Below are 72,089 nucleotides of genomic sequence, written 5' to 3' on the forward strand. Positions count from 1 at the left end.
ATTCCAAATAATATATATAGATGCGTCGATATGATATGTCAAAACCTTGTATACGTGTCCCGATATTTAAAGTGCGTAAAATAAATAACAGAAATTAAATGACGATAAATTAAATGCGTAAAGTAAATAACAGAAATTAAATGACGATAAATAAAATTGCGATAATTAAATTGCGATAAATAAAATGTAATCAGTTAGCTAGGAACAGTTAGCTAAGAACAGTTAGCGTGGATTCTTAACAAAATTTCAATTAGTTAATTCGTTTGTTTCTAACAAATTTTATTTTGTCCAATGTTTTCTTCATTATGCCACTTGTTGGATTCTGATAGGTCAAAATCTAAATATGAAATTGAACGAAAATGGATTCTGTGGTGAACGGATACGTATATCTATGGATACAAGTAGGATAGTGACTGACTGTTGAATCAGAGTCGAAGAATGTACCGTGTAGTTGATTAATGTTAAATCTAAATATTCCTCGGGTATTACCTACCCGTTAAAATATTTTCGCCATTAACAGTTTGTACAAAAGAATTTTATTTACAATCTTTATGAAAACATATATACATATATATTTTCTTCAGATGCAATCATGGATTTAATGAGTCAATAAGATATTAAACTCATTTGATTTACCGTTAATACTAGATTACATAATCTCTAAAACTTTAGAAATTACATAATCGCCATGTCGAGCGAAGATAATCGATGTAGAACGATTCGTAGAACGATGATTATACTCAAGGTGCAGAAATGAGATGGTGAGGCATGGATTGTTGAAACTTGGGTTATTGGTGGTACTGGTACCGTTGGTGCTGAAGCTGGTGATGTTACTGGTGTTGGTGATACTGCTGGTGCTTGCAAATTGTGTACCGTGCTTTCTAAAGTTAACACTCGAGCTCGGAGTTCTTTAACTTCTTCTACTAACCCTGGTTGGTTATCAGTGTGAGGTAGAGGTCGGATATCTTCTCTAGTTCCGTTAATGGTAGCCTCAAGACGAAAAATTCTTGCAAAAAGGGTATAAACGGTGTTGCGAACAGGTTCGCCGGTGAGCGGGTCGAGCACTCCGACGTTAGGTGGTAAGTTCGGCTCGTGATATGGAGTACCTTCTTCATTTCTCCATAGGGTAAGTATTTCGCGAACCCATCCCCACTTTCTAAAGAAATCACGGTAGTTGATCGGTTGGTGCGCTCCCGTCACGCTATCTTCGGAGTCAGAAGAACTTGGTCGATTCGTAGAGACCATCGTACACGATCACAGAAAAGATTTTTGGTATGAAAAGCTTAGTGATAGAAAATGATAGTTGGATGGTATTCTCAATGCATAATATGCCTAGATATATATATATAGTACCAGGATCCCTTAAATTACGGAGAAATTTACGGAAGATATCAGGCAAAGTTTACCGTAATAGATACGCTAAGATATAAATTTGTCTATACACTATCTATGCAATAAAGGCAGTAAGGCATGTCTAGACTTAGGAATGATTAGCAGGAAATTTTTCCACTAGGAATGATATACAATTCTTATAATATGCAGCTAAGGTCGAAGTCCAGACTCGCTAATGCATCCTAACAACTATCAATTAGACATACTAATGCAAGACCTGGTTCACTAAGACCAACGCTCTGATACCACCTGTAACGACCCGTCCTTATCCACCTGGACGAAGTCATCAACATTTGGTCCCATTGCGATGATCGACTTCAAGTAATATCCTTAAAATGAGCAAATGCACAGCGGAAGACTTAATTCGTACCTGAGAATAAACATGCTTAAAAGTGTCAACCAAAAGGTTGGTGAGTTCATAGGTTTATTATAAATAATGATTTCAGTAATAGTAATAGACCACAAGATTTCCGTTTATAAATATATGTACACTCGCAAGTGTATAAAAGTATTCTATAAGTTGTAGGCACCCGGTAACAAGCCTTAACGTTCATGTTTTACCCTCTGAAGTACACCAGATCAGGTGTGTTTAAAATAACCTCGAAGTACTAAAGCATCCCATAGTCAGGATGGGGTTTGTCAGGCCCAATAGATCTATCTTTAGGATTCGCGCCTACCGTACATAGACAAGTAGTTTAATGTTACCAAGCTAAGGGTATATTTCTGGTTTAAACCCACGTAGAATTAGTTTTAGTACTTGTGCCTATTTCGTAAAACATTTATAAATACAGTGCATGTATTCTCAGTCCCAAAAATATATATAAAAGGGAGCAAATGAAACTCACCATACTGTATTTCGTAGTAAAATACATATAACATCATTGAACAAGTGTAAGGTTGGTCTCGGATTCACGAACCTATATCAAGTATATATATTAACACATATATTTGTAATCGAACAACTTTATATATATTTAGTTATATATTTAGATTTATATTCATATATAATTTTGTTAATACTCATAATATATCATAATGCTTATTTGATATATGGTTTAGTTAACGTTATATTAATATAAATAATATTATATTAGTCAAAACATAATATTATGCAATATTAGTATACATAAATGTATTGTTATATAAATATCTTAGGTTTGCAAAAATTTATAATTATGATAATACTAAGTTAAGGATAACAATACTAATAATGATATTAATAATAGTTATAATTATAATAAAAATGTTACTTTTTAATAATCATAATTTTAATAAAGAAAATAATAATTTTTAATGATAACAAAATAATGATTTTAATAGGAATGGTACTTTTAATAATAATAGTAGTTTTTAATAAAAGATAAATTTAATAATAATGATAATGAAAATAATAATTTTGATAATAATACATAATACTTAATAATAATAATAATAATAATAATAATAATATTAATATTAATAATAATAATAATAATAATAACTATAACACTTGTAATGATAACAATAATTTATATTATCAATATCAATAATAACAATAACAATAATAATAATGATTTATAATATTAACAATATAACTATAAATAATGATTTTTAAAATAAAGAACTACCTTATAAACCCTCTTTAAAAAGAATTGCACCAAGACGCACCAGGCGAGACTCGAACCTATAACCTCTCGCACACTCACAACACGCATAACCAGTTGGGCCATAGCCCATTTTCTGAATTAATACATAACCCATAATTATTTAACTCGTTTTGTCTTTCTGATTACACTTTCTCTCCTTCATCTTCCTCACACTTTCAATCGGTTCCAAGGATCAAACTCTTCTGGTAACAGGTAATTACACTAATTGTTGAAGTAAATATCCAATATAGAGAAACAAATATAGGTGATTAATTGTATAAAATAAAAAAAAAACAGACAGGATAAACCTGCTGCTGCTCGACGTGATTGAGAGAAAAAAAAAAAAAATTTGATTTTCGATTTTTATGAGTTTTCATGTAATGATTTCTTCACAAACTATTTTCCTAATCACCTCTATAAACTGTTGAAATCATCAATTGATCCAGAGAATTAAACACGAACTCGAATTTTACCAAATTTGATTCGGTTGACTTTTTGTTTAAGAACCTTGACTCTCCAAATTGAAGGTTGTTAGGAAGAATTAAAATATAAGATTTTTCAGAAAGATCACTTGGAGTATTCCTCACAAAACCTCATTAACACTTTTGAAAATCGAATCGAATTCAGGGTTTTGATTGAAGTGAACGTGAACAGGGGACGGGGTCTATTTTTAATCCCAGTTCCTGTTTTAAATTTGACATGGGATTACTTGGAATTGATAATTGACAAAGATAATGAATGAATTGAATATCTTTTTATAAAGAGAAAATCACGGGTTAGCAGTAGAATCAAAGAAGAAAACAAAATAGACTAAAAAAAAGATTCGCGTGGCTTATATATATTCGTATCTGTTACCTTTTTTTTTTTATATAATCCACTGTATCTATTTTATGTATAATCTATTTTATTAATTAAGTATATTAATAAATATTATATAAACAAAAGTCATAAATACTAATAATAAAAACAACTAAAATAATAATTAATATTTACAAATAATATTATTAATGATATTAATAATGAATAAAAATATTTAGATGATGAGTTTAATGATAATAATAATAGTAATAATTTATAAAATTTTATAACAATAATATTATAATATAACAATATTATCTATTAATTATAATGATACTAATAATATTAGCAATAATATTATGATAATAATTTATATATATCAAATTCGTATCTTTATATTATTATTAGTATTAATACTAAAAGTAACAACAATACAATTTTATTTGTAATTACATTTAATATATTAACCTTATATTTTGTTAAATATATAATACTTATCTTACACAATAACACAATTAAATAATTAACATTCATATATTTATATGTATATATTAATTACGTACAAATGCCACCTATCTTACACAATTGTTCGTGAATCATCGGGCATGGTCAAAGGGTAACTGATTAACCTGAATATAGATTTCAGACTTTCTAGACTCAACAATAAAGATTTTGCTTATCATGTCGGAAATATATAGAGTTTAAGGTTTAGATTTGGTCGGAAATTTCCGGGTCGTTACAATATTAATCTCTTAACGTGTTTGATATTATGTGATAGATGTCTACCTCTAGAACAAGTCCCATTGACTCACCTAATAATAATGAAGAGTCAAATGTAAATTGGAATAATTTGTGGACTGATTCACAAGTTCCCGAAGAGGAACCGGAAGAAGAGTCGGAACCGGAAGAAGAATCGGAACCGGAAGAAGAATCGGAACCGGATGAAGAAATAGAACCGGTGGGGGAAATAATAAAACGGTTAAGTAAAAGAAAATCCTCAACCAACCGACCAAAGTTAATTATGGTCAATGGTGTTTCCGCCAAGGAAGCAAAATATTGGGAGGATTACCAATTCTCCGATGAATCGGATTCCGACGAGAATTCCGATGATGTTATAGAAATTACCCCAACTGAATTTAAAAAGGAAAAAGAAAATAATAAGGGAAAGGGCATAAAAATAGAGAAATCTAATTCCAACCCCGATGAACTTTATATGTATCGTCAACCCCCGAAGTCCTTAAGTTGTAACAATGACCCGGGAACCTCTAAACCACCAGGTTTTTCTAAACCAATGTGGACAACGACGGTTCGTATTAGGGGAACATCATATATCCCTAGAAACTTGGCAAAACGAACCAAAACCGAAGAAGAAGAAACGAGCGAGTCGGAATAAGATAGTTGTATTCGTGTGGTGTAATATATGGAATATAGTGTTCTTATGCTTTATGATATATGTAAAAATTGCTTGTATTAATAAGTATTTTTTTTTATGAATCTAACTCTTGTCTATTTTACAGTTTAAAAATACAAAATGGATAGACAACCCAATATTTTAAGAGACCTACCCGGAGACATGATTGATGAAATCTTGTCTAGAGTCGGCCAGAATTCTTCGGCACAACTATTTAAGGCGAGATCAGTTTGTAAGACATTCGAAGAACGTTCCAAGAATGTCTTGGTTTATAAGAGACTTTCGTTTGAAAGATGGGGGATATCACATTGGGAAACCCAAAAGTTACGATGTGTTTACTTTGACGCATATATTGCGGGGAACCCAAATGCTATTTTACGCAACGGGTTAAGAAATTATTTTGACTCAATATATCCGAATATTGGACTTCGTGATTTAGAAAAAGCGGCTAACATGCAACATAAAGAAGCATGTTATGCTTACGGATTAGTAATGTTCGCTTCTCACCAAAGTGAGAACAAGAACATCGGGCTACAACTATTAAACAAAATGTTTCCACAAGTGACGGAGTCGGTAATTGGGGTAAGAAATGAGGTTTTTAGATTATTACGGGACTGTTGGACATTACGTAACCCTCGTCCCTTTGATGACGTTACAACACGCTGTCTTATCAACGGCCATAACGGTTATGTTGCACAAGACCAAGGATGGGAAGTAGTCCTAGTAAAACCAGAATGCATGACTTGTTTCTGGACGTATGAATTACGTGTATTTATTGCCTTTGCTGAACGACTTGTGTACTAGCTAGAATTGTCTTCACAACTATCTTGTATCAAAGTTATTGTGTGCTATATTTCATGCTTTATGTAAAATAAGCGGTATTGTAAGTTTGTAAAATATTGTATAAAAGTTTGAACGCGAAATATTATTATAATCAGTTTTTCATATAGAATTGTAGTAGTTGAATTGTATATTAGCTACTAAGTATGAACTTAACGGGTAGGTACTACCCGAGTTTAAACTTATAAAACGCTAATATGAAGAAAAAGCTTTTATAAATGAGTTCATATTATGCTACGAAATACTATTAACTACTCTTAATATTCTGTATGATTAACTTGTTCCATTTAACTATTTTGAAGGAAATGGCACCGACTACTCGACACACCGTGAATATGAATGAAGAGGAATTCCGTACTTTTCTAGCTTCAAACATAGCCGCAGTACAGGCTGCGCTACATACCAACAATAACCTTGGATCTAGCAGTACAGGAAATCGTGTAGGATGCACCTACAAAGAATTCACTGCCTGCAAACCTTTGGAATTTGATGGAACCGAAGGACCGATCGGATTGAAACGGTGGACCGAGAAGGTTGAATCGGTGTTTGCCATAAGTAAGTGTACTGAAGAGGACAAAGTGAAGTACGCTACGCATACCTTCACAGGTTCTGCGTTAACATGGTGGAATACCTATCTAGAGCAAGTGGGACAAGATGATGCGTACGCACTACCGTGGTCAGCATTCAAGCACTTGATGAACGAGAAGTACCGTCCCAGAACCGAGGTCAATAAGCTCAAGACGGAACTTAGAGGGTTACGAACCCAAGGATTTAATATTACCACGTACGAAAGACGATTCACAGAATTGTGCCTATTGTGTCCGGGAGCATTCGAAGATGAGGAAGAGAAGATCGACGCGTTTGTGAAAGGATTACCGGAAAGAATCCAAGAAGATATAAGTTCACACGAGCCCGCCTCCATACAACAGGCATGTAGAATGGCTCACAAACTAGTGAACCAGATTGAAGAAAGAATTAAAGAACAGACTGCTGAAGAGGCCAATGTGAAGCAAGTCAAAAGAAAGTGGGAGGAAAACGGTGATAAGAATCACCAATACAACAACAACAGCAATTACAACAATAATCGCAACAATTATCCCAACAATCGCAACATCAATCGCAACTACAACAAACGGCCCAACAACAACAACAACAACAACAACAACAACTACAACAATCATCCCAACAACAATAATAACCGCAACAACAACAACAATCAGAAGCAGCTATGCCAAAGGTGTGAAAAGAATCACTCGGGGTTCTGCACCAAATTTTGCAACAAGTGTAAAAGAAATGGTCATAGCGCGGTGAAGTGTGAGGTCTACGGACCAGGGGTTAATAGAACGAAAGGAACAAATGGTGTCGGAACGAGTAATGGCGGAGCAAGTAGTGTCGGAGCAAGCTATGCCAATGTAGTTTGTTATAAATGTGGAAAACCGGGCCACATTATTAGAAATTGCCCGAACCAGGAGAACACGAATGGACAAGGCCGCGGAAGAGTTTTCAATATTAATGCGGCAGAGGCACAGGAAGACCCGGAGCTTGTTACGGGTACGTTTCTTATTGACAATAAATCTGCTTACGTTTTATTTGATTCGGGTGCGGATAGAAGCTATATGAGTAGAGATTTTTGTGCTAAATTAAGTTGTCCATTGACGCCTTTGGATAGTAAATTTTTACTCGAATTAGCAAATGGTAAATTAATTTCAGCAGATAATATATGTCGGAATCGAGAAATTAAACTGGTTAGCGAAACATTTAAGATTGATTTGATACCAGTAGAGTTAGGGAGTTTTGATGTGATAATCGGTATGGACTGGTTGAAAGAAGTGAAAGCGGAGATCGTTTGTTACAAAAATGCAATTCGCATTATACGAGAAAAAGGAAAACCCTTAATGGTGTACGGAGAAAAGGGCAACACGAAGCTACATCTTATTAGTAATTTGAAGGCACAAAAACTAATAAGAAAAGGTTGCTATGCTGTTCTAGCACACGTCGAGAAAGTACAAACTGAAGAAAAGAGCATCAATGATGTTCCCATTGCAAAAGAATTTCCCGATGTATTTCCGAAAGAATTACCGGGATTACCCCCACATCGATCCGTTGAATTTCAAATAGATCTTGTACCAGGAGCTGCACCAATAGCTCGTGCTCCTTACAGACTCGCACCCAGCGAGATGAAAGAACTGCAAAGCCAATTACAAGAACTTTTAGAGCGTGGTTTCATTCGACCAAGCACATCACCGTGGGGAGCTCCTGTTTTGTTTGTCAAGAAGAAAGATGGTACATTCAGGTTGTGTATCGACTACCGAGAGTTGAACAAACTTACCATCAAGAACCGCTACCCACTACCGAGAATCGACGACTTATTTGATCAACTACAAGGCTCGTCTGTTTATTCAAAGATTGACTTACGTTCCGGGTATCATCAAATGCGGGAGAAAGAAGATGATATTCCAAAGACTGCTTTCAGAACACGTTACGGTCATTACGAGTTTATGGTCATGCCGTTTGGTTTAACTAATGCACCAGCTGTGTTCATGGACCTTATGAACCGAGTGTGTGGACCATACCTTGACAAGTTTGTCATTGTTTTCATTGATGACATACTTATTTACTCAAAGAATGACCAAGAACACGGTGAACATTTGAGAAAGGTGTTAGAAGTATTGAGGAAGGAAGAATTGTACGCTAAGTTTTCAAAGTGTGCATTTTGGTTGGAAGAAGTTCAATTCCTCGGTCACATAGTGAACAAAGAAGGTATTAAGGTGGATCCGGCAAAGATAGAAACTGTTGAAAAGTGGGAAACCCCGAAAACTCCGAAACACATACGCCAGTTTTTAGGACTAGCTGGTTACTACAGAAGGTTCATCCAAGACTTTTCCAGAATAGCAAAACCCTTGACTGCATTAACGCATAAAGGGAAGAAATTTGAATGGAATGATGAACAAGAGAAAGCGTTTCAGTTATTGAAGAAAAAGCTAACTACGGCACCTATATTGTCATTGCCTGAAGGGAATGATGATTTTGTGATTTATTGTGATGCATCAAAGCAAGGTCTCGGTTGTGTATTAATGCAACGAACGAAGGTGATTGCTTATGCGTCTAGACAATTGAAGATTCACGAACAAAATTATACGACGCATGATTTGGAATTAGGCGCGGTTGTTTTTGCATTAAAGACTTGGAGACACTACTTATATGGGGTCAAAAGTATTATATATACTGACCACAAAAGTCTTCAACACATATTTAATCAGAAACAACTGAATATGAGGCAGCGTAGGTGGATTGAATTGTTGAATGATTACGACTTTGAGATTCGTTACCACCCGGGGAAGGCAAATGTGGTAGCCGATGCCTTGAGCAGGAAGGACAGAGAACCCATTCGAGTAAAATCTATGAATATAATGATTCATAATAACCTTACTACTCAAATAAAGGAGGCGCAACAAGGAGTTTTAAAAGAGGGAAATTTAAAGGATGAAATACCCAAAGGATCGGATAAGCATCTTAATATTCGGGAAGACGGAACCCGGTATAGGGCTGAAAGGATTTGGGTACCAAAATTTGGAGATATGAGAGAAATGGTACTTAGAGAAGCTCATAAAACCAGATACTCAATACATCCTGGAACGGGGAAGATGTACAAGGATCTCAAGAAACATTTTTGGTGGCCGGGTATGAAAGCCGATGTTGCTAAATACGTAGGAGAATGTTTGACGTGTTCTAAGGTCAAAGCTGAGCATCAGAAACCATCAGGTCTACTTCAACAACCCGAAATCCCGGAATGGAAATGGGAAAACATTACCATGGATTTCATCACTAAATTGCCAAGGACTGCAAGTGGTTTTGATACTATTTGGGTAATAGTTGATCGTCTCACCAAATCAGCACACTTCCTACCAATAAGAGAAGATGACAAGATGGAGAAGTTAGCACGACTGTATTTGAAGGAAGTCGTCTCCAGACATGGAATACCAATCTCTATTATCTCTGATAGGGATGGCAGATTTATTTCAAGATTCTGGCAGACATTACAGCAAGCATTAGGAACTCGTCTAGACATGAGTACTGCCTATCATCCACAAACTGATGGGCAGAGCGAAAGGACGATACAAACGCTTGAAGACATGCTACGAGCATGTGTTATTGATTTCGGAAACAGTTGGGATCGACATCTACCGTTAGCAGAATTTTCCTACAACAACAGCTACCATTCAAGCATTGAGATGGCGCCGTTTGAAGCACTTTATGGTAGAAAGTGCAGGTCTCCGATTTGTTGGAGTGAAGTGGGGGATAGACAGATTACGGGTCCGGAGATTATACAAGAAACTACCGAGAAGATCATCCAAATTCAACAACGGTTGAAAACCGCCCAAAGTCGACAAAAGAGCTACGCTGACATTAAAAGAAAAGATATAGAATTTGAAATTGGAGAGATGGTCATGCTTAAAGTTGCACCTTGGAAAGGCGTTGTTCGATTTGGTAAACGAGGGAAATTAAATCCAAGGTATATTGGACCATTCAAGATTATTGATCGTGTCGGACCAGTAGCTTACCGACTTGAGTTACCTCAACAACTCGCGGCTGTACATAACACTTTCCACGTCTCGAATTTGAAGAAATGTTTTGCTAAAGAAGATCTCACTATTCCGTTAGATGAAATCCAAATCAACGAAAAACTCCAATTCATCGAAGAACCCGTCGAAATAATGGATCGTGAGGTTAAAAGACTTAAGCAAAACAAGATACCAATTGTTAAGGTTCGATGGAATGCTCGTAGAGGACCCGAGTTCACCTGGGAGCGTGAAGATCAGATAAAGAAGAAATACCCGCATCTATTTCCAGAAGATTCGTCAACACCTTCAACAGCTTAAAATTTCGGGACGAAATTTATTTAACGGGTAGGTACTGTAGTGACCCGAACTTTTCCATGTTTATATATATTAATTGAGATTGATATTTACATGATTAAATGTTTCCAACATGTTAAGCAATCAAACTTGTTAAGACTTGATTAATTGAAATATGTTTCATATAGACAATTGACCACCCAAGTTGACCGGTGATTCACGAAAGTTAAAACTTGTAAAAAAAACTATATGATGACATATATATGGTTATATATATAGTTAACATGATATTATGATAAGTAAACATATCATTAATTATATTAACAATGAACTACATATGTAAAAACAAGACTACTAACTTAATGATTTTGAAACGAGACATATATGTAACGTTTATCGTTGTAACGACATTTAATGTATATATATCATATTAAGAGATATTCGTACATCATAATATCATGATAATATAATAATTTAAAATCTCTTTTGTTATTATAAACATTGGGATAACAACATTTAACAAGATCGTTAACCTAAAGGTTTCAAAACAACACTTACATGTAACGACTAACGATGACTTAACGACTCAGTTAAAATGTATATACATGTAGTGTTTTAATATGTATTTATACACTTTTAAAAGACTTCAATACACTTATCAAAATACTTCTACTTAACAAAAATGCTTACAATTACATTCTCGTTCAGTTTCATCAACAATTCTACTCGTATGCACCCGTATTCGTACTCGTACAATACACAGCTTTTAGATGTATGTACTATTGGTATATACACTCCAATGATCAGCTCTTAGCAGCCCATGTGAGTCACCTAACACATGTGGGAACCATCATTTGGCAACTAGCATGAAATATCTCATAAGATTACAAAATATGAGTAATCATTCATGACTTATTTACATGAAAACAAAATTACATATCCTTTATATCTAATCCATACACCAACGACCAAAAACACCTACAAACACTTTCATTCTTCAATTTTCTTCATCTAATTGAACTCTCTCAAGTTCTATCTTCAAGTTCTAAGTGTTCTTCATAAATTCCAAAAGTTCTAGTTTCATAAAATCAAGAATACTTTCAAGTTTGCTAGCTCACTTCCAATCTTGTAAGGTGATCATCCAACCTCAAGAAATCTTTGTTTCTTACAGTAGGTTATCATTCTAATACAAGGTAATAATCATATTCAAACTTTGGTTCAATTTCTATAACTATAACAATCTTATTTCAAGTGATGATCTTACTTGAACTTGTTTTCGTGTCATGATTTTGCTTCAAGAACTTTGAGCCATCCAAGGATCCATTGAAGCTAGATCCATTTTTCTCTTTTCCAGTAGGTTCATCCAAGGAACTTAAGGTAGTAATGATGTTCATAACATCATTCGATTCATACATATAAAGCTATCTTATTCGAAGGTTTAAACTTGTAATCACTAGAACATAGTTTAGTTAATTCTAAACTTGTTCGCAAACAAAAGTTAATCCTTCTAACTTGACTTTTAAAATCAACTAAACACATGTTCTATATCTATATGATATGCTAACTTAATGATTTAAAACCTGGAAACACGAAAAACACCGTAAAACCGGATTTACGCCGTCGTAGTAACACCGCGGGCTGTTTTGGGTTAGTTAATTAAAAACTATGATAAACTTTGATTTAAAAGTTGTTATTCTGAGAAAATGATTTTTATTATGAACATGAAACTATATCCAAAAATTATGGTTAAACTCAAAGTGGAAGTATGTTTTCTAAAATGGTCATCTAGACGTCGTTCTTTCGACTGAAATGACTACCTTTACAAAAACGACTTGTAACTTATTTTTCTGACTACAAACCTATACTTTTCTGTTTAGATTCATAAAATAGAGTTCAATATGAAACCATAGCAATTTGATTCACTCAAAACGGATTTAAAATGAAGAAGTTATGGGTAAAACAAGATTGGATAATTTTTCTCATTTTAGCTACGTGAAAATTGGTAACAAATCTATTCCAACCATAACTTAATCAACTTGTATTATATATTATGTAATCTTGAGATACCATAGACACGTATACAATGTTTCGACCTATCATGTCGACACATCTATATATATTTCGGAACAACCATAGACACTCTATATGTGAATGTTGGAGTTAGCTATACAGGGTTGAGGTTGATTCCAAAATATATATAGTTTGAGTTGTGATCAATACTGAGATACGTATACACTGGGTCGTGGATTGATTCAAGATAATATTTATCGATTTATTTCTGTACATCTAACTGTGGACAACTAGTTGTAGGTTACTAACGAGGACAGCTGACTTAATAAACTTAAAACATCAAAATATATTAAAAGTGTTGTAAATATATTTTGAACATACTTTGATATATATGTATATATTGTTATAGGTTCGTGAATCAACCAGTGGCCAAGTCTTACTTCCCGACGAAGTAAAAATCTGTGAAGGTGAGTTATAGTCCCACTTTTAAAATCTAATATTTTTGGGATGAGAATACATGCAGGTTTTATAAATGATTTACAAAATAGACACAAGTACGTGAAACTACATTCTATGGTTGAATTATCGAAATCGAATATGCCCCTTTTTATTAAGTCTGGTAATCTAAGAATTAGGGAACAGACACCCTAATTGACGCGAATCCTAAAGATAGATCTATTGGGCCTAACAAACCCCATCCAAAGTACCGGATGCTTTAGTACTTCGAAATTTATATCATATCCGAAGGGTGTCCCGGAATGATGGGGATATTCTTATATATACATCTTGTTATTGTCGGTTACCAGGTGTTCACCATATGAATGATTTTTATCTCTATGTATGGGATGTGTATTGAAATATGAAATCTTGTGGTCTATTGTTACGATTTGATATATATAGGTTAAACCTATAACTCACCAACATTTTTGTTGACGTTTTAAGCATGTTTATTCTCAGGTGATTATTAAGAGCTTCCGCTGTCGCATACTTAAATAAGGACAAGATTTGGAGTCCATGCTTGTATGATATTGTGTAAAAACTGCATTCAAGAAACTTATTTTGTTGTAACATATTTGTATTGTAAACCATTATGTAATGGTCGTGTGTAAACAGGATATATTAGATTATCATTATTTGATAATCTACGTAAAGCTTTTTAAACCTTTATTGATGAAATAAAGGTTATGGTTTGTTTAAAAATGAATGCAGTCTTTGAAAAACGTCTCATATAGAGGTCAAAACCTCGCAACGAAATCAATTAATATGGAACGTTTTTAATCAATAAGAACGGGACATTTCAGTCTTGGCCTGGTACATGTCCTCCAACTTTTTCCAGAGGACATATGCGTCTGTCTCTTGTGCAACATGGTGGAAGACACTATGATCAATCCATTGACGGATCTGACCAATAGTTTTTCGGTTTGATTTCTTCCACTCTTTCTCTTTGGCAGAATCAGGGTTTATACCCTTCAATTCAATAGAATCGAACAAATCCTTACAGCTGAGGAGATCTTCCATTCGAGGTTTCCACAGCGTGTAGTTTGTGGCTGTGAGCATAATCGTAGCTCCGGAAGATGATGTTGACTCTTCTGTGAACATGATCACCTTACAAATAATTTTTCAACACAAACGGGGTTGAATTGTAGAAAACAGAGATCACCGTTACGTCCGAAACGGTTGAAAATGGTGGAATAGACACTTCGCCGCTTAAATTCCACTTACGGGGCAAAATTATAATTTTTATAAACTTCAGGGACTAAAAATGAAATTCTGAAAATTTTAGGGACCAAATTGTAAAATTTCAGAATTGCTACAGTACCGCTACAGTACCGCTACAGTACCGCTACAGAGCCGCCTGCTGCTACAGTGAATTGCTACAGTGATCGTCTTCTCCGGCAAAAACTCCGGCACCGGTCGTCTTCTCCGGCGAGATTCCGGCAAGTTGACCAAATTTTGACCGCGTTTTTTGGGCTCGTTATAACTCCGTTTAAGTCGCCGTTTTTTGCGTTGGGCTCGGTTCGGCGAGACGAATCCAATGGTACACTCAAAATTGAATTATGAGAAAACTTCCGAAAACCCAAAAACTCAACCAACGTCTCTAACCAAGCTCTTGATACCACTTGTTAGGAAGAGAGGATCGCCTGGACGTTGGGAGATACAAATTTGAGAGAAAAACAACTCTATTACTCACAAGAATAGATTTACAGAGTATTACAAAACTCTTACAAAAAAAACTCTCAAGCTCACACACACTCTCTAGGTTGTGATTACACTTCTCTGAGTGATTTGGGATAATTTACAATTGAGGTTTCAACCTCTATTTATACTAAAACTTTGGTGGCGGTGGAATGGTGTGAATGAGGAAGGTGTCGTGTGAACGGAGATGGTGGGCGGCCGTCATCGTGTTCATCTTTGCTACTTCCATATGAGTTGTCAAGGTTGCCTACTTTGAATATCTAGAAGGTGGGCTTCTAGATTGTAGGCTGGAAATCTTCATTTTCCCCTGTACTTGATACGAGGCATTGGCAGTTTTCTAACCTCTCGAGTGGAAGGATTAGTTAGTAATAACTGATCATCATCATTAGAAGAGATGCAAACAAGCCCATCACATGAACCAACCAGACTAAATCCTCCGCGAAAAGCAACTCTTAAATATCCATGCTCATGTTTCTTTATGTAGCTATGTTTAAGATGAGATTTAACAAAATAAGTAGATGATATTAAATCATACCATGACTTACAAACACTCTTGCATCGAACAACATCTTTCACATCCAATCTTGCAAGTATCTCCTCAAGCACATCATTCATTGTAATTTAAAAAAAATATGCGTTTAATTAGAAGAATATAAATGGCAGAATGTAGCACGTTTACATGATAAATATTTATATATGATATTATTATCTATTATACATAGATATATAAATTATAATAATGAAGCTGCTGCGTTTTATGATTATTAGGGTTTATAAAAGGGTTTTGGGGATTGTTGTGATTTTGAACTTAGCTTCGATGGTTTTTATGAATCAATGATTTTATTGGGCTTTAAGATTTTAAAAATTAATCTCGGTGTTTAACCTAATATATACTTAATAATAAAATAATAGTAGTATATTATAATCATAAGTCCTTTTCTAATGTCAAGATAAGCTAAGAGGAAACATATTAAAAGTTGCTTAAGGTGTATTTTAGTTTAATGTATATTTTATTTTAAGGTGTATTTTATTTTAATTAGTTTAATTATAAATACTTACAAAAAATGCTAGATAAATACTTACAAAAAATAATTATGAATTTTATCTGTTGATCACTCCAGTTTTTAAATGCTAGATAATTTTATGCCATAAACTTATTCACATACAACAACACATCACAAGTCCAAAGTATACGTATGTGATCACTACAACAGAAATCAACACGTTTGAAACAAAATTTAGGGATCTAACCTTGAAAAACCTTTAATAGATGAAATTGGATGAATATGATTGATGATTGATTTAGGAAGTTATTCGCTATATGTAGTGTTTTGCTGGAGGGAATCATGAGCCGCTGAGAAGAAAAAGGGCGGGAGTGATTCACGATCTGAGGGCTTGATGGTCTTTTAGGTTTTATATAAAACCACGAATTAGTTTATGGATATGTACAATTGATTTAGGGGTTTAAATAGGGTATAATTGATATTTTTTAATTTATATGGGGAAATACGTTATATTAAAGTTTAATAGGGATAAATAAGATAAAAACTCTAATGTATATTAAACCTGGGTCGTTGACTCAAAAAATTCTTGTGCTAGTGTTTGCTGCATCGATCAACTTTATTTGGCAATAAAGGAATATCTGGTTGTTTAAAGATAGATAGGACTGGTTTTTCGGGTCATTTACTTGACTCTCCGTCTCAAGTTGATGACTTTGAAGTTCTAGAATGCGACATCCCAAAAAATTTAAGGTAATATTTTATAGGAATTTAATTATATATTAATGTGTATTGGGTATTTTCTTGTAATAAGAAATAGAAATAAATAAGACCGTTGGTTAATAGTTGTTAAGGGCTAGTGACTTAAAGTTAAGTTTAGAACTTTCACTATGATAGTTATGGTGGGGAGGGACTGATTGTGTTAAGTGGGGAAAGAGGACCCATACTTAGAGTAAATCCTAGAACACATTTTAGTTCACCTTCAAAACAAGAAAACACAGCTAGTGTGTGTGTGCATGTAAAAATCGACCAAGGAGAAGAAGATAGGGATTCAAGCCTCAAGATACATGCAATAGTTGAATCTAAGACCTTGCTATATCTATTTTTCAAAGGTGCCAAGTTATTCCATTTCATTCTTTCTAGCTAAAGTTAGGGTTTTTAAAGAAAGTTTAAGATGAACTCTATACTTGAAGTTGGCTCAAATTTATGTAGTAAGTGTGTTTAAAACATGATTTAACATGAAGTTTATGCTTATTGGAAGTTTAATTTTGAATTTAAGAGTTCATGTGAAAGTTCTAGTTGATTTTGGATATATGTGATTTTGGGGTTTTGTTCTAATATGAATTTTGGTTAGATTACACTTAAATTGAATTTGTATGAAGAGTGAGGTATAGATTATGCACAAACTTGTGCAACTACAAGACTTGTGAAGAAGATGATTTTTGCTATGTTGAAAGTTTAATTGAACTTGTGCACATCAACTGTTTGTTGTAATGCTTAAAAGAAAGAAAAGTATGTATTTTGACGAAAGGAAAGTGGAAGTTTAATGTTTTGAACATATAGAAAAAATGATTAATACTTGTAGTATAAAACTGAAATGTTAAGTTAATGATAGGGTATAAGATGCTTAAGAGAATTAAAAGTGTTAAATGTATAAATGTGGTAAGCTATTTAATGAGACTAAACTTGTTTGTTACTATGAAATAGCTTGAATGAAAATGTAAGAGGTTAACTAGTTTAAAGATAATCTAGTTGATTAGTCATTTGTGAAATTGACGAGATTAGCTCAATTGAGCTAAAAACAATCAAGGAAGTGCAATTGTACAAGGTGAGTTTATAGAGGGTAAATTGGGCGGGTCAAGAGTGACTTAGTGCTTCCGGATTGCACCCGTGCAAGAGGGTGGTGACTAAGTCACTAGTTAGTTAGCTTAGACGCTACTACTAGACTTTCCTAGTAGTGAAGTCTATGGTTGATGTTTAGCTTAGGCATAATCATTAGGTTCGCCTAATGATTGTGTCTATGGTATGATTTTTAGCTTAGACACGTGATGTGTTTATTTATGTATGTTATGTGATAAGGTGAGCTTAGACATATGTGTATGTCTATGGTTGTGATTAGCTTAGGCACAATTACTAGGGTAATCTTAGTAAGTTGCGTCTACGGTATGTTTTAAATGGGATCTGATATCTATGAGCAACCCTCGGGTTGAAAGGTTTAGTAAATGATTTTGCTTATGTTATGATATGTTATGTAAAGTCATTCCTTTTACTTGCCTATAACTCACTAAGCATGTAAGCTTACCCCCTTGTTATGATTATATCTTTATAGGTTCAAAAGGACATCGCGAAGGTAAAGAACCAGTGTAAATTAGCGGAGCATTTTGGGCACGTACTAAGTGGTAATGCAAGTCCCTATTGAAACTAGCTCGATGATAACCGCTTATTGATGCCATGTCTAAAACTTGTATTTTGTATGAAACATGTCAAGTTATTGTTATGGAACCAAATGATTTGTTTAAGTTGTTTAATGGGTCTTACGTGATCAAGATACACATTATGAATGTTTTATGAATGATAATGTCGTGTTTATGTTTAACAAACAGGTTATGAAAGTGTTGTGATTGTAATTATGTTGGGTATTGCTTATATGGGTCAAAAATGGAGTTTTCGAAGTGAAAATGCAGCACCAGGTCAAGATGTGCCGCATTTTTTGGATAAATGCGCGGCATATTTGCTACTGACTTCAATGGGGTCCAAGTTAGCATATACATGAGCCGCATTTGGCATTTTGGTGCGCCGCATTTACCCAAAATGCACCGCATATTGTAAAAAAAATCGTTTTCTTATCTAAGTTTAAGGGCGTTATATAGAATTCACAACACGTGCTGATTTGGAACTTCCTAAGACCATTTTTAGTGGTGACGGGGGATGGAGCGTGATGGAGTGTTTTTGTGGGGTATAGTGCTGATTTGGCAAAGGCGATGGCGTGATGGAATTTGTAGTGGTATGGGGTGATGGTTGTGTGATGGAGTTATTTTATTATTTTTATTGATTTAATTAAAATGTAAATGCATTTATCTAATTCTGATTGGTTGATCCTTTCTTCACGCCATTTTTCTATCATGTGATGCTCCCATCACGCCCACCATTTTTTCATCCCATCACGCCCCATAGTGGCGTGATAGGGGCGTGATGGTGGAGATTTTGAGGCTATCATGCTGCATTGTGGATGGTCTAAACAATCCATGTCCAGATCATAAACAGTTGACTTTACGCAAAAAGTCAACTGGTTGAGGTCGTTGGAGAGATTTGACGGTTAATTTAACGAATTAAGAGAATCATTGGGCTTCGAATGAATCATAGAAACTATATGGCTTGAATTTCATTAAATTTTGAGGTTAGATCGTGATTTAGGCTTGAATTTCATTCAAAACTGTTCTTCATGTGCATCAAATTAAAAAATTAAATATCGAATGATTTGATCATCTAATTTGAGTTTAGATCAATTCTCGGGATATCAAAGTTCAAAACTGATCCAGTTCGAACTCATATTATACCCGACCCATGTTTTTTTACCCATAACTCAAGCCCATAATATAACAGTTAGATTCTGATTCAAACCCATACTCAACCCAAGTCATATTATACCTGATCCATATTTCAACAGGTAACTGGCAGTTAGAACTCTGTCAAGTTTTGTTCAGTCACAGTTAGACCCTCTGTTAAGTTTCGTTAATTCGAGTTAGTTTCAGATGGTCTCCAGTTAAGGTGCCTTATATATGTGGCAACATTTCGATGGGGCTATTTTATACAATATTTTCTTATCAATTGGGTTAATTTTGAAATCGGTCTAATTCCAAAAGAGGCTTACGATATGAATGGTTGCTATTATGATTCCATTACTATTTTAAAATCGCTCCAATTATGTAAATTGATGGAAGGTATGATTTCTAGGTCTATTCATCTAATGGATGATCGGTGGATGCAAGAACTGGAAACTCGTTTGAGAACCAGATAGTGAAAAACGATCGCGTTACAGAGTATGATAATAAGAAAGTATTGGGCATGAATGCATGATGGGTGGGTAGCAAGTTTTGTTTCTTATAAAGTACTAACTGTTGAAAATGAACCAAAACTGAATCAACGGATTCATATAACTATATAAGCAATGGCTGAAATATAAGACAGACTAATAGAACACTTTCTAACTGCATGTATTTTGAGAAGGGATATCTATCTATATACATACATTATTATAAAGCGCGTGCTAATACTCTTACGTGTCAATTTCTCAATTAATCTGGATTAAATTTGCACACGTGTCAATTTCTCATTTAAATTAAATTAAATAATCCTACGTCTCATTTTCTTAATTAAACTGAGCTAAATAATGCGAATTAATAACTACCCAAAATAACTCCCTGAATTAAAGGTATGTAATTTTCATAATATTCTATTTAATTACATTTAGAATCACAATATAATAATTTAAATATATAATAAGATCTCTAATCAATAAATTCGTTATTATAAAAAACATGTATTCCGCATTAAATTTAAATTAGAGATCTATAAGGGTTTATCAATACGTAAACATGGAGACATGGTATAAATTCTCAATAAATTCGTTATTATAAAAAACATGTATTCCGTATTAATTTTAAATTAAAGATATATAAATTGGGTTTATCAATATGTAAACATGGAGGCATGGTATAAACTTAAACTAGAGATTTCTACATTGGACTTATATTCGTTATTTTATTAAAAATATAAGGACACATATCTTATCATTTAATTTTAATATGATAGGTTGTTATATTTTAATTATTATTTATTAAATTTAATACATTAATAATTAAAGGCCATTATATTTGTATATTTAAATAAAAATCTGTCACATAAACGGGCTCATAATCTATGCATTAGTATTGAATACTAATATTTTCGATACAAATGTTATTAGTAATAAACGGTTTTTTTCATTGTAACTTTATTATACATTTAATCATAATCAATACTAACGTTAGCGAATATTAAGTTGTAAAACTGATGCACGTGTTCACGTTAGTATTCAATAATAATGTTTTCGATACAAATATTATCAGCAATAAAAGATTTTTTTTCATTGTATTTGTATTATAAATTTGATAAAATATTAATATTAACGTTATCGAATACGAAGTATTAATTTGTACAACTGCCGTGCAACGCACAGGCTCAGAAAACTAGTAAACTAATATAATGTAAGAAAAACTTAAAGAGACCATATATAAAGCATTATTATTAACACAATCTGATATTGATAAAATAATCGGTAGATAGATAATCTTATAAAATCACCACACATAACTTATTGAGGGCATGCTTGGTACAAACTAGGTAATGGTAATGGGAAAGGGAATAGGAATACAATGGGAATACTAAGGGAATACCAATCCATTAACTAGTATTTCCATTATCATTGATGCAATACAATTACAATATATAATCAGTTTAAATTCTAATTTCAATATATTTAGAGATAAATAGTTTTTTAAATATAACTATATTTATATGTATATGTGTATGTATATGTACCCACATATATAAATACATACTGATAATGTATGTACATTATGTACGTAGGTTTTTTGGTATTCAGACATAGATATGAAGTTTTTAACAGCATCAAGATAAGCTTCGTTAATATACTACTCGAAATATTGTTAATACATGTATGTTTATTATTACGCACAGTAACAATGAATGATATAACTTATAATTATTTGTTATTATTTATTATTTATATGAGAATATAGGAATGTTTTAATAAAATTAAAATGGAAATAATAAGTAAGATAGAGAAAATAAGGGAAGAGTGAATTTGTTAAATGTTACTCCGTAAAAGTTCATTACCAAGTTTCATAACCCCCAATTTAGTGGGTAATGGGGTATTACCTAGTAGTGGGTAATGATTGATTATATAAAATTAAACCAAGCAATATTAATGATAATCATTTCCATTCCCTACCTCCTAAAACCTCCAAGCAAGCACACCCTAAATCTATTAGCTACACGTTCCACTGAAACCAAAGACCCAAAAAGAATAGAATACAAAATGGAATACTTGAACAGCATCAACAGTAGCCCTTTCCACTAGAACTAGCTCGAGGATGTCCCTTTATTAACTGAGGATACCAAATAGAAAATCAGAAAGAAAAAGAAAACAAATTAGTTAACAATTTAAAATCTTCTGTTACTACCAACCATTAGAAAAATGGCACCCAAAAATATATAAAACACGTCCATTTAGAACCCAATTTATCAGCAATATAAATATAAACAAGCAATCAATTATCATCAAAAAGAACTTACATACATGATATGTAATAAGAAAGCAGAATATATATGGTCCATACCTAACCATCATGTATTTAATAAAAGAAGCGTTAACAATAATTAGAGTCTGCCTTACCGTTCATCAGAGCTAGAATCCACTTTTAGACGACTCGTATTGTTATTTGGAGATACAAGTGACTTGACAAATATTGGTCGAGTAATATGATACAAACTCTCCCACTGATAATCATCATCATCATATAAACACAAAGTGTCATCTGAAGAGCAAACGAGTTGGTAGGCAGTAGTGGCATAAGCATACTGAATACCTTCGTAATCACTCGAGATAAGTTGCCAACAACTATAGTTATTCATCACCCATACTCTTCGGCATCGAAGTATGCATAGACGTTCTTCAAACATCCCTAGTCTGTTTTGATCATCACATACATATTCCGTGTGTTAGGTCTAATATATAGATATGATTTGTTGTTGTAATAAGGAAGTATAAATACCTAGTTGCTAGCTTAGAACATAAGCTTTCACTCACTCGTCACTCACACTTACACCAACACTTTCACCTAGTTTACCAATTCTCTCTCAACCTATTGTATCCTAATCTTGGCACAATGTATTGATTGAAACAGATTCAGATTCATCTTGTGTTCATCATCATCTTCATTACATATACATACATATACGTAATCACTGATCATCTTAAATCAAGCATACGAACACGAATTGATCGAAATCTAATCCAAACATGTGGTATCAGAGCGTAAGTAGCTAGCCTACAACGATCCAGATCAAATTCGTGTTCAAATTCGATCAGAAAATCCGATTTTACGTTTTTCAAGTTTCAAACTGATTTTTGGCGAATTTTGTTGTTTTGATCAATTCTGTTAATGTAGAAAGGTTTCACATCATCTAATTGTTAGCATTTTATTTATTCAGCATGTTATTTTAATGTTTATTTAGATAGAGTCATAGTCAAAGTTTGTCCTATTATTTAGGAGTCAGTTTTTGTTTTATGTTGATCATGGTTTCATGATTGATCGTGACTTTAGTTGTGGTTTCTTTCAGTTATGTAATTGCCTATAAATAGGCCTCAGTTTATTTGGTAATTAATCAAGAAAACATTCCTCCACACGTTGCTTTTCTTCTACTATTTGTTAACACTAATGAATACTCATTCCAAATTTCAGAAGCTAAATCCATAAATCGAGTTCTAATTTCGAAAATTACTGTGCGAAAAAGTTTTGTAAGAACTCTGATTGAATCGATCAATACAGAGGTTTTGATGAAAAAGTGAGATCATAGTTGTATTCTGTACCTTCAAAAGTAGCTTTCTGTATAATTTTGTAATCTAATTCGCATTTTTGAACTTTCTCCGCCATAGCACCACCGTTAGCCACCACCTTCGGTCATCGGAAACTGAACTAACTCTCAAAAACCTGAAGAACACCATCGGTCGAGTGTGTCACCCTCCATCGACCGTTTGTCAACCTCAATCGACCGTTTGTCAATCACAACCGACCGATTGTCAATACTCAATCGACCGTGTGTCTATTTTACCAAATTGAACCAAAAGCAACGTCACTCTGCCCAATTTTTGTTAGAATCATCTTCATAACCATCATCATAGAACATAGCATCAATTGATTGAAGACTATCATGTCAATTTGAAAGAATTGAAAAGTTAGGGTTCATCTTTGATTTAAAATAAAAAATAAAAAATTGAATTGATTGAAGAAGAAGAAGATAGTTTCAATGAGTATTGAACCTTGATCGAATCAAATAAGTGGGATTATACGTTTTGGTTCAGGACGATTGAGGAAGAAAAAGAATTTAAGTGTGATTTGTTTTTGTGAAGAGAACTGGTTCGTGCTTGTTTTTATTTTGGGGAAGAAGCTCAAATCAGAATCAAGGGATTTAAACTCTCAGTTGCATCATATTTCACAAATGTAAGAATGCTCATCTGGTTAACACCTTGGTTTGTATTCGACATATCGCAAGTTCAAAACTCTATATTCTTTTATTTTTGAAATCTATCAGTACTGTAGCAGCAAGCTAGGCCCATTTATCTACATTATATCACAAGCCCAACACATTACTAGTGAATCCAATTCAGCTCAGGTCCACAAAAACGAAAGGATTAACGGAGTCAGAAAATTCAACGATTTTCGTTAAAATTCAAACGAAATTTTCAGAAGTTCGCATACGTTTAGGATTCATTAATTCTAGAAGACTTTCAACTACAGTTTCTTGCATCGACTTCAAATGACAAGTATTTCTTCCGTTATACCACCAACACCAGATTTTAATGGTAATGATGCAGTTTTGTTGAAAGACATTGATGATGACGATGTGTATCATTTTAAACTCGAGCAATTGCTTATAAAGCAAATCACATCTCAATCTATACAACTTGAGAAGCTTCTAGCACAAAATAAGAAGCTACTACAAGAAAATAAACAGCTCAAATTGGAAAACGATTTTTTAGCTCAGACAATTCAGTCTCTTCAAGCTGAAAATAATCATCTCAAGTCCGAACGTGAGTTTGATTCTAAGGCCATTCTACAACTCCACGCTGATTTTGATCGTGTTCAAACTCTTAATCGAATGTCAACTCTTGACTTTGAAAAATGCATTTCGGATTTGCAACATGAGTTAGATGTTAAATCAACGCCAACTCCCAAACCAACAATGGTGTCGATGGGTATACAAGTTGAAATCCCAGAATTCAATGAACCGAATATTTCAGAATCAGTATGCTCTTTTCTTACGGCTGAGGAAAAGGCTACTTCAACAGATATCCCTAAGGTTACTCAACCTCACAAATTTGTTTCTCGCGGAGAGCGAATTTATTCCCGTTACCAAACCAAGCTAAATCAACCATTTTTGGAACCTACTTATGGGCAAGATGGAGAACTCACCGGATTTCGTGATCAATACGGATGGTTTTCCCATAAACCAAAGCAATCTTATTCAGAGAGTTCATCCGTCAAATCCAACAAAACACCGATTGTTAAAACACGTTCAAAACCACTTAAGTACTCATTCAAAGAGTTATTTTCTCTTAAACCACGACATTTGATTCAAGCTAAACCAAAACATTTTCAAATCAAGATCCAACCTCGATGGAATGCAAGATCAATTAATCACATCGACCAAACCTACAAAATGTACACCAAAAATAATGACAAAGCTAACCGAAAACCCCACTACTTAAACTTCCGCACAAAATCCCCAACACAAACTCTTCCCAACAACAATTCGAACTCCCTATGTCCGATTGAGGGGGAGCACGATGATTCATCCTTCAAGGGGGAGCTTAAGAAAGTCGTCAAGCAAGCTCTTTCCTACACACCTCTCAAATCAATAAAGACATATTTGTACAACGCACACCGAGGGGGAGAAACAAAGTCATGATCAAAAGGTGGTGTGCATTGTGATCATTCATATCCGACAATGGAAAAGCTTTTAAAAGAAAAAGATTCTTCATTTTCAGACAACAACTGAGCATATTTCAAGGGGGAGAGTTCATGACATCAAAGAGATCCTCAAGACCCCTGAGAGCACAAGAGTACGAAGATGATCAACAACAAATCACATCTAAGGGGGAGATTGTTAGGTCTAATATATAGATATGATTTGTTGTTGTAATAAGGAAGTATAAATACCTAGTTGCTAGCTTAGAACATAAGCTTTCACTCACTTGTCACTCACACTTACACCAACACTTTCACCTAGTTTACCAATTCTCTCTCAACCTATTGTATCCTAATCTTGGCACAATGTATTGATTGAAACAGATTCAGATTCATCTTGTGTTCATCATCATCTTCATTACATATACATACATATACATAATCACTGATCATCTTAAATCAAGCATACGAACACGAATTGATCGAAATCTAATCCAAACACCGTGTCATTAGGTTGGGGATTTCTTTGAATTTCTCTAGAGATAAATCAAAAGAAAGAATAATTGTCGTATTCTTCTTCGTATCATCCACATACCAATGCAGGGCCCCATCGTATAAAAAACCATCATTAGAATACCTACGATTATAATCTAAATAATGATCGGTAGAAGAATAATGGCCGTCTCCAATGAATTTTCATTCATTTGATTTTAAAGATAACACTTGAAAGCTTGTATGATGCTTTTTTTTATGAATGCCGACAACAACCTTGTAATCATCCGTAGTAGAATCATAACCAAAACCCCAACATAAATTTCTCCTGTCATTGTAAGGAATCTTTGGCAGGTTTCTAACCTCTCTAGTACAAGGATTAGTTACTAAAAACTCATCATCATTATATATGATGCAAACAAGCCCATCACAGGAACAAATATATTCTTCTCGGCATATATAAATTCTTAAATATCCATGTTCACCATTGTTAATGTGGCTACGTTTAAGATGAGCTTTAACAAAATAATCAGATGATATAAATTTATACCATGACTTACAAACACTCTTGCATCGGAGAACATCTTCTGGATCCAATCTTGCAAGTATCTCCTCAACCACATCATCCATTAGAATAAAAAAAAAATTGCGTTTGATTAGAAAAATATAAAAGGCGGAATGGAGAATAGCAGGTTTAGAAGATACGGAGTAATATAAATCTAATAGATATAATAATGAAGTTGCCGCTTTTTACGATTATTATTAGGGTTTATGAGAGAGTTTTGGGGATTCTTGAGATTTTTAAATTCAAGTTGGATTGTTTTTATAAATCAATGATCTGTTAGGCTCTAATGTATTAAAAATTAAACTTGGTGTTAACCCAATATATGTTGGATCATAGGCCTTCAAGACTATTCCTAACTCTGACTGTGACGTCAGAGTCGGATTGTGCATTTTTTGATGAAAAAGTGGGTTTTTGACTGTGACTTTATCTGACCCCCGTTAACCCAAAATATCAAGTTTTTGTGTCAAATATTTGGAGGGTGTGGTGGTAAAATCTGATTGAAAATTTGGGAAGAAAAATAATAAAATTATAAAAATATAATTACAGTAATTATGTGATTGGTTGGATCAAAAAGTCACGCCGCTGCCTTCTTCGTCAAATAGTTGACTCACGCTCAGATCCTTCAAAAAGTGACGCTGCGATAACTCCGTCAGACGTGTCAACCTCGCTCCACCTCATCTGACGCCAGCAATCTGACGTGGCGTTAGATACAGTCTAATAATTAATTGACATCAGATTGAATTAAGGGTTAAAAGAACAAAAGTAACCATGGCTTCCCGTTTGTTTTTTTTTCTTATTAAGTCCTTTTGTCTAAATATATATATATATGACATCTGAAAAAATTATTTGATGAATAAATAATTATTGTTTGTTTTTTGGGCTAAAGAAACGTCTGAATAATTAAATTTACTAAATTAACCTTAGAAGTGGGTAGTTAAAATAGCAGTTATTAAAAAGGGCAAATGGCCCGAAAAGGTAAACTATGTTGTCAAATTTGACAATCAAAGTAACCCCAAAAAAAGATGCCCGAAAAGGATTTTAATTTTAAAAACTTCGGAGAAAAGATAACATCGTCAAATTCATTAATGATCGTCAGTCAAAATTACACAATTGGTCCCTAAAGTTTGTTAAAAGATTGCATCAAAAGTCCTACTTCATCATTATTTAAATTTCTCATCTTCAACACCATCATCATCATCAGCTTCAAAAAAAAAAAAAAAAGCCAAATTGAAATAGAAACATTTCAAACTAGATTTAAAAGACCAAATCATTATCACTACTTTTCTTAATCACTAGAATATTTATCAGTAGGCTTAAGATTAAAGGAAGATTGAAGGAGCTGTGATGATAGTAAATGAAACATGAATGCTTTTATAAAATTCCTCAAATCAAACAAAACACTATTCATATAAAATTCACATACAAACGAAAAGATGATATTGTGCATATAAAATCCTAGTTACATGTTTACCACATTACATGATACTGTGCATTTAATTGAGGAGTTTTCATACCATATTTATTTTCTATATTCAGATCCGAAGACGAAAATGGAATCAGATGCCGGAAATCAAATCTAAAAACGAAAACGAGATGGAATCAGATCTAAAAACAAAACGATGCCACAAGTAATCGAGTATTTTTAGCGAAGATTTAGGTGACTTCGAACTTCTAACATCCATAGCCGATATCTTCATACAACCATCGGCGAGGATTTTGTTCTTCGATATCCATCGGAGTTGTTGCCACCGGCGAAATGGTGGTACTCCAGGAATTGAAGCTGTGAAACGCAACCCCCAAGCCGCTTACATCAGATCTGAAAGTTTAATGTTGAGTTTTGTGAGATTTAGATTTGGACTTTTGTTTATGACGTGTGACATTTGGATTTTGGATCTGTAATTTTGATTATAATAATTGTTATATCTTAGAGGTTTAATTTTGATTTTCAACTGTGATAAGAAAAATTAAATTGGAGGTGAACTGATGCAAGATTTTGATGTTTTAAGATTTTGATGATGGTGATGTACTGATGATACAACTTTTAAGAAATTTCAGGGACCAAATGTGTATTTTTGACTAACAATCGTTAATGAATTTGACGAAAATTACCTCAATTTTAAATTTTTTTAACACGTAATCCTTTTGTTGCGCAAAAATTAAATTGAAATTCTTTTCGGGCTTGTGCAAATTGAGGATTATCTTGATTGTCAAATTGGGTAACTTACGTTACCTTTTCGGGCCATTTGCCCTATTAAAAACTGAGGACTTGAATGAAAATTTGCTTTTTTAAATTAAGACGTGTCTTATTTGTTAAGTCAAAAACAAAAACCCTTTAATAGGTTTTTATATTAAGTTCTGTTATAATGCAGTTGGTTGGTAATGGTTGAGCATTTAATGTATAGTTACGCCAGAAACTTCTAGGGTTATTCTTCATGTATCTATATATTCCTTGTCTGCTCTCCTAAGAGAGATACAACAGATGAATACAACAAACACAACAAAATTAGGTATGTTTTTTCTATGATTGCATAACCTGAGAAATGTTTGCATAACCTGAGCAAAAAGGAAGGATTCCGGCCACCATACGAACCTCACGTGCCGCCACTCTCAGCCGCCAAAAGTTCACGCGTCGGCGCGTGAAGGCACGTGCCACCACCATTCGCCGCCATTTTTTTTTGTACACTCGTTAAATTCTGATTATACCCCTGGTGAGTATTGGTGCATTCTGGTACTTTGAATTTTGTGTTCAACTTGTATTCTTGGTGAACTGTTTTCAAAGTACCTGCTCTATTTTTTTTGCTACTACCTTAGCTTGTGTTAGCTGCTGGAATATTTAAAAATAATACCCCATATATATTCGAATTTTTTTTATTAATTATGGGTGATGAGAAGAAAGTAAATGGTAACTTAAGTGAGATTATCCCGATTGCGGCTCGATTGATCGATAATAAACTTAATGGATCTAATTTCTTTGAATGGAGTAAGACCATTCGTGTGTATCTTAGGAGTATGGGAAGAGCTTCTCATCTCACTTCGGAACCTCCTAATGATGATACACGTGATCTTTGGTTACAAAATGATGCTAGACTATTTCTTCATATTATGAACTCCATTCAATGTTCGGTTATTTCTTTTGTTAACCATTGTGAGTATGTAAAAGAACTTATGGATTATCTGAATTTTCTATAATCTGGCAAAAAGAATATCTCTTGAATCTTTAGTGTGTGCAAAGCGTTTCATCTTGGTGAACAACAAGATCGGTGTCTAACTTCATATGTTAGAAAATATATGAGGAGTTTAACTCTCGGCTTCCCCTTAGTACTGATGTTAAAACCATGCAGACTTAACGTGAACAAATAGCTGTCATGAGCTTTCTCACTGGCCTGCGACCAGGGCATGATGCTATTAAATCATAGTTTCTGAACGAGTCTACAATTCCATCTCTTCAAGAAATGTTTGCCCGTGTTCTCCATCATGAGAGTGTTAATACGCCTCAAATATCTGATCACAATACCGCTCTTGTCAGCCATGGAGGGTTTAAAGGTTTCGGAAGGACTCGTGGAGGTTATCGAGGAAGTTACGGAGGAAGTTCAAGAGGTGGAAGTCAAGAAATCGAGGAAGTTCAATTGGGGGTTACACGAAATCTTTATTCGAGATAAGACAAAGGCACAACTCTAATATAGGCAATTAAAATTGGAAGTCAAGAACAAAGAATTTTATGTATATTGTGAATGTTCATGTTTTCATCATCATGAAAAGTGAGACAAATATACTTTATATATAGAGTATGAAAGGTTACACCTTTTGGCTAAAGGGTACCATGAATGGTTATAACTTTTAATGAAGATGTGCCATGAATGGTTACACCATTCCATGAAAGCTTGCACCATTTCATTAAATTTTCCACCATTTCATGATTAGTTGTGTCTTTTGGCCAAAAAGACACCAACTAACAAACACAACCTTTCAATTAGATGACTCTAGTTAGCTTAAACAAGCGTGTACTCCACACTCTCCTAACTTGTGATAAAGCTTAACTAGAAAACCATTTGTCTCAAGTAAATCACCTTATCACACAAAATGATCGATGACTCTAAAATCAGCAACCAAATGTGTGATAGAATTATGAAACAAAGAAAGTCAACTACATTGTTGTTTTATAAGGCACCTACCAACATGTTTACCAACATGTTTATTGTGGCTCAAATTTTATTCAACAAATACTGCAAAAGTGAATGAGCAAAAGTCTTCATGCATTCATTTTACTACGTGAATCCTTCACTATAAATTGAATGGCTGGAACATCAGATAAATCATCCCATCTCAAAATAACACATAATTGAAAGAATTCTATAATAACTCTTGTGATAAGTATTATAGAAAATAGAGAGTGTATAGAATTGTTAAACAAAATTCTATACGAGTGAGTTACGAGGGAAGTGTAATAATCTAGTGAGTGGTCCAGATACTTTGTTAGTATTTTCGAAGCCTAGATTAGAGTGATACATCGTAACCTTGGGTTTACCATATTTGCTAGTAAAATCTCTCTCTGCTTCCGCCGTGGACTAGGCCTCACGCCAAACCACGTAAATTCTTGTGTCTTTATTTATTGCTTTATTGTTCTATTAATTTCTCGGGTCTTAAAAGTGCGCAAATCACAAGAAACTGGTATTAGAGCATAGCTGTGATTAAATTATTCAAGATGACGATAATCAGGTCTGATGTAGAGAAATTTAATGGCCAGAACGATTTTGGTCTTTGGCGAATGAAGATGCGGGCTCTACTAAGCCAACAAGGTTATTTGTTAACTTTGAAAGGGAGAGACAAACTACCCGAAAAGTTGACAGATGAAGAGAAGGATGAACTTCTGGAGAAGGCGCATGGCATCATTATTTTCAATCTTGCTGATTGTGTGCTTCGAGAAGTTGCGACAGAGACTACACCAGCTGGGCTTTGGGATCAGCTAGAATCTCTTTATATGACTAAGAGTCTCACGAACCAGTTTTACATGAAACAACGGTTGTATACTCTTCGGATGAAAGAAGGTTCACTTAATGATCACATCAATGAGTTCAATAAAATAATTTTGGACTTGGCTAATATTGATGTGTAAATTGACGATGAATATTAATCATTAATTTTTTTTTATGTTCCTTGTCAAAATCAAAGGAGTATTTGGTTACAACTCTACTATATAGTAAAGATACTATTTCCATGGAGGATGTCAAATCTACCTTGAACTCTATTGAGTTAAGGAAGAAATCCACAGCGGATTATGTGGAAGAAAGTGTAAATGATTTGGTGGTGAGAGGAAGACGTAATGACAGGGCATCAAGTAGTAATAACAAAGGTCGTTCTAGATCAAAACAAAGATCTAGAAAGATCAAGTGCTATAATTGTCACATAGAGGGTCACATGCGTAGAGACAATCCAGACTTGAAAGGAAAAAAAGAGACTTGGAATGCAGCGGGAGCCGATAAAGTTGCCGTGGTTGCAGAAAATGATTCTGATGGCGCAAATGTTCTTAGTGTTACCGATGGCCGCTGAAGTAATGAATGAATTCTTGACTCGGGTTGTTCTTATCATATGTGTCCTATTAGGGACTGGTTTACTAACTATCAACAAATAGATGGTGGTAAACTCCTTATGGGAAATGATGTAGCTTGTAAGGTTGTTCGCATAGGAACGATCCAAATCAAGATGTATGATGGCATGGTGAGGACATTGACAGATGTCAGGCATATTCCAGAATTGAAGAAGGATCTTATTTCCTTGGGTACGCTGGACTCCATCGGTTGCGAGTATAAAGCTTGAGGTGAAGTATTAAAAGTTTCAATAGGTGCGCTTGTTGTGATGAAAGGTGAAAGGTTTAACGACCTTTACCTGCTAAAGGGTAGCAGTTACTGGTGCGGCTGGAGTTTCTTCATCAGCTAAAGATGTAGATACCACTAAGTTATGGCACATGCACCTTGGGCACATGAACGAAAGAGGAATGATGGAGCTTAGTTAACGAGGTTTGTTGTGCGTGCAGAATATCTGAAGATTGGAATTCTGCGAACACTGCGTATTCAATAAACAAAGCCGAATAAAGTTTGGCACAACCGTTCACGGGACGAAAGGTACTTTGGATTACATCCATTCAGATCTTTAAGGTCCATCTCCAATTCCTTCAAAAGGTGGTGCTAGATACATGTTAACCTTTATTGATGACTATTCAAGAAGAGTGTGGGTTTATATCCTTAAACGTAAGGATGAAGTGTGTCAATTTTAAGCAATGGAAGATGATGATAGAGAAGCAGATTAGAAAGTTCGTCAAGCGCTTGAGAACTGACAATGGATTGAAATTTTGCAAAGGAGAATTCAATGAGTTCTGCAAGAACGAAGGCATTGTGAGACACCACACAGTGCGGTATACACCACAACAGAATGGCATTGCAGAACGGATGAATAGAACGCTCCTTGAGGGAGCTAGGTGTATGCTCTCAAATGCAAAATTATCAAATATATTTTGGGCTGAAGCTGTCAACACAGTTATAGTGATTTGAAGATTTTTGGTTGTCCTGCATATGCTCATGTAAAAGATGGTAAGCTTGAGCCGAGGGCAAAGAGATGCATATTTATAGGGTATGCAGTGAAATGTCCCATTCATATCGATTATAAACGTTCCATATTAATTGATTTCGTTGCGAGGTTTTGACCTCTATATGAGACATTTTTCAAAGACTGCATTCGTTTTTAAAACAAACCATAACCTTTATTTTATCGACAATGTTAAAAAGACACCACCTAGATTATCCAGAAATGATAATCTAAAAAATATCACACTTACACACTACCAATACATATTGGTTTACAATATTAATATGTTACAACAAAATAAATCTCGAATGCAGTTTTAAACAATATTATACAAGCATGCTGACACCAAATCTTGTCCATATATTAGCATGCAACAGCGGAAGCTCTTAATAATCACCTGAGAATAAACATGCTTTAAACGTCAACAAAAATGTTGGTGAGTTATAGGTTTAACCTATATATTTATCAAATTGTAATAATAGACCACAAGATTTCATATCTTTTATCTTGATAAATCACATACATAAAACTGCCACGTGGCAGCACCATATTCATCCTCAGTAAATCTAATTTTCTCCTAATTTACAATTAAAAAATTTGCTAATAATCTAACATTGGCGCGTGTCCTTCAAAACCACGGATTTGAGGCGGGCAGTTACCTTCAAAATTAGGGTTAACAAAACTTCAGTCAAAAATCTCTCCAATCAAAATTACGGTTCATTGCATCCAATAATCAGATATCATCATCTCCTTCCATTTTTCTTTCAATATCCTATTCAATGATATCATCTCCTTCGGTTTGTTCAATCCATCAATCCATGAATCGCCTCCTCTAATTTTGATTCACTATGAATTAATTACAGGTTTGTAACGATTTAACAAAATTGTTAAATATATGTGCAGATCGTTCGCAGTAACATATGATTAGTCAGATACATATGTGTAGATCGTTCTCCGATATGTGTTTTGCCTATCGATTTGATTTGGTTGGATGAATTAAGCCACGAAGATCGACTCCTTTATCGGAGTCTGAGATCCCTATCTCCATCTCGCTTCACAAGTTGAGGTTCGTTAATCCAAAGTTCTGTGTTACGTGTTTGACTTTTTGATTATGATTATAATATTTTTGTGATTTTCATTAGTTTTTCAGCAAGATAATGGCTATGGCAGAGAAGGTTGTTTTAGTAGATGTGATTAGTCTAATCAAGTAAGTCGAGATTGACTAATTCAATTTTACAGCTTTATCCATGTTTTGAATGTTCAATGGTAACCGTTAAAATTTTCTTTCATGCTTATTTGAATTTGTTTGACTTAATATTGGTAGTGGATTATGATTAAGCTAATGTTTAGAAGGTGGCATTTGCTATGCAAGTATGCATTCATGTTGTTGTAATTCTTGCAGGATTAGACAATTAATTATGCATCAATAAACGTAATAATTTTGTGAGTAGAGGCAAGATAGTCATCTTCTTACACGCACACCTGGTCAGAGGCACAACGTCTTTTAGTTTAGAAAAGTATATTTAGCTAATGCTTTTACTAATTGATAGATCAGAGCACTGAGCACTGGTGAAGATGGTATGCTAAATATAATTGAACTATAATGCAGTTGTGGTAAAGTTAATTTATTTTTTTCCAAATGATAAAATATTGCTTTGTTATTGGTTCAGCTACTGGTGGATTTTTTATTTTGATGATATGATATCAAAGTATTTGTGCATTTTTTTAACCCGTTAGGAAGTTGTATTCAAAGTTTGGTGTTTTCATAAATGAAGATGGTGGCATCGTGAAGAGTTACCCAGCTGGTACTAATTTTTCCTTTGATTTACAAGTTGAACCATTATGTATATACTACAAACAAGGTTTGATAAAAAAAGATTTGCTTTAGTATGTATTAGCAATTAGCAGAGTGTGTTCAAAACGATAAGAACGACTGATTAACTCTTTCATTATATATGTTGTTTATGAAATTAAATCCATTTATGATTACATAACTTGTCTGCTATTAAAAATACTTTTGGTGACCTGTTTAGTGAGACAACGCTATCTCACATTTTCACTCAATTTTAAATCATGTAATAACCTGTGTTTGAACTGACTTTGAGTTTGGTTAATGTTTGAATCATTCAAAGATAGGATTTTGAAGTATAGAAGAAGAGGATTTTCAAAAAACCCTCTTCAATCTGAATTCGAGATTCTATTCGAGGTATTTGTTCATCTTCTACAATCTCTGTAAATCGTTTTTCTTACGGGTTACTCATTTATTTCATTTTGAATACATTGTTATCACGGAATTAAATATTGTCTTCTTTCTTTTAATCTAAAAATTGAGTAACTTTGTCAGTATAATCATTGGTGCCTGTTGGTGGTGGATTAGTTGCTTGAAGCTGTTTTATGAGTGCAAACTGTTCGGTAAAATGTATAAATAAAAAAATATTATCAATCAAGAGTTGCAAGTCGTTATAATCATTCATTAATTTGGGCTATGAAAGGTACTAATTATGAAAGGTACTAATTTATTGCTGTTGTTTTTGTGTGTATCTGTAGTTAATTATTTGGGTGTTGTTTTCGAGCTTGCTGTAGGAGAAAAACGTATATGACACGTGGAAAGTTGTTTAACGTAATTTTGGATTGGAGCAAAGTGATTTAATGGAAAAGATTGTGATCTAAAGGTTGTTAAAAATATTGATATAACAGATTCTATTAGCCTAATTGAAGGGTGAGTTGGTTGATACAAGTTCAATATTAAGCCATAAATATTTTCTTTTCTCAATATTAAGCTTTAGATACTTGATAAATAGTGTACTCATGTAAGTTAATGAGTATATCAACTAAGAGATTATTATAAAAAGTTTAGTAACGTTTTCTTTAAAGTTTCAAATATGATCAAACCAATCTGGCCAGGTCTTTAGATCACTATATTATAGGAAGATGATTGAGCAAAAGCTTTCAGAGTACATTTGTAAGTGGATATGCTCTTGAACCACTAAGGATGAATTTTTTTGGGTACTAAAGTTCACTACTTATCTGGATTTTGTACATTTGTAGGTGGATATGCTCTTGAGCCACTAAGGATGAAATTTTTAGGTACTAAAGTTCACTACTTTATTTAGAATTTGTACATTTTGGAGAAAGTAAACTATTTCATCTATGTCCTTTTTAGTTTCATGTGCATAAAATTTTCAGCTGGGTATTTATAATTAAGGTTTTAATCTTATATTGTTCTATGCTAAATTTCAAACGGGGTTTGTCGGCCAGCTAATGAAGGTTCTTAATTTTGATGGACTTTATGAGGTAAGAACCTTTTTTGTTGGATTTGGAGATTTTTAGGTAATTCTTTTGATTATAATTTGTATTTGAATACTTGAATGTGTGTTGGATGGAAACTGACTGAATCATTGTTATACTTTTGATAGTCATCCATTTACTTGGTTGCATTTGATTAGTTGGTTTTGGCCTTTTAGGAATGGTCTTAGTTGAGTGTACCTTATGGCGAAAAATAGTAATGTTTTTTGTGGTCTACCATGTGTGATGGTGAATATGGTACTACTTTAGTGCCACACTAAAAGAAGTATTTGTGATACGAAATCAACAAGTTTTTGTTCAGTTTATATTATAATTTTTTGTGTATGTCTTTATATTTCCGTTTGTTCATTATGACAACATTATTAATTTCTCGCCTCCTTTATCTGATTATGTTACTGCTACTATATTTTTCCTACTTCAGGTTTTCTTCAGGCACTTAACAATTAACATTATAATATGAGGATAATGTCTATGTTACATATGGAATCAAAGGGAGAAGATGGTCGGGTATCATATCAGGTTAGTAGAAATGGAAGATGTATCAAGTACTTTTAGTTGTGTATGATTTTTTTATTCAATTGATTGTAAATAAGTATGGTAAATGTCTACATGATACTCTAATAGATTTCTTTATCCGTCAAATTATTATATGTTTATATTATTGACCTCAGATATGATGTTATTTGTTAAAGTTGATCGAAGAGATAAGTTCCGTGGTATGCATATGATGATGTTAACGAAGATCATCGTAGAATATTCAATTGGTTTAATGAAGTTCAAAAAAGTCTCAATGATTGTTATCGCTTCAGGTTTTAAGTATATTATGTTTTTATAGTCGAAAATTTGAAGTTGTCCTTGCATAGGCGTCAGCTTAATTTGTAAGATCTTGAAATATCCGATTAATTACAAGTTTTTGTTCATAGTATATGTTAGTTTTCAACTGTTAGCATACTCAAATTACAGTTTTTAGCTTTGAGAAGGCTACCTTATGACTTGGTGAAGAAACTGGGAAACAAATCTCGATCTAAGAAAAAAAATGGTGAATACGAGATTTGCTTAGAACCTTAACCCAAATAATAATTTGCCTAATTTCTCCCACGTTATGTGTATGAACGGTTATCAAGTGGTATGAACCTAATATCTGAGAACTAATGCATTCCTTGAGGAAACGAAATAGGTGGCAAAATGGGTAGGGTAACGGGATAGTTTATTTAATCAGTCACATCACTTTGGTATCCTTCCAACTTAGTACTGAAAGAGGGTTATTGTGATTGAAATTGGGCTAATAACCAGTTCAACTTTTATGACATTAGGCATACTCAAGTAGCTCATATTGTTATTCTCATATATGTGTGTTTTGGTTAGCTGCAGTGACATGATAAATGAATCTAATGGAGGGTTGTAATTGTAAGAAGCAAGTTGATGGAATGGATCACTGCATTTCATTGTCATGTTTGATAATCATTCTAGACTTACACTAGGACACTCTATGCCTCATTTTATAGTTCTAATCCATTTTACCATCCTAACTATAAATGGGTGGGACAACGTATGCCTCATTTTAGAGTTACCCAGAATTTTTGGCTTATTGCATTTAAATACCGATTGAAACATTATTTGCATTACAAATTCATAATTCGTTATATGTTTTGTCATGATTTGTGTATATATATATATGTATAAATTATATGCGTAGGATTATAATAATTTTCTTGATATCTGATGTGCAGAAAATGGTATCGGGCCGTATGGGCGACAACTTAAGGCATCATATTGCATTTAAATACCGATAAGATAGTTTCCGTGTTCAATTTTTCATATTTAATGCATAAATTAGACATTAAAAATTAAATTTTCTTTGTCTCAAATCAGCCCAAATTGTTACGAACCACACATAAAGTTAATCATAATGAGGTTAAGGAATATAGGTTTTGTACATACTTTATACGTCAAACTTTTTAAAACAGTAACCTTTAAAGGGTACGTTTCCGAATTCAGAATCACTGGCTACTTATTAATCTGTTGCTGAATAGCTGGTACTAAAACTATTTTACACCTTCAAGTTTGTGTTTTGTGTGACACAAAACAAAATATTTAAGCAGTTCATCCAACACAATACTCGTGATACTGTCTTTATGATTTTGTCAATTGATATACCTTTGTACATTTCAATTTTGTTTGATTGAGAGTCGCCGTGCAACGCACTGGCACTTAAGTTGAACTATGCTTATAAGTTTGCTTTAGAGACTTAATGATAAGGTGACAATACCGACCCATCTTTTACTTTTGTAATTTTCATTGATATTAATAATATTGTTTGCTTGCTTTTCAAAAAAAAAAAAAAAAAAATACCGACCCATCTTTAGTGTGATGCCTGCAATGGTTCAAACATATTAACTACAACAAGAAGTTTATGATTCGAATTGCAAAATATTAATACCAAGAGGTAATGTTTTGGTGAGTCTAATTACTTAATTTAATATCACTTTATTTTTATTAATATCTATTATTAGATAATAATGTGTCTGCTTAATGTAATACACTTAAGTGGTGTTCCTATTATTAAATTTTTGTAATTGTATTGTTTGTTTGTTGCGTCTTCCAAACAAATTGATGAACCTTCCGGGTCTACGAAGTGGTAAAAGAGTGTCATGCTTCAATATGGAGAAAGTTAAGTTCAAATGGAAGTTGAAACAAGAGAAGTCGAAGAAAAAAACCAAATCTATGTGTGTCTTATGGAGTCAAGCAATTCAAAGAAGAAAATCGACTAAAGCCAGGCACAAACTGCTTATTCCAGTACTATTACAAGGAACGTGCTTTTTATCTTTTAAATGTTTTTAGTTAACATTCACGAAACCTTGTGTTATGAACATTTATAGGAGAAACATATTTGGCACGTTTTAGTTATATTTACTCTTTGTCCTCTTCAAATTATACGTAGACCTTTTATTACGAAAATGACCGAAAAATAGTACATAATTTTTTAGGATGAGTACCCGTCCAACGGACGGGCTCATAAATCTAGTTTCAATATACATCCCATACATAGAGATAAAAATCATTCATATGGTGAACACCTTGTAACCGACATTAATAAGATGCATATAAGAATATCCCCTATCATTCCGGGAAATCCATCGGACATGATAAAACAACATCGAAGTACTAAAGCATCCGCAACCATGGATGGGGTTCGTTAGGCCCAATAGATCTATCTTTAGGATTCGCGTCAATTAGTAGATCGGTTTACTAATTCTTAGGTTACCAAGCAAAAAAGGGCATATTCGGCTTCGATCATTCACCCATATAATGTAGTTTCATTTACTTGTGTCTATTTCGTAAAACATTTATAAAACTGCATGTATTCTCATCCCAAAATATTAGATTTTAAAAGTGGGACTATAACTCACTTTCACAGATTTTTACTTCGTCGGGAAGTAAGACTTGGCCACTGGTCGATTCACGAACCTATAACAAATATGTACATATATATCAAAGTATGTTCAAAATATATTTAAAACATTTTTAATACGTTTTACTGTTTTAAGTTTATTAAGTCAGCTGTCCTCGTTAGTAACCTACAACTAGTTGTCCACAGTTAGATGTACAGAAATAAATCGATATATATTATCTTGAATCAATCTACGACCCAGTGTATACACGTCTCAGGCTAGATCACAACTCAAAGTATATATATTTTTGAAATCAACCTCAACCTTGTATAGCTAACTCCAACATTACTGCATATAGAGTGTATATGGTTGTTCCAAATAATATATATACATGGGTCGATATGATATGTCAAAACATTTGTATACGTGTCTATGGTATCCCAAGATTACATAATATATTAGAATACATGTATAATACAATATGAGTTAGCTAGGATATGATTAATATAGATTTGTTACCAATTTTCACGTAGTTACAACAAGCAAAAATATCCAATCTTGTTTTACCCATAACTTCTTCGTTTTAAATCCGTTTTGAGTGATTCCAGTTGCTATGGTTTCATATTGAACTTAAGTTTATGAATCTAAACAGAAAAAGTATAAGTTTATAGTCGGAAATACAGGTTACAAGTCATTTTTGTAAAGGTAGTCATTTCAGTCGAAAGAACGACGTCTAGATGACCATTTTGGAAAACATACTTCCACTTTGAGTTTAACCATGATTTTTGGATATAGTTTCATGTTCATAAGAAAAATAATTTTCCCACAAGAACAAATTTTAAATCAAAGTTTATCATAGTTTTTAATTAACTAACCCAAAACAGCCCGCGGTGTTACTACGACGGCGTAAATCCGATTTTACGGTGTTTTTCGTGTTTTCAGGTTTTAAATCATTAAGTTAGCATATCATATAGATATAGAACGTGTGTTTAGTTGATTTTAAAAGTCAAGTTAGGAGGATTAACTTTTGTTTGCGAACAAGTTTAGAATTAACTAAACTATGTTCTAGTGATTACAAGTTTAAACCTTCGAATAATGTAGTTTTATATATATATATATATGAATCGAATGATGTTATGAACATCATTAATACCTCAAGTTTAGTAGGTAAACCTACTGAAAATGATGAAAAAATAACTTGAGCTTCAAAGGATCTTTGATGGCTTGGAAGTTCTTGAAATAGAATCATGACACAAAAACAAGTTCAGGTAAGATTATTACTCGAATTAAGATAGTTATAGTTATAGAAATTGAATCGAAGCTTGAATATGAATATTACCTTGATTTAGAAAGATAACCTACTGTAAATAACAAAGATTTCTTGATCTTAGATGATTGCTTGGAATGGATTAGGAAACTTGGAAGTAAACTTGTAAACTTGGAAGTGTTCTTGATGTGTTCTTGAGTAATTGTTTTTATGATGATTATAGGTAATAACCAAAGCTTGTATTTGATGATTTTTGCTGGAAAAATAGTAACTTAGACGTTCATGGAAGAGTGTGTGTGTTTTGAGAGAGAATTGGGAAGAAAATTGGAAGTGAAATGGAGTAGGTGGTGAGTGGTGAAGGTGAGTGGGGTTAAAAGGAGTTCTTGTTTTTGTTTCCTTGCTCATAAGTCATGCTAGTTATCTAATTGTTGGTTCCACATGTTTGTTAACTATCTAGGGCTGCTAAGAGCTGAATTATTATGTGTATATACCAATAGTATATACGTCTAGGAGCTGGGTATTGTACGAGTACGAATACGGTTGCATACGAGTAGAATTGTTGATGAAAATGAATGAGAATACAATTGTAAGCATTTTTGTTAAGTAGAAGTACTTTAATATGTGTTTTGAAGTCTTTCAAAAGTGTACTAATACATCTAAATACACTACATGTATATACATTTTAACTGAGTCGTTAAGTCATCGTTAGTCGTTACATGTAAGTGTTGTTTTGAAACCTTTAAGTTAACGATCTCATTTAATGTTGTTAACCCATTATTTTTTTATATCTAATGAGATATTAAATTATTACATTATCAAGATATTATGATGTATGAATATATCTTAATATGATATATATACATTAAAATGTCGTTACAACGATAATCGTTACATATATGCCACGTTTCAAAATTCTTAAGTTAGTAGTCTTGTTTTACATATGTAGTTCATTGTTAACATACTTAATGATATATATAATTATCATTTTATCATGTTAAATATAGTGTAACAATATCTTAATATGATACATATGTATTTAGTAAGACGTTGTAATAACGATAATCGTTATATATATCGTTTCGAGTTTCTTAACTTAGTAGTCTCATTTTTATGTATATAACTCATTGTTAATATACTTATGGTGATACTTAGTTATCATAATCTCATGTTACCTATATGTATATCCATATATATCGTCATGTCATTTTTACAAGTTTTAACGTTCATGAATCGCCGGTCAACTTGGGTGGTCAATTGTCTACATGAAACTCATTTCAAATAATCAAGTCTTAACAAGTTTGATTGCTTAACATGTTGAAAACATTTAATCATGCAAATATAGTTTTCAATTAATATATAATCATGGAAAAGTTCGGGTCACTACAGTACCTACCCGTTAAATAAATTTCGTCCCGAAATTTTAAGCTGTTGAAGGTGTTGACGCATCTTCTGGAAATAGGTGAGGGTATTTCAGCTTCATCTGATCTCCACGCTCCCAGGTGAATTCGGGTCCTCTACGAGCATTCCATAGAACCTTAACAATTGGTATCTTGTTTTGCTTAAGTCTTTTAACCTCACGATCCATTATTTCGACGGGTTCTTCAATGAATTGTAGTTTTTCGTTAATTGTAATCCCGTCTAATGGAATGGTAAGATCTTCTTTAGCAAAACATTTCTTCAAATTCGAGACATGAAAAGTATTATGTACCCCGGCGAGTTGTTGCGGTAAGTCAAGTCGGTAAGCTACTAGTCCGACACGATCTATAATCTTGAATGGTCCAATGTACCTTGGATTTAGTTTTCCCCGTTTACCAAATCGAACAACGTCTTTCCAAGGTGAAACCTTAAGCATGACCATCTCTCCAATCTCAAATTCTATATCTTTTCTTTTAATGTCCGCATAGCTCTTTTGTCGACTTTGGGCAGTTTTCAATCGTTGTTGAATTTGGATGATCTTCTCGGTAGTTTCTTGAATTATCTCCGGGCCCGTAATCTGCCTATCCCCCACTTCACTCCAACAAATCGGAGACCTGCACTTTCTACCATAAAGTGCTTCAAACGGCGCCATCTCAATACTCGAATGGTAACTGTTGTTGTATGAAAATTCTGCTAACGGTAGGTGTCGATCCCAACTATATCCGAAATCGATAACACATGCTTGTAGCATGTCTTCAAGGGTCTGTATCATCCTTTCACTTTGCCCATCAGTTTGTGGATGATAAGCATTTTTCATGTCTAGACGAGTCCCCAATGCTTGTTGCAATGTCTGCCAAAATCTTGAAACAAATCTGCCATCCCTATCTGAGATAATAGAGACTGGTATTCCATGCCTGGAGACAACTTCCTTCAAGTATAATCGCGCATACTTCTCCATTTTATATAATTATCATTTTATCATGTTAAATATAGTGTAACAATATCTTAATATGATACATATGTATTTAGTAAGACGTTGTAATAACGATAATCGTTATATATATCGTTTCGGGTTTCTTAACTTAGTAGTCTCATTTTTATGTATATAACTCATTGTTAATATACTTATGGAGATACTTACTTATCATAATCTCATGTTAACTATATGTATATCCATATATATATCGTCATGTCGTTTTTACAAGTTTTAACATTCGTGAATCGCCGGCCAACTTGGGTGGTCAATTGTCTACATGAAACTCATTTCAAATAATCAAGTCTTAACAAGTTTGATTGCTTAACATGTTGGAAACATTTAATCATGCAAATATAGTTTTCAATTAATATATAATCATGGAAAAGTTCGGGTCACTACATGCAGATGGGGTGAAGGGGTATAGAAGGGTTCTAGATTGTGGTGCCCTGATGGTAAATCATCCCGATATCACCTTCCACTAACAATTAACTTTAGAACGTTCCTGTTTACAACATAACGAAAGTTAGTTTTTCTATTTTGTTGGAACGTTAGTCTGGTTACAAACTCATAATGAGAAGCATAAGCTTGATGGTTTGTAAAGTTAATTCCTCAAAAGATCAGAAAAATGTACATCAATATCTGTGAAGTCTTATGCCCTTTCAGCGAACAATGATTTGAAGGTGAACCTCTGACTTTTCAGCCACTTAAACTTGTAAGTTTAAACACCAATTAACTTGTACATACAAAAACTACAACTCTAATTCATTTGACAAAGCACTTGCTGATCTAACTTTCTCTTAAACAAACTTTATCAACAAAACTAACAATAAAACAAACCTTCAATGATTATTACGAAGACATGACACAAGGTAACTGCGTATTTTAACTTCAACCAAGAGTAACACTAACGTTCAACATGAACAACAAACAGTTAAACAAACATTACATGTAGTGACCCGAACTTTTCCATGTTTATATATATTAATTGAGATTGATATTTACATGATTAAATGTTTCCAACATGTTAAGCAATCAAACTTGTTAAGACTTGATTAATTGAAATATGTTTCATATAGACAATTGACCACCCAAGTTGACCGGTGATTCACGAACGTTAAAACTTGTAAAAACTATATGATGACATATATATGGATATATATATAGTTAACATGATACTATGATAAGTAAACATATCATTAAGTATATTAACAATGAACTACATATGTAAAAACAAGACTACTAACTTAATGATTTTTAAACGAGACATATATGTAACGATTATCGTTGTAAAGACATTTAATGTATATATATCATATTAAGAGATATTCATACATGATAATATCATGATAATACAATAATTTAAAATCTCATTGGATATTATAAATATTGGGTTAACAACATTTAACAAGATCGTTAACCTAAAGGTTTCAAAACAACACTTACATGTAACGACTAACGATGACTTAACGACTCAGTTAAAATGTATATACATGTAGTGTTTTAATATGTATTTATACACTTTTGAAAGACTTCAATACACTTATCAAAATACTTCTACTTAACAAAAATTCTTACAATTACATCCTCGTTCAGTTTCATCAACAATTCTACTCGTATGCACCCGTATTCGTACTCGTACAATACACAGCTTTTAGATGTATGTACTATTTGTATATACACTCCAATGATCAGCTCTTAGCAGCCCATGTGAGTCACCTAACACATGTGGGAACCATCATTTGGCAACTAGCATGAAATATCTCATAAAATTACAAAAATATGAGTAATCATTCATGACTTATTTACATGAAAACAAAATTACATATCCTTTATATCTAATCCATACACATGATGGAATTCAACATAAAACAAGTTTCTTAATGTAAATAATATCATGAAACCAATTCATTTTAAGTTATAACAAGCGGAAGCATAATAACTAAGAAAACAAGTTTATATGCATAACCATTTTGGTTGAATTCCATATAGTTATCAAGTTATGAAATAATGCTTACATATAATAAAGAAGGAAGAAGATTATACCTCCTTTAATGTGAGTTAGGAGCTGAAAATGGACAGCACAATGATGATGAAGATGATGGATTTAGAGCTTCTAACTCGAAGCCTCAAGCAAGTAATACCCCAAGCTTTCAATCACCAACACCTTCCTTTATGTGGTTAGGATTTTTTTGACACTTAATGAATTTATTTTGCAAGCTAAAAACCCTTTCTTCTCCTTCAAAGAATTCGGCCAGCAGCATACCAAGAAGAAGAATAGAGTTTTCAAAGTTATCACTTGAATATATGAGTCAAACCTTGATTAAAGACACAAGCATGCTCATGTGTAGATGTGTATTCTTAAAATAACAAAAGTTAGTATGTGACTAACCATGGGGACTAAAAAAAACGTCCACCCATGGGAATTATCTAACTTCCATCATTTTTTTTATTACAAAACTTATTATTAAATAAACTTGTAATAAAACACATACATTTGTTAAATTTACTTACATTTTATAAACCCATTTATAAAATATAACACAACATAATTATTTAAACCTATAAATAATTAAATATAAATTATCCAAATAATTTATTTCAAGTGATAATATTTTAGAAAACCAATTTTCTAAAGTCCAAGTGTCGCGTATTTATTTAATGATCCAATCGTTAAGATAAATACATATAAGGTGTCGGTAAGCTTGTTATTGGGTATGACCCGACTTGGATCATAACACATTAGCCACATTAATTTAATATGTCTCTCGGGCATACGAAATACCTTCAATCTCCCACTTGCACGAGAAACATAAGAAATTAATGCAAGTGATGGATACAGCCTAACACACCGTCCATCACCCCTAACATGTTATGACTTTGTGCCATTCAATAACATCATCCCTTTCGAGTACCCAACTCGAATATGAATAGGTGAATCTTTCATTTTATCCTTTCATCTTAGATGTCATGTCAAATCCAAGAGATACAGAGTGACCACTCTCTTATAGATTTAACTTTATCAGGCCTTAGACATCTGACTCTCAACGAATAAGAGGGACAAATTCCATCTTGACTACATACGTCCTAGATACACACTTTGTATTATACCTGAGTTCTTCCTTATGTACTACCATATTTCAGAATAGCGAAGGAAAGAATCAAGGCATAATACTCAGTGAATATCAGGACCCAATATGTATCTCAGGTCAGAGGATACGATGATATTCACCTTTACTCAAGATTACATGTGATCAACCACAAAGGCTCCATACAGTAAATCTTGAGAGCGGGTCTTCCAATATTTGTATCCCACAAATATCTATGAACCTTGGAAGCAACCTTGCCCCACATTCAGTCCGTGAATGTATACCAATCCAAGTTCATAATAGTCTAAACCTCACACTTGTTCCCACAAATGTGATCGACTACGGAATTTAGAATAATTACTTATTCATGGATAAAATATGCAAAATAGGAACTTAACTCAAAATAAATTAAACCATAATTATATTAATGAGTTTGAACCACTTCGTTCCGTTACAATACTTAAAACAGATCATAACCAATCACTAGAATGTCGAAGCTCTAATGCACAAACATGTCCATCATGTTTTGATCCATGTAAGAGCTTCGTGAGTAGATCCGCTACATTAAGATCTGTGTGAACTTTGCGGATACATATCTTTCCCTTTTCAACTTCATCCCATATGAAGTTGAAACTCCGCTCAATGTGACGGGTCTTTCGGTGAGCACGAGGTTCCTTGATTTGAGCAATCACACCCTCGTTATCACAAAAGATCTCAAGAGGGTCCTGAATGGAAGGGACCACTCCTAAGTCGTCGATGAATTTCTTCATCCATGCAGCTTCCTTAGCTGCCAATGAGACGGCGATGTATTCTGATTCTGTAGTGGATAAAGCAACAACATTCTATTTTTAACTCTTCCAAGAGACCGCACCTTCAATTTGGAAGCTCGCGTCCACGTAACCCTTTACAGCGAGTTCCTCCTCACCAGACCCGTATATTTGAAACATACCCTTAGTCCTTCCAAGGTATTTCAATATACTTTTAACCACAGTCCCATGACTATTTTCTGGGTTATTCTGGTATCTTCTTGTCATGCTAAGAGTGCATGACACATCCGGTGTAGTGCATATCATTGCATACATGATTGACCCAATAGCAGACGCATATGGGACATTCTTTTGCTTTCTTGTTCATCTTTCGTGGTGGGGCACTGAGATGAACTGAGAATCGCTTCTCTTTGAAAAGGTACCAATCCTTTCTTAGAGTTTTCCTTCTTGAACCTTTTCAAGCCTTTTATTGTATGCACTTTGATTCAAACCTATCAATTTCTTGGATCTATCCCTGTAGATCCCAATCCCCAAAATGTATTGTGCTTCTCCAAGATCCTAAATGGAGAAGCAGCTGCTTAGCCAAGTTTTTAACTCCTTGGATTTGCGGAATATTATTTCCAAATAATAATATATCATCCACATATAGTACAAGGAACATGATAGTGCTCCCACTAGCTTTCTTGTATACATAACTTTCATCACCATTATTAATGAAGTCAAATATTTTTGACTTCCTCATTAAAACGATGATTCCACATTCTCGATGCTTGTTTCAATCCGTAGATTGATTTCTTTAACTTGCATACTTTATATATGTATCCAAGTTTCCATGTATCTTGGTTTTTTCCTTGAAAGGCCATTTACAATCAACTAACTTGGAGTTAGTAGGTTGTGCAACCAATTCCCAAACTTGGTTGTCATACATGGATTGCATCTCAACGTTCATGGCTTCCTGCCATTTATCTTCATCAGACCTTGATAAAGCATCTTGGTAGTTTGTTGGTTCATCCAAATGAACCACATAGCAACCATCCATGAGAATCCAAATCTCTCAGGAGAATTACCAATCCTACCAGATCTACGAACGTTTTGTATACTTTGATCACCCATGTGATCATTCTTAACATTTTCATGTTGAGTGCTAGTGTCAACCAATTGTGTATCATCTACTCGATCTTGAACCTCTTCAAGATCTATCTTCCTTTCACTATTTCCTTCCATTAGGAACTTAGTTTCAAGGAATTCAGCCTTCTGAGCAACAAATACATTCTGCTCGGATGGATCATAGAAATAGTATCCCATATCATCCTTGGGATACCCTATGAAGATACACTTCGTGGATCGAGCATCCAACTTATTAGGGACGTAGCGCTTAGGATAAGCTTCACATCCCCATACCTTTAAGTATGATAGAGATGGAGGTTTACCAAACCATATCTCATGAGGTGTTCGTTCCACTTTCTTGGTTGGGGCCATATTTAAAATACGAGCCGCGGAGCATAGACAATAACCCCAAAATGATAGAGGTAGCGAGCTTCTAGCCATCATAGATCGAACCATATCCATTAGGGTTCAGTTCCTCCTTTCGGAAACTCCATTAAGCTGGGGTGTTCCAGGAGGAGTAAGTTGCGAGATAATCCCACAACTTTTAAGATGATCTTGGAAAGCATCGCTTAGGTATTCACCTCCTCTATCGGTACGAAGTACCTTGATTGTCTTATTGAGTTGATTTTGTACTTCGTTTTGATATTCCTTGAATGCTTCAACAGTTTCGTCCTTTTGTCTTAATAAGTAGACATATCCGAAACGACTGAAGTCATCAATGAAAGTAACGAAGTATCTTTCACCATTCCTAGCTATGGGCTTAAAGGGTCCACATACATCCGAATGTATTAATTCCAATAAGTCCTTAGCCCTTTCATAGGTCCCTTTGAAAGGTGCTTTAGTCATTTTGCCTTGCAAACAAGATTCACATACATCAAGCGAATCCATTTCATTTGATTTCAAAAGTCCATTCTTTTGAAGTGTATGCATTCGGTCCTTGTTTATGTTACCAAGGCGACAATGCTATAAGTAGGAATCACTCAAATCCCTTTTGAGTTTCTTGGTGCTTGTATGGTACATTGAGCTACTAGATGATGTGTCATCATGAACCAATTCATAAATTCCATTAGAAGACGAAGCCTTGAAATAGAATACATTATCTAAATAAACGTGGATATCATCATTAACAAAATTAAGATTAAAACCACATTGTTTCAAACGGGAAACGGAAATAATGTTTCGACATAAATCGGGTGCATACAAAACATCATTCAAAATAAGTTCCAAACCACTTGGAAGCTTTAACAGAAAGTCTCCTTGAGCCTTCACTTGCACTTTGGCTCCATTACCCATGTAGAGACTTGATGTTCCCGTTTGCTTGCTACTTCTTTTGAACCCCTACGATGAATTGCAAATGTGAGTTCCACATCCAGTGTCTAATACCCATGTATTAGAAGAAGTAATACTAAGCTCTATATATACCATATATATATTACCTGAGGATTGCCCCGCATCCCTCTTCTCCTTCAACTCCTTAAGATAGACCGGGCAGTTTCGTTTCCAGTGACCCATCTCACCGCAACCGAAGCATGGGTCTTCCTTGGGGTTTGCCTTCTCGGCTACCTTTTGCTTCTTAGCCTTGTTGATGGTTGGGGTAACCATCTTCCCTTTCCCTTTGCCTTGATTGGCGGGTCCTTTTCTCTTAGCCACCTTTGGCTTAGAGGTGTTACCTTTGGACCCACCTTGATCGATTGCTAACACGGGTAAAGCCCTTTTACCCATGCTAGTTTCCACCGTTCTAAGCATACCGTGAAGCTCACCTATGCTCTTATCCATCCCATTCATATTGTAATTAATTACAAATTGATCAAACCTTTTTGATAGGGAGTTAAGGATAAGATCGGTGGCTAACTCATTTGATATGTTTAGGTTAAGGCGGTTAGCACGATCAATAAGGCTCTTCATTTTGAGGACATAAGAGGAGACGGATTGGGTGTCATCCATACGACATGCATGTAGCGCTCGAACCGTTTAGAAGCGCTCGACACGTGCTTGTTGAAGGAACATCTCCTTCAATTGCGTTATCATGTCATATGCACTATGATGTTCGAAATCCTTTTGGAGTTCGGGTATCATAGTCCCAAGCATTAGGCAACCAACTTGCACCGAATCGGCACAATATTTGTCATAGTAAGCCATGCCCTCCGTATCATCCATGTCGGGTTGATCGGGAATGGGGTCCTCCAACACATACGCTTTATCCTCGAGTTTGAGGACAATCCTAAGATTACGGAACCAATCCATAAAGTTTGTATGGTTGAGTTTGTCTTTCTCGAGGAGAGACCTTAACGATAGGTTGTTTAGGTTAAGTGGTGCGTTTGGAATGTTGTTGTTATTATTGGCGGCCATCTACAAAATTTTAACAAGGTTCATTTAAGTATCGATTTTAAATTTAATAAACAATACCCTTTTAAATTTTAATTGACTTATTAAATATTAGAATCCAACGGTAAATCAAATTTTGGTTAGGTGACCTTTATCCCGTTATTTGACTTAGCTAGGTAGTCATTATATGACAATTGCAATCCTTTTGCAACTTCTATAGTTATGGGATCATGCAATCCTTTTGCATGACATATTTATCCCATCAACGCCTATTTGTTCATCATGCTTCGGTGACCCTAAGTTCATGATTCCCAAATCAAGTCGTCCTACTTGTGAAAACATGTAAAATTAACATACAAGTGGTTAGGTGACCTTTATCCCACAAGTGTGCGAATTTTACCTTAACCATATTAGCTAGTTCATAATGGTTAGGTGACCTTTATCCCATTATGAGTTCACTACTATGTTCAAGTGTTCCCATAAAAGGATGGCGTTTAACTTGTTTACCTTTGTTTTGTAAAAGGGATTTTGAGTTTTCATTAATTCTAGTTTGAGAAAACTTTTATGCCATACACCAACATGCATTTAGTGTATGGTTCATTTGAAATCCATTTTCAAGTCAAGTAATTTAGCTAATTACTTGATATAAACCATTTTATATATGTGATCATTTTCTTGTTCTTAATAACCATTTATTAAGGTCTTTTGCCACTTTTAATTTAACCAATTAAATTTGTCGTTATGCATGTTGTTAACTATTTTTAATTTAACCAATTAAATGTAGTTTTGCTTGTTGTTAACTTGTGTGATAACTTGTTGTAGTAACATACACAATCCACAATCATACAAGAAATTAAAACAACCAAGCATGCAAAACAAATGTTCACAATCAAGCCTTTTGGTAGACATTTTGTTTAGCCGAAAACAAAATGCCACCGGTCAATGGGTAAAACACAAAGTAAGAGGTTTTAACCTCCCACTTAACCTTGCATCCACATGCTTCTTGTGTTCTTCCTTGTGATCTTCATACATCTTCATCTTCATTTTTACAAAATATATCCTAATACATTTTTCTAAAAAAAAGAAATACAACCTAATCTATATTACATACCAAATGTAAAACAAATTACATAACCAAAATAAATATTACATGCCATATGAATGAATAAATTATTACATACAAATGAATAATACAAATCATTCAAACATGCAACCAAACAACACAAGGTCTAGGCATTGATTGTGAACAACAACATATGAACAAAATGACCAAAATGGAGCAACCCAAAACCCATTTGGGTCCTCCAAGAATTCGGCCATATCCATCCACCCTCCCAAACCCGAAAATTTTTGCATTCCATTTTCATGCATGTACTTAGAATGCAAATATAGTGGGTTTTAAAGACCATATATAAGAAGCATTTTTCATAAACTTCAGCTCTAGATACCATTGATGGAATTCAACATAAAACAAGTTTCTTAATGTAAATAATATCATGAAACCAATTCATTTTAAGTTATAACAAGCGGAAGCATAATAACTAAGAAAACAAGTTTATATGCATAACCATTTTGGTTGAATTCCATATAGTTATCAAGTTATGAAATAATGCTTACATATAATAAAGAAGGAAGAAGATTATACCTCCTTTAATGTGAGTTAGGAGCTGAAAATGGACAGCACAATGATGATGAAGATGATGGATTTAGAGCTTCTAACTTGAAGCCTCAAGCAAGTAATACCCCAAGCTTTCAATCACCAACACCTTCCTTTATGTGGTTAGGATTTTTTTGACACTTAATGAATTTATTTTGCAAGCTAAAAACCCTTTCTTCTCCTTCAAAGAATTCGGCCAGCAGCAAACCAAGAAGAAGAATAGAGTTTTCAAAGTTATCACTTGAATATATGAGTCAAACCTTGATTAAAGACACAAGCATGCTCATGTGTAGATGTGTATTCTTAAAATAACAAAAGTTAGCATGTGACTAACCATGGGGACTAAAAAAAACGTCCACCCATGGGAATTATCTAACTTCCATCATTTTTTTTTTATTACAAAACTTATTATTAAATAAACTTGTAATAAAACACATGCATTTGTTAAATTTACTTACATTTTATAAACCCATTTATAAAATATAACACAACATAATTATTTAAACCTATAAATAATTAAATATAAATTATCCAAATAATTTATCTCAAGTGATAATATTTTAGAAAACCAATTTTCTAAAGTCCAAGTGTCGCGTATTTATTTAATGATCCAATCGTTAAGATAAATACATATAAGGTGTCGGTAAGCTTGTTATTGGGTATGACCCGACTTGGATCATAACACATTAGCCACATTAATTTAATATGTCTCTCGGGCATACGAAATACCTTCAACACCAACGACCAAAAACACCTACAAACACTTTCATTCTTCAATTTTCTTCATCTAATTGATCTCTCTCAAGTTCTATCTTCAAGTAATAAGTGTTCTTCATATATTCTACAAGTTCTAGTTACATAAAATCAAGAATACTTTCAAGTTTGCTAGCTCACTTCCAATCTTGTAAGGTGATCATCCAACCTCAAGAAATATTTGTTTCTTACAGTAGGTTATCATTCTAATACAAGGTAATAATCATATTCAAACTTTGATTCAATTTCTATAACTATAACAATCTTATTTCAAGTGATGATCTTACTTGAACTTGTTTTCGTGTCATGATTCTGCTTCAAGAACTTCGAGCCATCCAAGGATCCGTTGAAGCTAGATCCATTTTTCTCTTTTCCAGTAGGTTTATCCAAGGAACTTAAGGTAGTAATGATATTCATAACATCATTCGATTCATACATATAAAGCTATCTTATTCGAAGGTTTAAACTTGTAATCACTAGAACATAGTTTAGTTAATTCTAAACTTGTTCGCAAACAAAAGTTAATCCTTCTAACTTGACTTTTAAAATCAACTAAACACATGTTCTATATCTATATGATATGCTAACTTAATGATTTAAAACCTGGAAACACGAAAAACACCGTAAAACCGGATTTACGCCGTCGTAGTAACACCGCGGGCTGTTTTGGGTTAGTTAATTAAAAACTATGATAAACTTTGATTTAAAAGTTGTTATTCTGAGAAAATGATTTTTATTATGAACATGAAACTTTATCCAAAAATTATGGTTAAACTCAAAGTGGAAGTATGTTTTCTAAAATGGTCATCTAGACGTCGTTCTTTCGACTGAAATGACTACCTTTACAAAAAAGACTTGTAACTTATTTTTCTGACTATAAACCTATACATTTTCTGTTTAGATTCATAAAATAGAGTTCAATATGAAACCATAGCAATTTGATTCACTCAAAACGGATTTAAAATGAAGAAGTTATGGGTAAAACAAGATTGGATAATTTTTCTCATTTTAGCTACGTGAAAATTGGTAACAAATCTATTCCAACCATAACTTAATCAACTTGTATTGTATATTATGTAATCTTGAGATACCATAGACACGTATACAATGTTTCGACCTATCATGTCGACACATCTATATATATTTCGGAACAACCATAGACACTCTATATGTGAATGTTGGAGTTAGCTATACAGGGTTGAGGTTGATTCCAAAATATATATAGTTTGAGTTGTGATCAATACTGAGATACGTATACACTGGGTCGTGGATTGATTCAAGATAATATTTATCGATTTATTTCTGTACATCTAACTGTGGACAACTAGTTGTAGGTTACTAACGAGGACAGCTGACTTAATAAACTTAAAACATCAAAATATATTAAAAGTGTTGTAAATATATTTTGAACATACTTTGATATATATGTATATATTGTTATAGGTTCGTGAATCAACCAGTGGCCAAGTCTTACTTCCCGACGAAGTAAAAATCTGTGAAAGTGAGTTATAGTCCCACTTTTAAAATCTAATATTTTTGGGATGAGAATACATGCAGGTTTTATAAATAATTTACAAAATAGACACAAGTATGTGAAACTACATTCTATGGTTGAATTATCGAAATCGAATATGCCCCTTTTTATTAAGTCTGGTAATCTAAGAATTAGGGAACAGACACCCTAATTGACGCGAATCCTAAAGATAGATCTATTGGGCCTAACAAACCCCATCCAAAGTACCGGATGCTTTAGTACATCGAAATTTATATCATATCCGAAGGGTGTCCCGGAATGATGGGGATATTCTAATATATGCATCTTGTTAATGTCGGTTACCAGGTGTTCACCATATGAATGATTTTTATCTCTATGTATGGGATGTGTATTGAAATATGAAATCTTGTGGTCTATTATTATGATTTGATATATATAGGTTAAACCTATAACTCACCAACATTTTTGTTGACGTTTTAAGCATGTTTATTCTCAGATGATTATTAAGAGCTTCCGCTATCACATACTTAAATAAGGACGAGATTTGGAGTCCATGCTTGTATGATATTGTGTAAAAACTGCATTCAAGAAACTTATTTTGTTGTAACATATTTGTATTGTAAACCATTATGTAATGGTCGTGTGTAAACAGGATATTTTAGATTATCATTATTTGATAATCTACGTAAAGCTTTTTAAACCTTTATTGATGAAATAAAGGTTATGGTTTGTTTTAAAATGAATGCAGTCTTTGAAAAACGTCTCATATAGAGGTCAAAACCTCGCAACGAAATCAATTAATATGGAACGTTTTTAATCAATAAGAACGGGACATTTCAGTTGGTATCCGAGCGTTGGTCTTAGAGAACCAGAATTTTGCATTAGTGTGTCTTATCGAGTTTGTTAGGATGCATTAGTGAGTCTGGACTTCGACCGTGTTTACTTGAAAAATGATTGCTTAACAAATTTTGTTGGAAACTATATATTTTTAACATGTGAATATTATGTGATATATTAATCTCTTAACGTGTTTGATATTATGTGATAGATGTCTACCTCTAGAACAAGTCCCATTGACTCACCTAATAATAATGAAGAGTCAAATATAAATTGGAATGATTCGTGGACTGATTCACAAGTTCCCGAAGAGGAACCGGAAGAAGAGTCGGAACCGGAAGAAGAATCGGAACCGGAAGAAGAATCAGAACCGGATGAAGAAATAGAACCGGTGGGGAAAATAATAAAACGGTTAAGTAAAAGAAAATTCTCAACCAACTGACCAAGGTTAATTATGGTCAATGGTGTTTCAGCCAAGGAAGCAAAATATTGGGAGGATTACCAATTCTCTGATGAATCGGATTCCGACGAGAATTCCGATGATGTTATAGAAATTACCCCAACTAAATTTAAAAAGGCAAAAGAAAATAATAAGGGAAAGGGCATAAAAATAGAGAAATCTAATTCCAACCCCGATGAACTTTATATGTATCGTCAACCCCCGAAGTCCTTAAGTTGTAACAATGACCCGGGAACCTCTAAACCACCAGGTTTTTCTAAGCCAATGTGGAAAACGACGGCTCGTATTAGGGGAACATCATATATCCCTAGAAACTTGGCAAAACGAACCAAAACCGAAGAAGAAGAAACGAGCGAGTCGGAATAAGATAGTTGTATTCGTGTGGTGTAATATATGTAATATAGTGTGCTTATGCTTTATGATATATGTAAAAATTGCTTGTATTAATAAGTAATTTTTTATATGAATCTAACTCTTGTCTATTTTACAGTTTAAAAACACAAAATGGATAGACAACCCAATATTTTAAGAAACCTACCCGGAGACATGATTGATGAAATCTTGTCTAGAGTCGGTCAGAATTCCTCGGCACAACTATTTAAGGCGAAATCAGTTTGTAAGACATTCGAAGAATGTTCCAAGAATGTCTTGGTTTATAAGAGACTTTCGTTTGAAAGATGGGGGATATCACATTGGGAAACCCATAAGTTATGATGTGTTTTTTTGACGCATATATTGCGGGGAACCCAAATGCTATTTTACGCAACGGGTTAAGAAATTATTTTGACTCAATATATCCGAATATTGGACTTCGTGATTTAGAAAAAGTGGCTAACATGCAACATAAAGAAGCATGTTATGCTTACGGATTAGTAATGTTCGCTTCTCACCAAAGTGAGAACAAGAACATCGGGCTACAACTATTAAACAAAAAGTTCCCAGAAGTGACGGAGTCGGTAATTGGGGTAAGAAATGAGGTTTTTAGATTGTTACGGGACTGTTGGACATTACGTAACCCTCGTCCCTTTGACAACGTTACAACACGCTGTCTTATCAACGGCCATAACGGTTATGTTCCACAAGACCAAGGATGGGAAGTAATCCTAGTAAAACCAGAATGCATGACTTGTTTCTGGACGTATGAACTACGTGTCTTTATTGCCTTTACTGAACGACTTGTGTACTAGCTAGAATTATCTTCACAACCATCTTGTATCAAATTTATTGTGTGCTATATTTCATGCTATATGTAAAATAAGCGGTATTGTAAGTTTGTAAAATATTGTGTAAAAGTTTGAACGCGAAATATTATTATAATCAGTTTTTCATATAGAATTGTAGTAGTTGAATTGTATATTAGCTACTAAGTATGAACTTAACGGGTAGGTACTACCCGAATTTAAACTTATAAAACGCTAATATGAAGAAAAAGCTTTTATAAATGAGTTCATATTATGCTACGAAATACTATTAACTACTCTTAATGTTCTGTATGATTAACTTGTTCCATTTGACTATTTTGAAGGAAATGGCACCGACTACTCGACACACCGTGAATATGAATGAAGAGGAATTCCGTACTTTTCTAGCTTCAAACATAGCTGCAGTACAGGCTGCGCTACATACCAACAATAACCTTGGATCTAGCAGTACAAGAAATCGTGTAGGATGCACCTACAAAGAATTCACTGCCTGCAAACCTTTGGAATTTGATGGAACCGAAGGACCGATCGGATTGAAACGGTGGACCGAGAAGGTCGAATCGGTGTTTGCCATAAGTAAGTGTACTGAAGAGGACAAAGTGAAGTACGCTACGCATACCTTCACAGGTTCTGCGTTAACATGGTGGAATACCTATCTAGAGCAAGTGGGACAAGACAATGCGTACGCACTACCGTGGTCAGCATTCAAGCACTTGATGAACGAGAAGTACCGTCCCAGAACCGAGGTCAATAAGCTCAAGACAGAACTTAGAGGGTTACGAACCCAAGGATTTGATATTACCACGTACGAAAGACGATTCACAGAATTGTGCCTATTGTGTCCGGGAGCGTTCGAAGATGAGGAAGAGAAGATCGACGCGTTTGTGAAAGGATTACCGGAAAGAATCCAAGAAGATATAAGTTCACACGAGCCCGCCTCCATACAACAGGCATGTAGAATGGCTCACAAACTAGTGAACCAAATTGAGGAAAGAATTAAAGAACAGACGGCTGAAGACGCCAATGTGAAGCAAGTCAAAAGAAAGTGGGAGGAAAACGGTGATAAGAATCACCAATACAACAACAACAGCAATTACAATAATAATCGCAACAATTATCCCAACAATCGCAACATCAATCGCAACTATAATAAACGGCCCAACAACAACAACAACAACAACAACAACAGCAACTACAACAATCATCCCAACAACAATAACAACCGCAACAACAACAACAATCAGAAGCAGCTATGCCAAAGGTGTGAAAAGTATCACTCGGGGTTCTGCACCAAAATTTGCAACAAGTGTAAAAGAAATGGTCATAGCGCGGCGAAGTGTGAGGTCTACGGACCAGGGGTTAATAGAACGAAAGGAACAAATGGTGTCGGAACGAGTAATGGCGGAGCAAGTAGTGTCGGAGCAAGTTATGCCAATGTAGTTTGTTATAAATATGGAAAACCGGGCCACATTATTAGAAATTGCCCGAACCAGGAGAACACGAATGGACAAGGCCGTGGAAGAGTTTTCAATATTAATGCGGCAGAGGCACAGGAAGACCCGGAGCTTGTTACGGGTACGTTTCTTATTGACAATAAATCTGCTTACGTTTTATTTGATTCGGGTGCGGATAGAAGCTATATGAGTAGAGATTTTTGTGCTAAATTAAGTTGTCCATTGATGCCTTTGGATAGTAAATTTTTACTCGAATTAGCAAATGGTAAATTAATTTCAGCAGATAATATATGTCGGAATCGAGAAATTAAACTGGTTAGCGAAACATTTAAGATTGATTTGATACCAGTAGAGTTAGGGAGTTTTGATGTGATAATCGGTATGGACTGGTTGAAAGAAGTGAAAGCAGAGATCGTTTGTTACAAAAATGCAATTCGCATTATACGAGAAAAAGGAAAACCCTTAATGGTGTACGGAGAAAAGGGCAACACGAAGCTACATCTTATTAGTAATTTGAAGGCACAAAAACTAATAAGAAAAGGTTGCTATGCTATTCTAGCACACGTCGAGAAAGTACAAACTGAAGAAAAGAGCATCAATGATGTTCCCATTGCAAAAGAATTTCCCGATGTATTTCCGAAAGAATTACCGGGATTACCCCCACATCGATCCGTTGAATTTCAAATAGATCTTGTACCAGGAGCTGCACCAATAGCTCGTGCTCCTTACAGACTCGCACCCAGGGAGATGAAAGAACTGCAAAGCCAATTACAAGAACTTTTAGAGCGTGGTTTCATTCGACAGAGCACATCACCGTGGGGAGCTCCTATTTTGTTTGTCAAGAAGAAAGATGGTACATTCAGGTTGTGTATCGACTACCGAGAGTTGAACAAACTTACCATCAAGAACCGCTACCCACTACCGAGAATCGACGACTTATTTGATCAACTACAAGGCTCGTCTGTTTATTCAAAGATTGACTTACGTTCCGGGTATCATCAAATGCGGGTGAAAGAAGATGATATTCCAAAGACTGCTTTCAGAACACGTTACGGTCATTACGAGTTTATGGTCATGCCGTTTGGTTTAACTAATGCACCAGCTGTGTTCATGGACCTTATGAACCGAGTGTGTGGACCATACCTTGACAAGTTTGTCATTGTTTTCATTGATGACATACTTATTTACTCAAAGAATGACCAAGAACACGGTGAACATTTGAGAAAGGTGTTAGAAGTATTGAGGAAGGAAGAATTGTACGCTAAGTTTTCAAAGTCTGCATTTTGGTTGGAAGAAGTTCAATTCCTCGGTCACATAGTGAACAAAGAAGGTATTAAGGTGGATCCGGCAAAGATAGAAACTGTTGAAAAGTGGGAAACCCCGAAAACTCCGAAACACATACGCCAGTTTTTAGGACTAGCTGGTTACTACAGAAGGTTCATCCAAGACTTTTCCAGAATAGCAAAACCCTTGACTGCATTAACGCATAAAGGGAAGAAATTTGAATGGAATGATGAACAAGAGAAAGCGTTTCAGTTATTGAAGAAAAAGCTAACTACGGCACCTATATTGTCATTGCCTGAAGGGAATGATGATTTTGTGATTTATTGTGACGCATCAAAGCAAGGTCTCGGTTGTGTATTAATGCAACGAACGAAGGTGATTGCTTATGCGTCTAGACAATTGAAGATTCACGAACAAAATTATACGACGCATGATTTGGAATTAGGCGCAGTTGTTTTTGCATTAAAGACTTGGAGGCACTACTTATATGGGGTTAAAAGTATTATATATACCGACCACAAAAGTCTTCAACACATATTTAATCAGAAACAACTGAATATGAGGCAGCGTAGGTGGATTGAATTATTGAATGATTACGACTTTGAGATTCGTTACCACCCGGGGAAGGCAAATGTGGTAGCCGATGCCTTGAGCAGGAAGGACAGAGAACCCATTCGAGTAAAATCTATGAATATAATGATTCATAATAACCTTACTACTCAAATAAAGGAGGCGCAACAAGGAGTTTTAAAAGAGGGAAATTTAAAGGATGAAATACCCAAAGGATCGGAGAAGCATCTTAATATTCGGGAAGACGGAACCCGGTATAGGGCTGAAAGGATTTGGGTACCAAAATTTGGAGATATGAGAGAAATGGTACTTAGAGAAGCTCATAAAACCAGATACTCAATACATCCTGGAACGGGGAAGATGTACAAGGATCTCAAGAAACATTTTTGATGGCCGGGTATGAAAGCCGATGTTGCTAAATACGTAGGAGAATGTTTGATGTGTTCTAAGGTCAAAGCTGAGCATCAGAAACCATCAGGTCTACTTCAACAACCCGAAATCCTGGAATGGAAATGGGAAAACATTACCATGGATTTCATCACTAAATTGCCAAGGACTGCAAGTGGTTTTGATACTATTTGGGTAATAGTTGATCGTCTCACCAAATCAGCACACTTCCTGCCAATAAGAGAAGATGACAAGATGGAGAAGTTAGCACGACTGTATTTGAAGGAAGTCGTCTCCAGACTTGAAATACCAATCTCTATTATCTCTGATAGGGATGGCAGATTTATTTCAAGATTCTGGCAGACATTACAGCAAGCATTAGGAACTCGTCTAGACATGAGTACTGCCTATCATCCACAAACTGATGGGCAGAGCGAAAGGACGATACAAACGCTTGAAGACATGCTACGAGCATGTGTTATTGATTTCGGAAACAGTTGGGATCGACATCTACCGTTAGCAGAATTTTCCTACAACAACAGCTACCATTCAAGCATTGAGATGGCGCCGTTTGAAGCACTTTATGGTAGAAAGTGCAGGTCTCCGATTTGTTGGAGTGAAGTGGGGGATAGATAGATTACGGGTCCGGAGATTATACAAGAAACTACCGAGAAGATCATCCAAATTCAACAACGGTTGAAAACCGCCCAAAGTCGACAAAAGATCTACGCTGACATTAAAAGAAAAGATATAGAATTTGAAATTGGAGAGATGGTCATGCTTAAAGTTGCACCTTGAAAAGGCGTTGTTCGATTTGGTAAACGAGGGAAATTAAATCCAAGGTATATTGGACCATTCAAGATTATTGATCGTGTCGGACCAGTAGCTTACCGACTTGAGTTACCTCAACAACTCGAGGCTGTACATAACACTTTCCACGTCTCGAATTTGAAGAAATGTTTTGCTAAAGAAGATCTCACTATTCCATTAGATGAAATCCAAATCAACGAAAAACTTCAATTCATCGAAGAACCCGTCAAAATAATGGATCGTGAGGTTAAAAGACTTAAGCAAAACAAGATACCAATTGTTAAGGTTCGATGGAATGCTCGTAGAGGACCCGATTTCACCTGGGAGCATGAAGATCAGATGAAGAAGAAATACCCGCATCTATTTCCAGAAGATTCGTCAACACCTTCAACAGCTTAAAATTTCGGGACGAAATTTATTTAACGGGTAGGTACTGTAGTGACCCGAACTTTTCCATGTTTATATATATTAATTGAGATTGATATTTACATGATTAAATGTTTCCAACATGTTAAGCAATCAAACTTGTTAAGACTTGATTAATTGAAATATGTTTCATATAGACAATTGACCACCCAAGTTGACCGGTGATTCACGAACGTTAAAACTTGTAAAAACTATATGATGACATATATATGGATATATATATAGTTAACATGATACTATGATAAGTAAACATATCATTAAGTATATTAACAATGAACTACATATGTAAAAACAAGACTACTAACTTAATGATTTTTAAACGAGACATATATGTAACGATTATCGTTGTAAAGACATTTAATGTATATATATCATATTAAGAGATATTCATACATGATAATATCATGATAATATAATAATTTAAAATCTCATTGGATATTATAAATATTGGGTTAACAACATTTAACAAGATCGTTAACCTAAAGGTTTCAAAACAACACTTACATGTAACGACTAACGATGACTTAACGACTCAGTTAAAATGTATATACATGTAGTGTTTTAATATGTATTTATACACTTTTGAAAGACTTCAATACACTTATCAAAATACTTCTACTTAACAAAAATGCTTACAATTACATCCTCGTTCAGTTTCATCAACAATTCTACTCGTATGCACCCGTATTCGTACTCGTACAATACACAGCTTTTAGATGTATGTACTATTGGTATATACACTCCAATGATCAGCTCTTAGCAGCCCATGTGAGTCACCTAACACATGTGGGAACCATCATTTGGCAACTAGCATGAAATATCTCATAAAATTACAAAAATATGAGTAATCATTCATGACTTATTTACATGAAAACAAAATTACATATCCTTTATATCTAATCCATACACCAACGACCAAAAACACCTACAAACACTTTCATTCTTCAATTTTCTTCATATAATTGATCTCTCTCAAGTTCTATCTTCAAGTAATAAGTGTTCTTCATATATTCTACAAGTTCTAGTTACATAAAATCAAGAATACTTTCAAGTTTGCTAGCTCACTTCCAATCTTGTAAGGTGATCATCCAACCTCAAGAAATATTTGTTTCTTACAGTAGGTTATCATTCTAATACAAGGTAATAATCATATTCAAACTTTGATTCAATTTCTATAACTATAACAATCTTATTTCAAGTGATGATCTTACTTGAACTTGTTTTCGTGTCATGATTCTGCTTCAAGAACTTCGAGCCATCCATGGATCCGTTGAAGCTAGATCCATTTTTCTCTTTTCCAGTAGGTTTATCCAAGGAACTTAAGGTAGTAATGATATTCATAACATCATTCGATTCATACATATAAAGCTATCTTATTCGAAGGTTTAAACTTGTAATCACTAGAACATAATTTAGTTAATTCTAAACTTGTTCGCAAACAAAAGTTAATCCTTCTAACTTGACTTTTAAAATCAACTAAACACATGTTCTATATCTATATGATATGCTAACTTAATGATTTAAAACCTGGAAACACGAAAAACACCGTAAAACCGGATTTACGCCGTCGTAGTAACACCGCGGGCTGTTTTGGGTTAGTTAATTAAAAACTATGATAAACTTTGATTTAAAAGTTGTTATTCTGAGAAAATGATTTTTATTATGAACATGAAATTTTATCCAAAAATTATGGTTAAACTCAAAGTGGAAGTATGTTTTCTAAAATGGTCATCTAGACGTCGTTCTTTCGACTGAAATGACTACCTTTACAAAAACGACTTGTAACTTATTTTTCCGACTATAAACCTATACTTTTTCTGTTTAGATTCATAAAATAGAGTTCAATATGAAACCATAGCAATTTGATTCACTCAAAACGGATTTAAAATGAAGAAGTTATGGGTAAAACAAGATTGGATAATTTTTCTCATTTTAGCTACGTGAAAATTGGTAACAAATCTATTCCAACCATAACTTAATCAACTTGTATTGTATATTATGTAATCTTGAGATACCATAGACACGTATACAATGTTTCGACCTATCATGTCGACACATCTATATATATTTCGGAACAACCATAGACACTCTATATGTGAATGTTGGAGTTAGCTATACAGGGTTGAGGTTGATTCCAAAATATATATAGTTTGAGTTGTGATCAATACTGAGATACGTATACACTGGGTCGTGGATTGATTCAAGATAATATTTATCGATTTATTTCTGTACATCTAACTGTGGACAACTAGTTGTAGGTTACTAACGAGGACAGCTGACTTAATAAACTTAAAACATCAAAATATATTAAAAGTGTTGTAAATATATTTTGAACATACTTTGATATATATGTATATATTGTTATAGGTTCGTGAATCAACCAGTGGCCAAGTCTTACTTCCCGACGAAGTAAAAATCTGTGAAAGTGAGTTATAGTCCCACTTTTAAAATCTAATATTTTTGGGATGAGAATACATGCAGGTTTTATAAATAATTTACAAAATAGACACAAGTATGTGAAACTACATTCTATGGTTGAATTATCGAAATCGAATATGCCCCTTTTTATTAAGTCTGGTAATCTAAGAATTAGGGAACAGACACCCTAATTGACGTGAATCCTAAAGATAGATCTATTGGGCCTAACAAACCCCATCCAAAGTACCGGATGCTTTAGTACTTCGAAATTTATATCATATCCGAAGGGTGTCCCGGAATGATGGGGATATTCTAATATATGCATCTTGTTAATGTCGGTTACCAGGTGTTCACCATATGAATGATTTTTATCTCTATGTATGGGATGTGTATTGAAATATGAAATCTTGTGGTCTATTATTATGATTTGATATATATAGGTTAAACCTATAACTCACCAACATTTTTGTTGACGTTTTAAGTATGTTTATTCTCAGATGATTATTAAGAGCTTCCGCTATCACATACTTAAATAAGGACGAGATTTGGAGTCCATGCTTGTATGATATTGTGTAAAAACTGCATTCAAGAAACTTATTTTGTTGTAACATATTTGTATTGTAAACCATTATGTAATGGTCGTGTGTAAACAGGATATTTTAGATTATCATTATTTGATAATCTACGTAAAGCTTTTTAAACCTTTATTGATGAAATAAAGGTTATGGTTTGTTTTAAAATGAATGCAGTCTTTGAAAAACGTCTCATATAGAGGTCAAAACCTCGCAACGAAATCAATTAATATGGAACGTTTTTAATCAATAAGAACGGGACATTTCATTACATATATAAAGAAATGAGTTGTAATCCCTTGAATCCAATAATTTGCTTGAAATCCAACGGACCAATCATAGCGTGACATGTGGCGCGACAATCACATGTGATGGAAAAAAAAATTTCAAAAATTTTTTTTTTAAAATTTTTTTAAATGTTTAAATTTTTTTTTTTTATTTAGCATTTCAAATACAATCACATGTGATTGTAAAACACAATCACATGTGAGTCTGCATGTTAAATCCAATCACATGTGATTGAAAAAAAAATTCAAATTTTTTTTCAAAAAAAAAATTCAACCGGAAACAGACTTTAATTCGGTGATTTGATTAAGTTTGTTAGCGTTTCGTGATCATACCTTCAAAATTTCAAATTTTAATTCGGTGATTTGATCAAGTTTTGATTAAAAACTTGGTGTTTAAAGGTTTTAGTACACAATTACTGAAATTCGTCATTTTACTAAAAAAAAAAAAATTCAATCACATGTGATTGGATTTGACATGCAGAATCACATGTGATTGGGTTTCACAATCACATGTGATTGGGTTTTACAATCACATGTGATTGGCATGCAGAATCACATGTGATTTACTGCATTCAAATTCAATCACATGTGATTGAAAAAAATTTCAAAAAAAAAAAAAATTCGAAAATAAATTTCGGAAATTTTTTTTTTTAATTTGTTTTTTTTAATTTTTAAATCTCAACTTAAAAAATGGTTTTATTTGAATATTCCTCATAAACAAATAAATAACTACTCTCAAATTACACACAGAAAGACCAATAAAGCAGCTTAGTTATCCTCAAATCGTAGATGTTTCAACAAAAAATCAAATCAACAAATTAAATACATAAGAACCGTCATTCAAAAAAACACAAAATTAATCTTGATAAATCAAGCTATTCACAGTGTTTATGCATGAACTTGAATATACAGTAGCACTTCAATAAATCAAACTTACATGACTGAATTTTAAACCCGATCATTCTTTAAGGTGATTGCAATCGCAAGAAATACAAACTAAGAATTAAGATTGTCGGTGGCGGGGGAGTGGAAGCCATGGTGTCGGCGTCGACGTCGCTGCTCGAAATCATGGTGGTGATTACTGATGGAGTGATCGCGATGGTGGTGATTAATTTGGGTGAGCAGGGGAGCAATGAATCTGGAGAGCGAATTGAATATTTTTTTTTTTTTTTTTTTTGGATCAATCATGTAAAGGAGATGTTAGACTATGTGCAGTGGCGATTCTAGGATCAAAACCCAATGGGGTCCCAAATTTTATTTGATAACTTTCTTGCACAAAATATTGAATTTGGCGGGTCAAATCGGGTCGGGTCGGGTCGCGTTCAAAACACAAACATATCGCAAAATATAAGGTTATTCGTATATTTTACTATTGTCATTATAACAACCATTGTAAAATTGGATAATCCATTTCATGGCGTCTCACACTTAACCTACTTATTAGTCGGAGGTCCATTCGGAAGCAGTCTCTCTATCCATAGAACATTGAGAGAGAAACATAATCAAGAAAGTTACTTCTCCCCGATGGAAAAAAATCCTGCTTCTGCCACTGCCCATACTCCACTTATGTGGGATTGCTATTGACTACAGTAATTTACAAGAAACATAATCAAGAAAGTTACTTGCTACAATGTTATTGTAATTGTTTAATGGATGGTATGGTTGATCAATGTTACTCTCTCCGTCCCTAATTTTGCAGTTAAATATTTTATTTTGGGATGTTCCAAATTAATTGTTCACTTCCATTAATAGAAAATAATAAGAAGATTAAGTTCTATTATTACTTTAATGTATGTAGATAGAAATAGAAAAAGAAAATGTAAGGGTAAAATTAAAAAGTAAATAAAAAGTATAACTTTTATGACATTTTCTTAAATTATATGTGTTTAATATATTCAATACTTATTCTATAAAATTATAAGTATCAAATTATTAGTCTAAACTATCAAATTATAATCTCTAAAAATTTATGGGGTCCCATTATTATATTTAGTGGTGTCCTGTACCCAAAAAAATAAAATTTTGCAATAAATTTTGAAAAACTAGTGGTGTCACCGAACCCCGTTGTTTCCTTGCTAAACTCGCCAATGGCTATGTGGATGGCAATTGAGATGTGATTGGATTGAACCCTAATTTCAGTTTAATTCCCGTATGTTTTGGATTAGCAGGGGTAATCTAGAGAGATTAACTCCTAATGGTGACTATATCGCGTGATTAGTGATAGATTATGAAATGAGTGGCTGTGATTTGAAGATTAAATTTGAATGGATGGCTCAGATTGTTTTGCTATTGTAATTGTCACTCATTAAACATTTTCTTTTAAGTGTCATAGAGATAGAGATAGATGTAAGGATATTAGGACCCAAAACAACGCAAGTGATTCAACAAGATCACTCACCGATAGTAATTCTACAAGGTTACTAACCCACTTAATGAACGAAAGATTATAAATGCAAGAAATGTAAATCGACACAAGAGATAACGTGGTTATATGCAATCGTTGTGATTGCTTTAGTCCACGGACCAACTACAGAATGTATTTACTGAATATTTGTGGTGTGTTTACAATGAGTTACAAGAGGGTCTATTTATAGAATGGTTTAAGGAGTAAGCTAAAAATAATTCCTTGAAGCTTCATGTGAGTTTTCTGACAGCTTCATGTGAGTTTCCTGACAGCTTCGTGGAAGCTACATGTGAATTTTCTCACAACTTCGTGGAAGCTACATGTGAGTTTCATAACAACTTCGTGGGAGCTTCGTGTGAGTTTTCTGGAATCTTCCCTCTAATTGTTTAAAGTTCTCCATATCTCCAACAATCTCCCACTTGGAGACTTTGAACAAACCCAACCTTCGTCAACCCAAAATATCAACGATCTAACCAAGAACGTTAAACCACCATTATACCGCCAAACTCCATTTGGGACACGCACACTCAACACATACTTCGGATGAGCAGACTTTTGATACAAGGTCTTCAACACTACTTGTTAGAATTGAAACATGAACTCTCTAATTCTCTAATTGGGGTCTTCTCTCATCAATTCATTAGAAGACCAATTGAGGTAATGCAAAACCTCAATTTCTATGTCGTAACAACCTTAGTAAACATACAGCAGGATTCTTCGTACCAAGGATTTTCTCCAATTATAAAGTACCATCATTTATATGTTGTCGAATAAAATGATACCTTATCTTGATGTGTTTCGTACGACTATGAAACACCGGATTCTTCCCAAGATGAACCGCACTTTGATTATCACAATTCAAGACGCAATAGTCTTGCCTTTTACCCAACTCACTTAAGAAGTTTTTCAACCAAACAAGCTCTTTAGAAGCTTCTGCAATAGCCATATATTCGGCTTCGGTGGTTGATAAAGCAGCACTCTTTTGTAGTCGAGACATCCAACTAACCGCCGTCTTCCCTATTGTGAAAACATAACCCGTAGTGCTTTTCCCCGAATCATCACATCCACCCAAATTAGCATCCGCATAACCCCTAAGTATGAGATTGTTTTTGGAGAACACAATCCCATATTAGATTTCAAATAACGAAGCTACCATTTTACCGCTTCCCAATGCTCTTTCCCCGGATTAGACATATAACGACTTACAACTCCCACTGCTTGAGCAATATCGGGTCTTGTACAAATCTTGGAATACATAATACTACCCACGGCAAATGCATATGGAACTTTTTCCATATCTGTTTTGTCTTTTACCGTCTTTGGTGATTGACTTTTCGATAACTTAATCGTGCTACCCAAATATTAAACCTCTCTACTACTTTCTCAATATATTTGGATTAAGACAAGTATAGAGTACCTTTCACACGATCACGTACAATACTCATGCCAAGTATTTTCCTAGCACCACCAAGATCTTTCATCTCAAATTCACGGGAAAGTAATCCCTTCAACTTGTTAATTTCGGACATATTGGAACCTGCAAGTAACATGTCATCAACATACAAACAATAAGATTATATAAGAAGACTTGAGTTTCTTCAAGTAGAAACAATGATCCGCTTCACATCTTAAGAAACCAATCTTCTTCATAAAATCATCAAACTTCAAGTACCATTACCGAGGTGCTTGCTTCAATCCATACAAACTTTTCTTTAGCTTACAAACCCACTTCTCTTTACCCTTTACCTCAAAACTCTCGGGTTGCCTCATGTAGATCTCTTCAACAAGATCACCATGCAAGAATGCAGTCATCACATCTAGTTGCTCTAGATGTAAGTCTTCGGATGCAACCATAGAAAGTACCAAACGGATAGTAGTCATTTTAACTACTGGTGAAAATATCTCTTTGTAGTCAACCCCTTCCTTTTGTTGAAAGCCGTTGACTACCAAACGAGCCTTGTACCTTTTCTTGCCATCCAACTCATTCTTGATTTGATACACCCATTTACTTTGCAACGCCCTTTTATCATGAGGTAACTTCACTAGTGACCAATTTTTATTCTTCTCAAGTGACCCCATCTCTTCTTTCATGGCAAGCTCCCATTGTATGGATTCTTTTGTCTTTCTTGCCTCAAAGTAACTTTCGGGTTCACCATTCTCGGTATAGAGCAAGTAGTTTGCTGATGGAGAATACCTAGGATTAGGTTTGGGCACTCTAGTTGAGCGTCTTAGTGTAGGAGTAACCGAAATGGTTGGACCGGTTTCATTTGTGTCCTCCCCATCACTAGAACTCGCACTATGTTCGAAATCATCACCGCTTTCCGAACCATCCCCATCATTAGCATTTTCCGACGCCTCGCCGATAGTTGGTAAATCATTATTTCCCGTACTCCTACTAGAACCTGTAAAATCATCAATAGAAACATCGTCAAAAGTAACATGACCCGATTTAGGACTCCTCGTTTCCGGTTTGCCATAGACCGAATCTTCATCAAAAATAACATCGCGAGAACGAATTACTTTTCTAGCCTTGTTATCCCAACAACGATGACCCATTTCATCCGACCCGTAGCCTATGAAAATACACTTCTTTGACTTAGCTTCAAGCTTGTCTCTATCCGCATCTTTGGTCTTCACATATTTATTACACCCAAAGATCCTAAGATGACCATAACTCACCTTCTTACCATGCCATTCTTCTTCGGAAATTCGGAAACCCAACGGTGTTAGGGTCCCCTATTTATCAAATAAGCCGCCGTGTTAACCGCATCCGCCCAAAACATTTTAGGCAAACCGGCATGTAGTCTCATACTCTTTGCCCTTTCATTTAACGTACGATTCATACGTTCGGCGACCCCATTGTGTTGCAGTGTCTCCGGTACCGTTTTTAACATTCTAATACCGAGATTTGCACAATGGTCTTTAAACTCAAGACTACCATATTCCCCTCCATCATCCGACTTCAAGCACTTGTCCTTCAAGTTAGTCTCATTTTCTACCATAGCTTTCCACTTCAGAAATGTATTAAATACATCAGATTTAGCTTTAAGAAAATAAACCCATACCTTTCGAGTGGAGTCGTCAAAGAAGGTGACATAATAGCGAGAACCTCCATGTGATTCTACATTCGTTGGACCAAATACATTCGTATGAACAAGCTCCAATTTCTCCAACTTAGGAGCATTCCCCGATTTCCCAAAAGTCACCTTCTTTTGCTTCCCATATACACATGGTTCGCAAAACCCAAGTTCTAACTTTTTCAAATCTGGAATTCTCCCACTCGAAACAAGCATCTTCATACCCTTCTCACTCATATGCCCGAGTCTTCGGTGCCATAGAGTTGATTCAGACTCAACATGAACCGTAGCAACCACCGTGTCTTCATCAAACACTTCAACCATATAAAGAGTTCCCCTTTTAAGTCCACGGGCCACAATACAACTACCCTTAACCACCTTCCATTGGAGGTTTTCAAAAGTAACCGTGTTACCTTCATCATCTAATTGACCAACCAAAATAAGTTTCCTTTTTAATTTAGAAATGTACCTTACATTTTTCAAGGTCCAATTAGAGCCAAGAGTAGTCTTCAATACAACATCTCCAATGCCCTCTATATTGAGTTGTTTGTCGTTCGCCAATCTCACCTTGCCTTGATATGAACGAAAATTCTTCATCATGTTTTTGACATGAGTAGCATGAAACGAAGCTCCCGAATCCAAAATCCAAGACTCCATAGAATTTTCAACACTACATAAAAGTGCATCATCACTTTCTTCCTCGGTCAAGTTCACACCTTTCGCCAGACCATTTTTACAATTCCTTTGAAAGTGTCCTTGTTGATTGCAACCCCAACAAACAGCTTCACTTCTATCTTTCGATGGATACCTCTTCTTAGACTTCTTTCTACCCGTCTTCTC

General features: G+C 34.2%; 1 protein-coding gene and 1 long non-coding RNA gene across 2 annotated transcripts; both read right to left on the minus strand.

Moving 5' to 3' along the window:
* Positions 1–15,425: 15,425 nt before the first annotated feature.
* Positions 15,426–15,743, minus strand: LOC139841063 (probable F-box protein At3g25550). Its single transcript, XM_071831296.1, has one exon. It carries the CDS (start codon positions 15,741–15,743, stop codon positions 15,426–15,428), a length of 318 nt encoding a protein of 105 aa, XP_071687397.1.
* A 6,310-nt stretch (positions 15,744–22,053) lies between these two features.
* Positions 22,054–24,294, minus strand: LOC139844843 (uncharacterized). The gene is made up of 3 exons (XR_011758112.1): positions 23,781–24,294; positions 22,584–22,877; positions 22,054–22,296 (listed from the first exon to the last, which is right to left on the minus strand). It is a non-coding gene; the product is annotated as an uncharacterized lncRNA (long non-coding RNA).
* Between the last annotated feature and the right edge of the window lie 47,795 nt (positions 24,295–72,089).

Source organism: Rutidosis leptorrhynchoides, chromosome 4 (genome assembly GCF_046630445.1).
Source record: "Rutidosis leptorrhynchoides isolate AG116_Rl617_1_P2 chromosome 4, CSIRO_AGI_Rlap_v1, whole genome shotgun sequence".
NCBI lineage: Eukaryota > Viridiplantae > Streptophyta > Magnoliopsida > Asterales > Asteraceae > Rutidosis > Rutidosis leptorrhynchoides.

Excerpts from the sequence above, each read along its gene's own strand:
- LOC139841063 (XM_071831296.1), bottom strand. The coding sequence starts at position 15,743 with ATGAATGATGTGCTTGAGGAGATACTTGCAAGATTGGATGTGAAAGAT.